Source organism: Micrasema longulum, unplaced genomic scaffold (genome assembly GCF_059751315.1).
Source record: "Micrasema longulum isolate JH-2025_06_02 unplaced genomic scaffold, ASM5975131v1 h1tg000321l, whole genome shotgun sequence".
Taxonomy (NCBI): domain Eukaryota; kingdom Metazoa; phylum Arthropoda; class Insecta; order Trichoptera; family Brachycentridae; genus Micrasema; species Micrasema longulum.
The window spans coordinates 360,856-421,803 of record NW_028277525.1 but is presented as its reverse complement, the minus strand read 5'-3'; the positions used below and the strand labels follow the sequence as shown (position 1 = coordinate 421,803).

General features: G+C 33.8%; 2 protein-coding genes across 3 annotated transcripts; both read right to left on the bottom strand.

Moving 5' to 3' along the window:
- Positions 1-614: 614 nt before the first annotated feature.
- On the bottom strand, positions 615-28,766 carry LOC148282529 (WSCD family member AGAP003962). 2 transcript variants are annotated; one of them, XM_088224945.1, is made up of 7 exons: positions 28,636-28,766; positions 17,496-17,661; positions 15,057-15,246; positions 13,722-13,897; positions 7,950-8,025; positions 4,360-4,529; positions 615-1,216 (listed from the first exon to the last, which is right to left on the bottom strand). In XM_088224945.1, exons 2-7 carry the CDS (start codon positions 17,631-17,633, stop codon positions 1,031-1,033), a joined length of 936 nt encoding a protein of 311 aa, XP_088081071.1. In that variant the 5' UTR covers positions 17,634-17,661; positions 28,636-28,766; the 3' UTR covers positions 615-1,030. The 2 variants fall into 2 exon arrangements, with proteins under 2 accessions (XP_088081071.1, XP_088081070.1); XM_088224944.1 differs by lacking the exon at positions 28,636-28,766 and adding an exon at positions 23,575-23,892.
- Positions 28,767-31,858: 3,092 nt separating this feature from the next.
- LOC148282528 (hsp70-binding protein 1-like) lies at positions 31,859-38,253 on the bottom strand. The gene is made up of 6 exons (XM_088224943.1): positions 37,863-38,253; positions 36,987-37,064; positions 36,453-36,645; positions 35,588-35,809; positions 34,294-34,449; positions 31,859-32,334 (listed from the first exon to the last, which is right to left on the bottom strand). Exons 1-6 carry the CDS (start codon positions 37,971-37,973, stop codon positions 32,027-32,029), a joined length of 1,068 nt encoding a protein of 355 aa, XP_088081069.1. The 5' UTR covers positions 37,974-38,253; the 3' UTR covers positions 31,859-32,026.
- Positions 38,254-60,948: the final 22,695 nt, after the last annotated feature.

Below are 60,948 nucleotides of genomic sequence, written 5' to 3'. Positions count from 1 at the left end.
TGTAGGCGAGTCATTTTGTTCATTGGTAGACCTGCATAGATACCATTACAATAATCGACTCTAGACACTACAAACGCATTTATTAATTGACGGGCGGCATCAACCGGCAAATTTTTGCGTGTGCATTTAATTTGTCTCAACTGGTAGAAGCATGAACTTATCGTTCTACTAATTTGAGCGTCAAGAGATAGGTCAGAATTGAGTAAAACTCCCAGTAGTTTAACGGTGGGTAAAACGGTACTCCCTACATAGTCTTATTCTAAAGCGTCAATTTACTATTCGATGCGTCCGATGTTTCCGTTCTGATGTCCGGGCTTTGTAAACTTAAATATCCCAAAAAGAACACAAGGCTTTAAACTGTATTTTAAAAAAAAATGTTATTACATCATTGTCGACTGTCGAAAACCATAGAACTAATAATGGTTTTCACTCCGCCTTGCATAACTTTCTTAGATCTGCAAACAAATATCCCAGTCTTGATTTCTTTGATAAATTGATTTATTTTATGCCATCACTGAATCAAATTCAACTAACATTATCGTATGATATTGTCCCATCTCTTCCTTAATGTTATATAAATGATTTTGTCTTTATTTTTGTACTTTTGACTAGTATTTTATGTTTATTTTTGTTGTATAAATTCCCACTACGCATATATATTTAAAAATAAATAAAAACAACAATATTTTACGTACATTTTTCACAATTCATTGTGATTTGTTCTCTATTTTGGGAGCAAAGAAATATTCGCTAAATAGAGAATGTGGTTGGATCGGCATAACATGTCTATTTATTATACGTCAATGACTGGACCTGCCATATTGATCAGATACTCACACCTAACCTAACATTACCTAACCTATCATTTTATGATGCATACAAAAATGGTAACAAGTTTCTAAATACAAACATGACTAGAATAATAACACTACTTATGACTTTGTGCAGCTTAAGAATATTTGAATGACGATATCGATTGTTAATATCTAGCATTATCTAGTGATTACAGTTTGAGAAAGGAAGCATTGTGTTATCTGTCGGGTGTTGGAAGTTGCGGACCTAACTGCGGTTGCACTTTTTTTATGGCTTCATAGACCTTTTCTTCCTCGAGCCGGAGGGCCCTTTTCATATACGGTGTGAACGGATCGAAACTCAATAATCTTCTTTTCCGGCGATATATTCCTTCCTTTCTCTCCAATGCACACTGCATTAAGCCCTGTAAATATTAAAAAAACTGGTTAATATATTGAACAAGTAGGATAATTCTGTGTATCTAGGGTAGTATTTTGAACTTCTAATGAAATTCTAATGTATGAAGCCTATGTAAAAACTAAAATATGTTATACGCAACTACTATGGGGAGCAGGATATCAAAATGACATAAACAGACTACAAAAACAACAAAATAAAATATTAAAGTTAGTATATGACCTTCCCTATCTAACAGCAACTAGAGAACTTTTTAAACAAACTAAGAAATTTAATGTAACTGAACTCTTTCAACTAGAATCATTAAAATTTTTCCATAAATTAGCCACTAATGTAATTGTAGACGAAGAACTAAAACTTGTAAAAAATTGTAGTCAACATGGACATAATACGAGAATATCAGACAAATACCATATGCAACTTTCTAAAACAAGACAAGGACAATCAAGACTAATGAACCAGGGACTGAAATTATACAATTAACTACCAGACAAAACTAAACAAAAGACTCGGACAAACTTTTCAAAAGATGTAAAAAATATTATTTTGAACAACAGAGTATGAATGAAAAATATTTATATTATTTTTTGTAAAATGAATGTAATAATCCGTAAGGGTTTATTAATAAATTTTCAAATAAAAAAAACGCAAAAGCGCGCGTAGAAAACGCATTTTAACGCGTATTTCCGAACTAAATACACGCCAACAGAGCGATCTCTTTGCGCGCAATAGGGAAATATAACCGCGCGACCATACAAAGGTAGGCTATTTGCTGCTCGCTAGCTAGGCCCAGCTAGGCCAGTAGAACAGGCCGCAACGAGCGATTAGAAATGTATGGTAAAATCGCTCGCTTTTAGGTCTGGAACGATCATTTGTCGCGCCCGCCACAGGCCTCCCACTATGGCCAAAATGTGGCGTTTTTCATGCGTTTTCGTAAGTTTGAAATTTCGCGTCCGCTGTCGCTACCGCGCTAGACCCGCACCCTGGACGCGCCCCAACTCTTACATTTTTTAAGTAATAAAGGTCTATGAAATACTGTCCAGTTGTGAGTAGTATGAAAAATATTTTTAAAATTTGAATTCCCTCAGTAACGGTCATTCCATTGGCTACGCCCCTAATACGTCACGATTTATGTTTATCTGTTCCTGATCATTCAAATTTATTTAGAACATTATCGTGAACCTTGACGTCACAACTACCAAGGCCAAACATGTCGCGTTTTTCTAGCAACGTATTTTTATTCAATTTCTTTTTTACATTTATCTATGAAAACATTTCTCCATAATATCCATATTGATTTTGATAATACAATTGAAAAAATCTAAATCCATTTGATATATTTTTATTGGTGATCGTAATATGTGATGTTTCCCTACTCCGTTCAGAATACTAGCCCTGCGGTGCTATTCTGAACCGCTCTTACGGCCGTAGAAAACACTTTTATACGCCTGAAAATGTCATTTTTTCAATTTTTATACTTCTTCATGGACCAAGTGGATTTAGCCCGTGCCTAGTATGTAGGTGAAATAATTCAATTAGATGAATCTTACCGCATAAATAAAGGTTTCAGCTCTTTAACTTCACAAACATCAACAGATGAAAGAATTGAAGGAATATAGATGTTCAAATATAGACAGAATGGTGAATGTTACACAGTGTGTAAAGTGGCCACTTAAACGAGCCATAGACAGGTCATAAGCCCCGTAGATGCCTAGACTTCTATATTACCTTATCTTAAATGTTCTTCATCGATGTTATCAGTTTTTTCATGCAAACATGAAACCCTGTTTCCGAAAGTTGATGTAAAAAGGCAAAAAGAAGCCTATTATAGTGTGTTTAAAACAATTATTCACCAAAAAAAAAGACGTTTATACTTTTTTTCATGAACAACATCAAATGAATTATTTTTTCATTCGATCTATTTACACTGATCAATTTGTTTGTCCCATCTCTAACATTTTTACAAAATGATGTACGCTTGTAAGAACGTCGTTAATAATTAGGTTTTTTTTTTAGTTTTAAAGCCGATTTTATATAATTATTTTGATTTGTATGTCAAGGATTGTATTTAAAAAATATATTAACATGCCAGATACGAATGATTTTTCGTGTGTCAATATTAATCACTCCTTAGACGTTACTACAAAGTTATGTCGTCACTTTTGATGACAATTATCATTCTAATTAAGCTATATTTTAAGGACTACAGTAGAACGAAAAATATTTTAGAATATGATTTTGATTTCCCGCGAAACGGTCTATTGCATTGGCCACGCTGTTAACACGTCACGATACGGTTAAATGTTCAAATTTGTTTGTGACCATTTAAATTTAAATATAACATTGTTACGAATCTTGACGTTACAATTGTCAAGGCCAAATATGTCGCGTTTTTGTAAAGACATATTTTTTATCATTTTTTTTTTTAATGAATTTATTCTCTACAATATCTGTACTGATTTTAAGCATGCAATTAGTTTTACTATAGTAGGGCCAATTTAATAGGTCACATTTGACATTTGTCCGTTTTAGCTTCATAGTGAGGTGACCTGCTTAAAAACATCGATTAAAGTTAATGAATCGATTCGGACTTCAAACATAATATATGTGAATTGAATTCAGTTACTATGAAAAAGTACTATGGGTACTGTAATTTTATTTTAAAAATCATAAGTCAAATCCCTGTCCCATTATTAAGTTCTATCGCAAATTTAAGGAACAAAATAAGATAAGTACATAATTTAACAAAATTATCAACATTCGATTTTTCTGGGTAACATCCCTAGTGTTTAAAAAAGGTTCACTGATGCAACATTGTAACGACGTTTAGAACAGAAAAAGTTTATTATGTTAAGAATGGTTTATTAGTGAAAGTAAATCGTAAAATTACCTTCTTTTGTCATTATTACAATAAATATGTAATTGTAATTGAAAAAAGTTAAGCAATTGTGCAGTTCTAAATTCGAAAAAATAAATAATATTTTATAGCCGCCTTTACAAGGTTATGTTGTTGAATTTTGATGAAGTGTCAAATGTGACCTATTAAATTGGCCCTACTATAAACCCATTTCACATGTTTTTATCGGTATTCGTAGTATGTGATATCTCCCTATTTTACACTGCAATATTTATACCAGAATTTTTCCTCACCTCTTCTATTCTGACATCCAGGAATTTGAGTATTCCTTTCAATGTCACTTCCAGATTGTTAACCAAATCGTCGTAAAACACAACATGAATGGGACCAGTGAAGTTAAACAGCCAATCCAAGTTGGTTTGTCTCCACGCTAGTAGTTTCTCCGCTACAAATCTCTGCCAATCTACGGTCAGACAAAAAAACAATTAAAATTTTATATTTGAAGCACCAATTTTGTGGCTATTCATTATAATAAAATTAATTCATGGAGCTACCAATTAGAGCATGTAAAATCAAAAATAGTAATGTAGTATATATTTTTTTAATTTTTTTTATTTATTTATTTCTTAAGTTAACTTATATTAAAACTAATATAAACTATTATGTACATTTACATCATCTATATATATTTACATTTCCTTACAGTAACTTATACATTTATTTTTAAATTCTTTCAGACACTTTTCATTCTTCATACATTCAGTCATCTCATCATACATTTTTAAACCCTTATACATCAAACAATTTTGCGACTCAGCTCTTTTCAATAATGGTAGTCTTATTTTATCCCTTTGTCTAGTAGCATATTCATGACAATTTTTGTTTAAGACAACTTTATCCTTGAAATATTTTGGTAATTTATCGTGAAAAAATTTATGTATATATAATAGTAATAACTGGCGTATTTTTATCTATTTTTTTATATTTTTATTTTATTTATTTATTTATTCATATTTTTCGCTTACAAACTATAATTAATAATAAAAATAATGTGACCTCACTGGGGTTTCCCGTGCCGAGGACACTTAACAATTTCGTTTTTTTAAATTACATTTGAGAATAAACAACTTAAAAAACAAACATAATTAACAAATATTCAGACAGTTTTAAAAACAAGGTATTTATGTACATTTATGTTATTTATATTACAAAACACAAAATGAAAATAACAAAAACCTAACATAAGCTGTACAGTTGTGGAGCAGTTGATTCAGTATTGGTATGGGCAAATGAGACAATCCATTTTACTTCTACCTAGCTCCACTATCTATTTTTTATAGCCTTTTTAAACATTTTCTCATTACTAATTGCTTTAATATATAGTGGAAGTAGTTTATAGATTTCAAACAAAAATCAGATCTCGGAAATACGAGTTCTTCAGAACAGAGCTTTAAGAAACATTCTTGGACTTAAACGGGATTCCTATGTCAAGGATATCTACCGACAAACAAAGATACTTCCTTTCAAGGTAATGCCACTGCATGACGTAACCAATACTATTTAAATATCATCAACTTTTCTGCTCACTCAAATTTAAAATACACATTTGGTCATAATATTCATAATTGCAATACGCGTTATTCAGGGAATCTTCATGTGTCCAAGTTTCGCTCAACAAAGTTTGGCAGTAGGTCCTTGGAAAAGATTGGCCATTCCGAATATAATAAACTGCCTGATGAGCCAAGACACGAAAAACTGAATAAAAAATCCAGAAGTCTCGCAATCAAAGAATATTTCTTAAATTTTTTTGATAGTGATAATTATTAATGTAGTTTATATAAGATGGTGTTTTATGTTACTTATACAGTAATGTTTTCTTTTTATTTCGGATGTATTAATTTGTATGATATTATGTATTGTCAAAAAATTTTTTTTTCTTATGTACGGTCCCAAATGAGTTTCTAATAACTCCTGGGAGTATTATATGTAATATTTGTATTATATGTTTTATTAATAATAAAAATAAAAAAAAATGATACGGTTGTTTTAGTTGAGGGAGTTAACTGGAACTAAGCAAATTTAGTAGCTAATGACGTTATGAATTGAAATTATGGTTTGACAAAAATATATTATCTTTAAATACGAAAGAGACAAAAATCATCCCATTTTTTATCAACAAAACAAATTTAGATTCAGTAGTAAAAATAATTATTCATTTTTTTACAATTAACATAATAATAAAACAGAGTACAAAAAAAATAAAGCATAATTACATAGCAATGAAATACATATTAATAGAAAAATAGTAAACAAAAAAATCCCACAAAGGCATGGCCTGCTCGTGGGTATACAAGAAAATGTTAATGAATTTTTGCTCCTATAATAAATAATAAACAGTTATAATATTTTTGTGTAACATAAGAAAGAAAAAATAAAATATTCTGTAAAAGATACAACAGATGAAATTAAATATCTTGTTGTATACATAGACTAAAATTAAAAATGTAAAGACCATATTAGTGAACTAGTTAAACGAATTAGAAAATGTATTCACATATTTTTTAGATTAAGGAATATTTTAAAAATCAATCATTTAAAAATAGCTTATTACTCAATTGTACAATCTTTGTTACAATATGGTATTGTAGGATGGGGTGGTGCATATGCCAATATATTAAACCCTCTTAAAATAGTACAAAGATTAATTATTAAAGTAATTTTAAAGAAACCCTAAACATTCAATACGGAAAGTCTTTATAAAATATTTAAGGTTCATACAGTAGACACATTTTATATAAAAAAAATTATTATACAAATTTATAAAGAAGAAAAAATAAAAGAATTTGAGATGAATAATTCACTCAGATACCAACATAATATCTAAATTCCTAAATTCCACACAAGTCAGTCAGGGTTCGAAATAGCTTTGTCTTCAAAGGTGTAAAAAGTTATAATAATCTTCCCAATGAACTAAAAACTATTAAAAATAACATATCAATAAATAAATTTAAAATTAATCTGAAGAATTTTTTTGAACACGTGTAAAAACAACATTAAATTAAAATTAGTATGTATGTATTATTGTTTTATGTTTTTTCTTTATATTTTTTTTAATGTTTTTATTTTTCTTTCTCATGTACTCGTATTTAAAATCTTATAAACTCTTATAAATAAACAACTAAAACAGTGTAAGTCACTCTCCAAGCACAAGAGTTAGTCTCTTTTTTTGGAGAGTTACAGTGGTTACATTTACTAGACGTGTAAAAGTATATATGTTTAGAGTTTTACAAAAACATGTGCTTTTTATGAAATTTATTAATAAAAAAAATATTTAAAAAAATAACTTTGTTTTAAACACTATTTTTTTTTTCCACCGACCGGTTCCAAAGCTAAACAAGCTTCTTTCTCAAGACAAGGTTTACTTAACTAATAAATTCTTTCCTATTTTATTTTATGTTATCAGTATGCTGCCAATGAAACAAATAAATCAAGTATTTTCTCTTAAAAAGGTGGTAATATGAGCTGCCTACGTTTGAAACTAGACAGGAGTGGACCAAAAGAAGTATTGTTTATTTGGTTGTTTATAATTTTTTTCTTTTTGGAAATCCCTTTTTTAATTTTTAAGATTTCCAAATTGTCTAATTTTTATATTTTATTTTCAACATGAAGAACTTTTAATCCAGTGTCATTTTAAAATTATAATTATCAGATGGTTTGCGAATTCAGAAAAAATATTATTATTTAGGCACCTTAAGTGTTCTTTTACTCTAATATTAAAGTTTCTTTTAGTTTTTCCAATGTAGATTGAATCGTAATAATTACAATTTAATTGGTATATGTTCCCTTTTTCTTTTACCAAATAAACATATTATTATTTACTTACATTTTCCTTTTGCGCGTCTATATCTATCGGGGGAAGCGAAACCAATATGGCCACCACTCTGGCGATTAAATTCAGCCTGAAACGTTTGAAATTTATTTATAATATTTTTTTCATACAATGAGGAAGTTCATTGATTTTTAAATCTTTTTTTCTTAGTAGACTATCAAACTAAGACAAAATTAAAAAATATATATATATTTATATACAGGTGTTCTTTAAACCTTGTCACATCTGAAACCATAATGATCAGTATAGGCAAGAAAACATATTAGCATATTAAAAAATATATTTATAACAAAGAAAATTTAAAAAAATAAAATTTAAAAAAAACAAATGGTTGCTTACTTCTTCAGGGGAAAAGTGAGGGGAGCATGGCGCAGTACCAGACTCCCCTCTCCCCATCCTTGTTTCTTCCCTGCAGAAGTAAGCAACCATTTGCTTTTTTGCTTTTTTGTTTTTTAAAGTTTTATTCATTCTAAAAAAATATTTTAATGTGCCAATATGTCTTCTTGCTCATACTGATCATCGTGGTTTTGGATGTGACAGGGTTTAATGAACACCCTGTATACATTTTTTAAAGTTTTCTGTGATGATTAGAATAATTAAACCCTATATATATTTATCTCGTTATGAGCGCTATGATTTTTTAAACTTTTGTAATTTTGAAATTATTCCGTGTGTGACGTCACAAGTTCTCTTTGGTGCTGACTGGTGAGTTAGAACCCGAAACCCCGAATAAACCCGAAATCTGTTGCAACACTCAATAATTTGTTGATTCGGAAGAACTAGTGACGTCGTTCAAAGTGTTCGTTTGTATATATACATATTTTTTTACATTTTCAAGAAACTTCGTATTACAATTAAATGCTTTAATTTTCACCCCTCGAAAGAAAACATTTTTCAAATCCAATTTCCGTAGCATTGAATTTCCTTATTTAATATAAAGTAGTTGATCAATATTGAATGTCTTTTATATTATATTTTATTACATTAAGTTGAATGGTTGAACTTATTGTGTTGATTATTTCCTGAATCGGAATGGGATGTTCAATAGCCACGAGATGATATTTAGATAAAATAACTTTATAACTTTATTTCCAGAAATAAGGAAATAAGCATTGAATAAAGAATAGTCCAGAAACCGCATACGCGCATCAAACAAAAGGCGACTAAACTACTCTCTAAACGAGTAGTTTTACGTTTTGACCCATTAGTTTCTTTGTAGACGTCGCTCAGTACGCAACTCCCGATTTGAATGCAGTTAGTTATGCAGAATAGTTATGCCGTATTGAGTCGTTTTAAAGTGTAGAAATACTTCTGGGATCTTAAAGAAACAGCATAGGATCACATTTCATGTGTAAGTAGCAAATGCATTACTTAAAAATTGAATTATTTTTCCATCTGTCAAATTATCATAGAAAACAAAATTGAAATTTAAATCGGGATGTGGTCCTGTGGCTAGTGTCTCAGACTCACGGACCAAAGGTCTATAGTTCGAATCCCACTCTACCCCAACTTGATTCGATTTTCTAATAGTGAGTTATTTACAACTCGTTGAAAAGGGGCCTCAAAATTAAATATTTGGGTAAATCATAAGAACACAAATATTTCTTTAAAATTTTTTTTTTTTTTAATTTGTTAGTGTTCCCAGGTTATACAATTGTTTACGCTACTTTGCTCATCTAATGAAAAAACTAATGAAAATTGGACCTCTCCGATTAAACAACGCCGTGGTGGATATTTGACCGACATCATCTTTAAATCATCAAATATTATTTAACACGACATAAAAAAATTGTTTTGTTTTTTTTAGGTTCAAAGTTCATAGAGAAATTAACAAATTGTTTTTTTTTTTAATTAAATATAATTATTTTACATTTGATGTGTTATGATTATATTTGTCGGGATCTGGCAACATTACGCGGCTACATAGGGGGTTTTTTGGACACAGTCCGATGTATTCAAATATAATTCTACGTTCCTTCTGAACTATTCTTAATTCTATGGAAATAAGGCTGCCATTTTGAAAAAAAAAATAGAATTTAAAAATTGCATTATGCATAAAGGTTAAAAAATGTACGATGAGATTCCTGATTGTATAAAGAATGAAGAATTTGAATGAATTTAAAAAGAAATCTTATGTTTACTGTAAGATGGTGTAAATATATAAGGGTACTAGCAGACCCTTCATACGTTGTCCTGCCCGAACGTTGGCTTGCCTTAGAAAAATACTTTTTATTGATAAGTAGGTACCTAGGTACTTGTTTGTGATTAAATTCCAAAACTAAAAATTGTGAATATTGACTTTAAGTAGGTACTTGTTTATGGTTGAATTCCAAAACATAAAATAAATATTTTTTCAGATATGGCATTCTTTTTGCAAACGTCAAACTCCGGTCTTCTCACCAACAGAGAGGTGTACTTATGTGGGAATACGATTTTTTTAAATGTATTGAATTTAATATTATTTAAGTATTACCAAAAATCCAGTAAAAATAAATAAATGGATAGAAATTATAAGGAATTTAAGGAAAGAATCTGATTGAGATCCACAAAAACAAATGCTGTTTGTAAACATTTAAAAACAAACTTTTTTTAAACACAAAAAAACAAAATCTTTCCTTTTTTTGTCAATGCATTCTCCTCGAATGCAACTCTGGTAGATTGATAAATAAAAAAATTATGCTCTTTACTTCTTTTTTACACATTTGATTGAAGATTTTAATATCTACGAACACGCACAGCACAAAGATGTACATTTCTTTGAAAACCGCACGTAAATCGGTTAAGCCGTTTAGAAGGAGTTTAGTGACATCATACGTACAGAGGAATCATATATATAAAGATTAGAACCAAGAAAGGAGATATTTGCGAAAATTCTAATTATGCTTCACTGTAGTGTGATGGAGAATGCTGAGTTTGCGGAGTCAGTTGTATAATTAAAATCTGTTTTTGCAAACACATAAGGAAGTTCCATGCTATGGGAAATTTGATATATTTTTTTCATACATGCCGTAAAAATTAGAGCATATAATAAGGAACTTCAGCCCCGCGGTAAAACTTGGAGCATTAAATTGTACGGTAAAGTTTCCTGAAAATGTACGAAAAAAAAAACATTTTTTTTGTTGGTAAAAACGAACTACTTTGAACGACGTATCTGGTTCATATGTATCAACCAATTATGAGAGAGTTATAGGCTTTCCGGTTTGCTTGCCGTGAATGGACCAATGGTCAGAACTGACTGAGAATAATCGGAAGAGAACCACTAACGTCACGCGCGAAGTTATTTCAGAAATATAAAACTTAAAAAAATCGTAGCGCTGATAATACGATAGACAAAAATTTAAAAAAATAAATTAGTCTAAGTTTAGTTTAATTAAAAATATTTTAATAGAATTGAACTACGTCACTAGTTCTTCCGAATGAACCAATGATAGATTTACGATTTTTGGAACTCACCGACGAGTATTTGTGACGTCACGGGCGGAGTTATTTAAAAACCCCAAAACTTAAAAAAAATCATTGCGCTGATAATATGATACATACAAATAATAAAAATATAAATAAAAACTACCAAACTTTCGCATGTCGTGTACATATTTTGTATTTTAAATAATAAAAAGCATGGTAGGCAAACGCAAACGTTGCGGACTTATCTCTGCTCGATTTCCTTTTTCAGGATTTTATCTGAGAGTAGCCATCTATAGTCCTTAAAATATAGCTTGATTAGAATGATAGCTGTCAAACTAATTTCATTAGTGATGGGAAATTACTGATCACTGATCAAATCGATTTTATCAGTTATTTCATGCAATCATGAAACTCTGTTTCCGAAAATTGATATAAAAAACGCAAAAACAAGCCTATTATAGTGTGTTTAACACAATTATTCACCAAAAAATAAGACATTTATACTTTTTTCATGAACAACATCAAATGAATAATTTTTTTATTCGATCAATTTACATTGATCAATTTGTCCCATCTCTAACGTTTTTGCAAAATGATGTAACCTTGTAATAACGTCGTTAATAATCAGGTTTATTTTAGTTTTTTTTTTAATTTTAAAGCTGATTTTATATATTAATGTTGATTTATGTGTCAAGCATTGTGTTAAAAAAAATTAAAACGCCAGATATTAATGATTTTTCGTGTGTCAATATAAATAACTCCTTTGACGTTACTACAAAGTTATGTCGTCACTTTTTCTGACAAATGTCATTCTAATCAAGCTATATTTTAAGGACTATAGTTAAAAACACTCATAGAGGGTTGCAGTACTATTTCACATACGAAACTGTATTCTTTATCCTATCGGAAACAGAATAATTATAGTAACAACTAACAACAAACAGCAGGTAGTAATAGTAGATAGTGTCTAAACGAACATTTTTTTTTCTCCTAAGACAGTCAAAAACCTTTTTTACACCAGGGCCTCGATTATGATGGGAAGATGAAGACATTATACCTTGACGGTATAGTTGAAGATAAATTCCCTCTAGCGATTATAAAGATATACTACCCACCCCTTCGGACTACTACGAGAAACCCTAGACGACTCAAGCTCCGCTGAAGAGACGTGGATGCAAAGAGTTTGGCCTGGAATGTTTGACCTGGTTAAGGATGGGGAACGCTTATGTTCAGGGCCTCGACTATGATGGGAAGATAAAGACGTCAGAACCTTCACCTTGAGGGTATAATTGCCGATAAATTCTCTCTAGCGATTACAAAGATATACTACCGACCCCCCACCTTCAAGTTTTGGGTAGGTACATCGATATGAAACAAGGGGAAGCGTACGTCACGGTAGACATATCTACGCTCTAAAATGACATAGCTTAGTAAATTGTCATAGTTGAAGATAAAAGACTTTTGACCCACTACAAAAGTACACTACCGATACCCCCACTATCAAGTTTTGATGTAAGTCCACCGGTTTATACCGACGGGTCTAGAACCCCTCGATACGTCTATCTACGCATTAAAAGTGTCAAAAATTTTGTTCCACCGAGAAATTTTTCCTTTAATTATGATTTATGAATTTTTTTAATCGTTTTGAGTTTGCCACTTTTTTTCTTAAAAGCCTATTTAAAATATGAGAGAGAAATAAGTAAATTTTGAAGTCGAATTAAATTCCGACATAATTGTTACTTAAATAAAACGAACGCCTAGATCTAAAAATAATGTCGCTAGATTCTGTCCTATTAACAAATAAGAGTTAGAAAGTTACCACTCTAAAAAAATAATTTAGTTATTATATTTTTTCCATCTGTTTTACTTTCTTTCCGAGTGTATGTATCGAGACGTTATAGGAGCCGGCTTTGTAGTCGATCGGTAGATACATACAGACGATCGTTAAGCGTGCCGTCTAGGTCTATGTGATTTCCAAAAGTCATACAAAATTCATGTTCAAGCGAGCATTTTTTGCTTGAATTAGGATTTATTGGAACTTATAATCGCTTTGAAGTGAGCACTTTTTATTACTATAAATGAGAACTATTTTAAATGTTAATGATGTAAGGAACGCAGACTAATTGTTTGCGGTCATTCCATTGGCTTGTTTCGATCATATGATGTCGATATGACAAGTAGGTAGAACATACCGAGGTAAGATACAGATAGTACAGAAGTTAAGTATACCGTCTCGATATATACAGATGCAGATAGCGTTCATAATCGAGACTGTTTTACAAAAACCAGTTTGAAATGTTTACACTTAAATCAAAACTTTATTAAGAATGAACAAACTCTCCAATAATGAGTTCCAGTTACCTGTATGGATTTTTCCGGGTTTCTCACAAGCAGAACCGCCCTCCTGAATGGGTTTCTGGCCATAGGCCCCCACTCGTGAGTCTTGACAACCAACACCGAGCCATTAGTCACAAATTCAGCTGGGAATCCATTCTTCAACAGTCCGAAATCTTTATATACTGAGCCAGTGTGCAAACCTGGAAATCGCATTTATTGTATTAGTATTACTTACGACAATAGTTTGTTATTTACAGCATATTATTACAAGTACTCAAAAAGCAATAATTTATCTGAAATACACATCTGTTAGGAAATTTTATAAAATATAAAAACCAAACTTTAGCCTAAATCCAGCTAAACATTTCATCAATGGCGGATCTGTGGATGCATGAAATGGTTAGCACCAGGGGCGTGCGGAGAGGTTTCCGATTAGAGAAGCAGTCACTTGTTTGGTACTAGACACATAATTGCAATATGTGCCTACTACTAATAGTAATTCGAATCAAGTTCTTTAAAATATACTAAAAAGCAATTTTTTGCTATAATTTCAGCACAAAAGAGTTACATTTTATAGTTTGATATTATAATTCCATTGTGTCAACTAATTTAAATCCTTAATTTGTTATAAAACAGTCATAAAACAGTCAAAAATATAATGACTTCGCCAAGGCCTTTGATACTGTCGACCATGATGTCTTTTTAAAAAAGCTGTATGAGATTGGTTTCTCGGATGGTATGTTAAAATTAATGGCGAACTACCTCCAACATAGAAGCCAATACGTCTCGTATAGTCTTTTCGCATTAGAGTGTTTCTATACTTTCTTGGGTGTCCCGCAAGGCTCTAACCTGGGTCCATTATTATTTTCTATTTTCATAAATAATATTTTAAATTTTACATTGAACTCCCGTTTTCTGTTATTTGCTGATGACTCAAAACTTTTCTTAAAGGTGACAACTTTGGACGATTTTCGTCTTCTCTAAGCAAATATATCTAATATATCTGAATGGGGATTACACAGCTCCGTATTTCAGAATAAGACGGAGCGCAGTAAATTTTACCAACGTTATCAAACTAATAAAGAAGTATTTTTTGTAGATACTACAAAAATTAGTTAACTTATAGCTGATTTTATTATATATAAAAAATGGGTACAGATTTTTTAGAAGTCAAATTTTTAAGGGAGCATTGTGGTTCCATTGCAATCTATGGACGGACTGCGTCCAGAAGCACACCAAAAAATAAGGGCACGTATATCGATTGACAGCTGCCTGGCCATTATTTAAAAAGGTTTACCGGCCATTGTCCTGGGGGCGGGATCCAGCCTTTGCCAACCAAAACATTAATGTTTCACTTACCAGTCGCCTGCTGGAGCAGATATCTGACCCACGTGTTGCCGCTGCCGGGGAAGGAGGCGAGGGCGGTGGGGGCCCGAGGGGGGTATAGGAAGGACAGACCGGAGCACCAGCGCGGTCGCCCCCGGCGGCTGCGCCCCCCTGCCGAGCTCCCTAGGCGGAGCCCCACACCGACTCCACCGACACCAGAAGCCTCAACAAAAAAAAACTTACTCAAAATTCATCAACATTATTTCGCACCCCAGAAGTACACTGTCGTAAGTCTAAATTTGGCTGTTTTGATTCCTGGATGCAATTTAACCAGTTTTTTTCCTATTAGGAGAACACTCACGTATCTCTACTATTTTTTTGAGCAAGTTCTACCACAAACTATTAAAAAAACATTACAGTAATTATGATGGTACCAGTATTCATCTCATATTTAATACCTAAATGAGCAGATTCTACAAAACATACTGGGAATAATCATGTCAATATACATTGAGTTTGAGCATTTACTTATTTATTTTACACTGTGGGGTTCATAGTCCATAATCGATGACACACACGTGCTACAACATTTCACCAGAAACAGTGCAATGACCGATGAAGCAATGTTTGAATTATTTTCGTTTTCTATAGAATCCAATACAACAAATTATGCAACTCTAACAGTATTGCACAGGAAGACGAGAGCATCCTTCTGCAGTACATTAACACCGTCTCTCCCATCGAGATACGAACAACAAAGGAACGTGATCTATAAAGAATCCACAGGGCGCAGTCAACGCCCAGTTCAGTTCAGTCAGTCCAGCCAGCCCGAAGGCTCCTCAACGCAGTTACACAGTTCCAGCATGTAGTCCAAGTGCAGTTACTTCAACTCCTCATCTCCATTATGCTCGCGCTTCACAACCAAGTGCTGTATATTATTCGCCATGTAATAAATACGCATTCAAACAGCAACATCGTGTCTTCTGTCAATTTCTAACTGGGGTAAGAGCTCCAATCCTCAACAACCAATTTCTACAACACTTTATATGCACACAATGGCGGGTATATTGCCTTTAGGCGATTTCTTTATACGTACCCAAAACTAAGTTTGAAGAAATAAGAAGTATATGGAAATATTCTAATGTATCCATATATAAACTAAGTGTTTTGTAGAAAAAAGCGTGTGTTTTAGTACTAGTAATTTGTACCGTGTCGCAGTCGGTAGTAGGAACATTTCTATTAATTTTTGTCTTATGTAGTGCTGGAAACCATGTTGAGTTTAACTTAAGGCCGTCGTCTTTGTTTATGTTATTTGGGTGTCTGTGTATTTCAATTGCCATTTTTATTATTTGTGCATTGTAATTACTGGGTTTATGCAAAATTTTCGGTTCAAATGCGAAAAAATGGCCGGTGTCTATCAAGTGTTCCGCTTTTGCAGATTTGTCAGGATGCCCAAGTTAACAAGCTCTAATGTGTTCGTTAATCCTTTTCTTTGCTGTGCCCTGTTTGTCCTATGTACACTTTATCACATCCTTGGTAACTTAGTTTATAAACAGCTTCCGTTTCCAGGGGATTCTTATCTTTTGGGCTCAAAAAATCACAGTCCCAAACGTTGTTCCAATAATATGTTTCTTCAGCACTTTCGCTATGCTGTCAGTAACATTCTGTACATATGGTAGGTATGCAGTTCTTCTGGTAATATCTTCTTCCTTGTTCTTCTTTGTAGCTTGCGATTTAATAATGTTGTCAATTTGCTTCTTCTTATATCCATTACGCTCCAACGTATCTGTAATTTTATTGACCTCTTCTCCCTTTCTAAAGATAGCTCCTGCAATGGTAGCCGAAACGTCGGAACAAATTCAACACACACGGTATCACCCAAAAAAGAAACATATTGACCGAAAAATCTTCGCACCCATTTAAGTGGATAGTGTTTCGCGACAGTGTCCAGCTTCCTTATGGTCACGCTTGTACTTGAAGGGCCAATGTATTCAAACCTTAGATTTGTAATATGTACCTACCGAAGAAATTTGCCTGATGTATTAATGACCGTCGAGGGTAAAAAATAAAAACAAAAACAAAGCAAATCAAAACTGGTTTGGTAACTGTACAACTCAATTATAACATCTTCTTAGATTAGACTTTTTGGCCTGTTTTTCAAGAAGGATTAGCCTCTTGAGAAGGCGATACCCAGTTGTTGATCCATCTGTTTGGTTGTCTGCCCGGTAGTCGTCAACCTTGGGGTTGACCGTGCAAAGAAATATGATGAAGTCCCGATAGCTCCATTCTCGTCACATGTGCATACCAAAGGCTTCTCCGTTGCTCTCCCAATATTTCCCTAATCTTCGAGTTCCGTATTCTGTCTCGGAGACTCTTGCCAGAAAGAATCTTGATTTCTGACACTCGGCGCGAATTGTAACATGAATATATTTGTTAATGTTTTTCCGGATTGCCCCGGTTTGGTTGGCTCACCTTGTTGATGTTATTATTCCCCGTTGGACCGGAGTCGTGCAGGGCGACTGAAGAGAGGAGAATGGCAGCTCCTAGATACAAGGCAAACAGTGCTGCCAACGCTGCCAGGCGACACCTCGATACTCCCATCCTGCCCATTGGCAACGCCTAACCACACAGCTCCATTCTGTAAAGCCAAAAAATGTAATTAGAGCAGACTCCCATTTTACACAATGGATACTTAATTTATTTGTCAATTCATTCACAAATAGTTGATTAATTTACATCCATGTTTTGAGTATGCCCAAAAGCTTGCAGACTGGCTGGATTTCCTCCAAAGAGAGTTAATTATATTTAAATTTGTTGCAACAAAGAAGGAACATTTTTGAGAGGGGTCCACCGGGGTTTGACCTGTCATTGGTTGGTTTAAGTGGATATTAAAGGTGTAAAGTGGCCACTTAAACCAGACAATGACAGGTCATAAGCCCTGTAAATGCCTAGACCTCCATATTCCCTTTTCAAAAATGATTTTCCTTTCTGTTGCAACAAATTTAGATCCAAATGACTCCCAAGGTGGGAAATATAGACTGTCTGCAAACATTTGGACAATTTTATTTTATTTTTTTATTTAATCTTTTTGTTTTTTACAATAAACATAAGAGGTAAAACAGAGTATTCTAAAAAAAGCATAATTACATAGCAATGAAATACATATTAATAGTAAAAATAGTAAACAAAAAATCCCACAAACGCATGGCCTGTTCGTGGGTATACAAGAAAATGTTAAAGAACTTTTGCTCCTATAATAAATAATGGACACTAATAATATTTTTGTGTAACATAAGAAAGAGAAAATAAAATATTCTGTGAAAGATTATATGGTTTTTTTTTTAAGTAATTAAAAAATGGAAATAAAAAAATATTTAAAAAACATAAAAATATTCCTTTTTATTAAAGGGCAACAAAATATATCATATCACATACTCAAACATTGTTGAGTTGAGTTTAGTTTAAAGATATTTTCATTATTATTGCCATTTTGCCAAACTAGTCAAACACAATACATGGTTTGTATGAGGTGCAATCTTAATTAGTGTGTTATTGTTAATTTGATTACAATGGTGTAATAAAGATAATTAGATATACTCGCTTTGGGTACTAATCGTAAATAGTATATTACATAGGTACAGTCTGTCAAAAAAGAGTAGAACACAATTGTGGGCGCTGGTGTTTTTATGGGGTTTTACAGGTGGTCACACTGAAAACGGCATTACCCAAGTCCTATAACTCGATTGGCATTTGTCAAGTTATTCACCACTTTTGGTAAATGGTCTGAAAATTGAAATATTTAGGTAAGAATTGAACTCAGATATTTCTTAGAAGAAAAAAATACTCTGTAGCTCAATCGCAAATAACTATTGACGTGCTAAAAAGCGACGTGATAACAATTTCTCACCGTGGTTGTTTACCGTATTCGCGATCACAATGCAACATCCGTGAACACCTAATATTAAATTAACATATTACAACAGAGATGAAGAACATTTAAGATAAGATAATATGGAAGCCTAGGCATCTAAGGGACTTATGACCTGTCAATGACTGGTTTGAGTGGCCACTTTACACACTGTGTAACATTCATCATTCTGCCCATATTCGTATATCTATATTTCTTCAATTCTTTCATCTGTTGATGTTTGTGAAGTTAAAGAGCTGAAACCTTTATTTATGCGGGTGAGGTTCATCTAATTGAATTATTTCACTTACATACAACCAGCCATTGACAGGCCATAAGCCCTGTAGATGCCTAGACTTCTATATTATCTTATCTTAAATGTTCTTCATCTTTGATGTAATATGTTAATATAAACAGCTCCCCAGGGAGTTGAATCCAGTCCTTGTCTACAAAAATTTGAACTAACTCAAAATATTGTTAATATTAAATGTCAAAATATTTGCGTTTCACGATGTTTAATCCTGCTGCGCAATCACTTTTATGAATTTCACCCATGTAAATATGGAAAATATTCCAAAACGGCTATTTTTATTTATTTATTTATTATTTATTATGCTATTTGCCAAATGTCAAGAAAACCAGTCGCCATAGTAATTGTAATTTAATTTTCACTTTTTTTAATTAGGTACTCCTTACTTTTTTGCAAATGCAATATATTGTCTTATTTTTTATAGTAAACGCCGATTTTTCGCCAATGAACTGTATTTATTTATGAGGAAAACAAAAAACAACTGACCGAGCGTTGACTTAAAGATTACACACGCGTTGACTTATGACTGCGATAACTTAAGCACGTTCATTATTGTTCATTGTGATCGCTCAAATGCTTAGCATGTTTTTAAGCACGTCGATGGTTATTTGTTGAGTTACGGACGTTGTTATAAATATTTTAAAAATTTTCCGCTCTCGGCATTAAAATCAGTTGTAGTTATAATATTTACCAACAAAATGATGCCATACCACGGTAGATTAAAAGCACTAGGACTTACATCATTGGAAGAACGATGGAAGAGAGAGAACTTGATAGAAGATACTCAATCATTACTATAACTGCCCCCTGCATGAGATGTATCGATTAAATCCCTACACAAATAAACAAGGTCATAACTGGAAGCTATATCGTCCCCAATTCCACCTCAATCCCAAGATAAACTTCCTTTCCAGCAGGGTAGTTTCAGACTGGAATAAATGACAATGTCTAGTTGTCCATTCCGTAAAGGTCATCATCATCAGTGGCGCCACAGCGCGTTGTGGGCCCTGGCCTCCTCCAGAATTTGTCTCCATTCGTCCCTGCACCCCGCGGCTCTTCTCCAGCTTGTCAGGCCAATCGCTCTTATGTCACTTTCCACGTTATCCAGCCATCTTAATTTTGGTCTGCGTCTGCTTCGTCTGCCTTTCGGAGTGGTATATATAATATTTTTTGGGGTGCGATTATCATTCATTCTGTGCACATGGCCCAAGCATTGTAATCTTCTTATTTTGATGAATTGTGCAATGTTGGGTTCGCCATGTAGTGCCTCTAATTCATGATTAAACCGTCTCATCCACACTCCGTTTTGGTTGACAGCACCAAATATCTTCATTAATATTTTTCTTTCGAATATTAATACCATATTTTCATCTCTTTTAGTCATAACCCAGCATTCGGCACCATATGTAATGACCGGTCTGAGAAGAGTTTTGTAAATAATGGTCTTAGTTTTTCTAGTGAGCAATTTGGATCCCAGATGTTTAACAAGCCATAATAACATCTGTTTGCTGCCAATAGCCGTTTCATTACGGTCAATTAGTTCAAAAAGCGTTTGGATGCTTTTTTGAAGGAAGAAGAGCTTGGACAAAAAGCAGTACACAAGATATAGGCGCATCAGCAAAGGCTGCCTGCCATTAAAAATAATAATAATTTTATTATGATTTTTTGACAGACTTTAGGAACCTGCTAAAAATTAATATTTCTGTATCCAGGCGGATGAAGAATACAGTTCTGTTTGAAAAATACAACCAGAACTTTTTTGACTCAACGCCTCGAACGTGCATACTTTTTATACGGGTGAGAATTTTTATAAATTGCATTCTAAAACAAAAAGGATTGCAAATGAAAAAGTTAGTGCTACGGGAAATTGGCTACAAAAATATTTTCTTACGCGCGGTAAAATATTAGAGCATTGAATTGTACGACGTAGTTTCTTGAAAAAGTATGAAATAAATAATAAAATATATTTTTTAGTAAATCATAAGAACGCAAATATTTCTTTTAATAAAAAAATTTTAAGAAATTATTTTTTAAAATAATCATCTTCCTTCCTCTTTCTTCACCCAGTGGTCCATAGGGCACTGCATCGGTAAACAAAATGTAGCGTATTTCAATCATCTGTTACATGGCTGCAAGGTAATCAGTCCTACGCTTCACGCGCCAGTCCAGGAACAATGAAATATTGTAATTTAAACAACTATTAAAATCGGCCTCCGTGGTGTAGTGGTCAAGATGCTTGACTCACACACGGAGGGTTCCGGATTCGCATCCCAGTGAGAACAAAAAAAAAAAAAAAAAAGTAATTTTTTTCAAGCCTGGGTGTTCTGTGATGTAATTCACCACTGTAACTGGGCCTTCTGGCCTGCTGTGGTGCAAAAAAAAAACATGTTCAGTCTTCAATATTTTAAAAATAAATATTTCACCTCTACCCTGCCAGGAATCGAACCCAGTATGTCAAGAATGGTAGGCGAAGACGCCAACAACTACTTTTTGGGGAGAGGGGTAGGGATTTGTGGAGGGACTGCTTGTCCGAGAAATTAAGGATTTACCGCATTTTGAGATTATATTTTTTTTTTAAATGACTTTTTGGAAAAATTTAATAAATATGTTATTTAAAGCTTACCATGAGAAAAGTTCCTCTAAAGCTTCGCGGTCTGGCCCTGAAAACCCGTGTTCAATATTTACCCTGCGGGCCTAAGGGAGTATCTAAAATAAACCAAAGTAGGGAACAAAATGCCAAACACTCTTCTAGTGGAACGGAAGGCCTGTTTTTTTTTTTTTATTGAAATTTTTTTCACATAAGCATTCTTTTGAACAATTTTTTTAATTCCCGCCAAACTGCAAAAGTAGTTTTTTTCAAATCAAAAGTAAAAGTTAAAATTAAAATGAAAAGTTTAAATTAAAATTAAGTTAAAAGTTTAAATTGAAAGTTAATATTAAAAGTTTAAATTAAAAGTTAATATTAAAAGTTAAAATTAAGAATTAAAATTAAAAAGTAAATTGAAAGATAAAATTAAAAATCAAATTAAAAGTTAAAAGTCAAGCAGGAGATAAATATAACATGAAAATCATAAAGCACTGTTTCATGTAACAGTTATTCTAAAGGCTTAATTACTATTTAACATATTTAAAAATGTTCAATAAGTTTGATCAATGAAAACAATATCCTACACTAAATATATCCGATACGTGGAAATAACTGTTGCCGAGTTTCTGGAGTCTATTTAATACAGCATTGCAATTATACACTGCCCGTGAATTGTTGCTACAAAATGGTGGCACCTGTCTAGTAATTCTTCCAGGCACCCTGAAGTCGATGAGAGATAACAGTTCTGGGCAATCCTATATTGAATTGACAATTTATAGCATTTTAGCTGAGTTTCCTGATCCCATCAGGAACTCGCCGTTTTTTTCGATGGTCAGGCTCGGAAAGGTTAAAAAAAGGTTTAATTTATTATAGAAGCGGTGCCCTACACACCATTAGGTTCCTACAAGGTAATGATCATGGCGATTGTATTTTTATGCTCCATCCCATATTAATTAATGATAACTCCTTTGAGTACAATACATCAAAAACGATAAAATATAATCACCTATACAATTTTTTAAGATGTTTTTGTCCTTGTAAAAATTTCATTTTATTTATTTATTATTTTTTTAATAGAAAAAGAAACATTTGCGTTCTTATGATTTACGCAAATATTTAATTTTGAGGGCCATTTCCAACGAGTTGTAAATAACTCACTATTAGAAAATGAGAATCAAGTTGGGGTAGAGTGGGAGTGGGATTCGAACCACGGACCTTTGAGCCGTGTTTCCGAAACACTAGCCACGGGACCACAACCCGATTTTAAATTTATTTATGTATTTATTAGCGTTCTAATATTTTACCCAAAAATTTTAATTTTAGTGAACATTTTTAACGAATTGTAAATAGCTCGCTATTAGAAAATGGAAATCAAGCTGGGGTAGAATGGGGTTTGAACCTCGGACCTCTGATACGTGAGTCCGCAACACTAACCACGGGGCCACAACCCAATTCAAATATTCAATATTGTTTCTTATACGGCTGTTTCTTAATATTTATCGGGTATCTATTTTGTTATTTATTTTTCTTACTACATATCCGGCTTCATAAACATTTTTAAAGTGAATTAATTAACTGTGTATTTACGAGTGTATATTTTCCTTTTGTACATTTTCTAAAGCATGGGTGTGCAGATTTTTTTTTTAACATAGAATCTAATAAATTCTTAAAATGTTGTTATTATTTGACAAAATTGTATCCTGTCTGAAATAAGATCTAGTTAATATTTGAAATAATTATAACTTACAAGAATATCCGATGTCCAGTGCTAAGCAAACAACTCTTCCATCACTGTCATATTGTTACGAGCTACTCCCGAACGAGCCTGTTATGTGTTTGGTGTTTAATGGTTGTCAAAACATCTGTGAATATTCTCAAAAATCGTGAATGAAATTTTGTGTGAAAAACGCGCATTTTTCTAACGGGGTTCGATTATACTACTAGGCCATTGAGCGGAAATTAAAATAAAGGGGTTTTAGGCGAATTTTCGTTATTTTCAGGCCGATAATTTGACATCGCGACGCGCGGCGTCGGCGTCGCTCCCATTACTAAATTTGACTGAACTGACAATGATCTTCCTATGCGCAGGCGCCGGGCGCTTTACCGGGGATTGCGAACCTTTTCATTAAAAATACACGAAGCTAAGCAACCAAACCAGAAATCTCTATTTCTCAAATGATTGCGGGTAGATAAACGATACGCATAAACAAATTAGGATGTTTAGTGATATTAATGTTGTTTTTTACAAGCATTATTAACTCACCAATATCCCAATGTTTATATTGTGGTTGATTTAATATTTTTTTATTTTTTTTTAGTTAAAAAGAAATATTTGCGTTCTTATGATTAACCCAAATATTTCATTTTGATGGCCATTTTCAACGAGTTGTAAATTACTCACTATTAGAAAATGGGAATCAAGTTGGGGTGGAGTGGGATTCGAACCACGGACCTTTGGTCCGTGAGTCCGAGATACAAGCCACAGGACCACAATCCGTTTCTAAATTAATATTAATTCATTTTAATTAATTTTAATTAAATTAATTTCTAATTAATTTCTAAATTAAAACGGTCTAAAAGTAAAAAAAAACCTTGTTGAACGTGTCCTTTCAGTTTAAAATATCGAGCCATATTCGCCAAAACATCTTTGTCGACAGGAGCTATATTTTTTCTACTTAATTATAACCTCTTTTCAAAATTCATCATCATCATTAGTCCCTTTCCGCACTTAATGGTGTATAGGACACTGCATTGGTACACCAATCGCAATGTATCTTGATCATTTTTGTTACATGACGGTAAGATGCTCAGTCTTACGCTTTAGTTACCAGTCCAGGGGCTAAGAAATATTCTGGTGTAAAAACACATTTAAATTATTTCATTTAAATTATTTATTGGCAATTCTTGATGGAACTCCATTGTAATGATGTAATAACTTATATTAACCAGTCTGAAGATGCCCATTAGAGGGTGAAAGCGCTAATTGGTCAAAATAAATAAGTGAAAGTGAACCAAGTATTTTTTAAATTAATAACTTATTTGTAAATATAAGTTATTACATCATCACCTTTTAATTAATTTATTTTTTCATATTTTATTATAATAAGTCAAATAACTTTTTGTACGTAATATTAATTGTACATTGGCGGGCTTATTGCCAAGTGGTAATTTCTTCCAACCATCCAATAAAATAAAAGTTATTTTATTTTATAATTCAAATTACAAAACATATTCAATAGAAAATAAAAAAGCTAACCATAAATAAAAATTGAAATAACTGTATTTGTTTATAAATTACCTTAAATCAATTTACTCAATGGGAAAAGGGAAAAAAAGGAATGAGGAAAGGAGGAGAGATTAAGGAAGAGAAAGGAGATGTTTCTTCAGACATGATTTAAACAGAGATACTATAGTAACATCTTTGATGGTGGATGGGAGATGATTCCACAGTCGAGCGGCATGGAGTTGATGGGTATTAAGAGAGTGCCTTGAGAATAAGAACGAAGAGGTAAACCATGAACTGATAAGCGCTGAAATTTTTCACGCAGGTATATAGGAGCGTTAGAACTATGAAATACATTGAACAGAAGTGAGAGGGAGTGATAGTCTCTCCGCTGTCTAATTTTAAGCCATTTCAGTTGCCTACGATAATCAGAAATTTAATCATATTTCCAATACCAAAAATATACCTTATGCATGTATTCTGAAGTCGTGATGAAATTATGTCCCTAGAAAAACGCGTCATGTTTGGCCTTGATAAGTGTGACGTCAATATTTGTAATGATATTCTATTTAAATTTAAAGGAGTCACAAAGTTACAAATTTACTCTTTATTTTTTTTATTTTTTTTCATTTTATTTATGGTTTTCCAAATTATTTTCTTGTATGATATAACTTTATATATGACACATTACGTACATTGATAATTCTAAGTTTGAGATCATTTTTAGTCTAGTTTTAAGTTTTTAAATTTTAAGTATAACCGTATTATTGCATATGACTGTAGATTTCAATAAATAAATAAAAATAATAAAAAAATAAAAATTATCCGAAATTATAAGAAAGGAATTATTTCATGTCAACCATGTCGGGAATCGAACACTAGACCTCTTGCATGGTAAGCAAATGCGCTGACCACTACACCACGAGGCCGACTTCCAAATTTACCGAATTTCAAAATTATAGCTCTGATAACGATACATAAAAATATTTTTTTTAATCAACGATATTTTGAGTTTGTCAAAATTTTTGAAGACAAGGACTGGATTCAACTTCCCGGGGAGTTGTTAATATTAACATATTACAACAGAGATGAAGAACATTTTAGAGAAGGCAATGGGCATCTACAGGGCTTATGCCCTGTCATTGGTTGGTTTAAGTTGCCACTTTACACACTGTGACACAAATAGACAGCGAAAGATCTAGTATATTAAATAATCAATGGGTACCATTTTCGAAATATTTCTTTGCTACAACTTTTTTTTATGGGTTCACTTTCGACCTAAGCGATGGGCGGCGCCTGACGTTTGGCAACCGACCATACAAAGAATTTAAGTTTTGCCGTGATTTCGCAGAGACGACGCCAAAGTTTAGTGTTTTTTTTTATTTAATAGACTTTAAAACTACGCCAAAATTAAAAAGAAAAAAAAATATGTCTAATTATTTTTACAAAAAAAACAAACATCATGCAAGTTTGTTGGATGGTAACTAGGAAGTTTGCTTTAAACTTGCCTCAAGTTTACAGAGTTGCAATCTCAAACTTGGGTCAAGCTTGAACTCTTGATACTTCAAACTTGATACAAGCTTGAGGCAAGTTTAAATTGCTATCTGGGATGGTGTATAAAACTGCTTCAAAAACAGAAATAAAACTAATTCGGTTTGGTTAATTCAACCCAATTAAGTGTTTTGAGTCCAGTCAGTAAAATATTTTTTGTGGCAAAACGTACAACAAAATAACACAAAATTACCTTATATTAGTGTTATGATAATATATTGTTTACGGTCTGGCAACATTACGCGGCCATTAACTTTCCTTAACTGTCCTAAATACACCCGCGCGTTACGGTGCTGTGTAGTCACAACACATAAAAAAAATAAGAGATTTAAAATGGGAAAATTTGAATATTTATAGGGAATGGCTTTAATTAACCATAATTTAATTCAAATATAATATTTCAAATCTAACTGCTGAAAACATGAAAAAACCATTGGGTAGCGCTAACGACTCGGGCGAAACTTGCACCCGCGCCAACTTCCCGAGAGCTACTAATACTAAGTAGCTAGTACTGGACCACGTGACTGACTGCGACGGGCGTAAATTCTTTACTATTTTATTCATACGCAACAATGCGACACATTGGTATACTCACTCAATTCTACTCAATTTTTATTATTATATAGTTTTGAAACATTTAAAGTAATCGGTTTCATATTTTTCTATTATTTTTAATGCAGTGGTAATTTTTTAAACACCCTCAAAGGTTTTTTTGTTTTTTTTTATTATTATTATTTTTTTTTTTATTTATAAATTTATTGCAAAAAAAATATATACATACTTAGTAACAGGGAATCTATATAAAACCAATTAATGTAAAATGAAAACGGAGTTTTCTCTGTTCATGATAGTTTCCATCTAACATGGCACAGCCTGTTCTAAGAAGATGAGTATACTTTTGATGATATTTGTTATTTATCCCCGATTTCCGATAAAATGCTTTTTGTGTGTCTAATAAGTACTTATTATTTAATAACAAATTATTTCGGTCGATACGTAAATGTGTAATGGAGGAATACGGAAAATCTGAACCCAATATTTATTAGGCATATTTATAGATATTATGGTTATTAGACGCAATGTGTACTAGCTACTCATTACCGGGGAGGGGGATTAATATGCGCGCAGGCAGGATTTTTTGGACGCAGTACAATGTATACAAGCTTGGTTCTACGCGCCTTCTGGTAGATTATAATTATATTTAAACAGATAAATAAAATAAAATTATGACACGAAACGACGCCAGTTAATGACCGACTGAAACAGATTTCAGCCAAAACCGAAACTTATCTAAATAAGTTTAAAATCGCTTTAAAACGCCGTTTTTACTTTTAAAACTTACGAGTTCATTAAAATAAGTGTTGAATAAAATACAGAATGAAATAAAAGGCGCACATTAAGCCGAAAGCCGAGACAAACTAAAGATCTTAGTTCACAGGTCACGCGGCCGAGTCCCGAGCAATATGCACCCGAGTAGGGCCGAACGTAATCCAACAATATATCCGGCTAACCGACCGCAGGTTTTTTGACAGTTTTTTTTTATTGCATACTTATACCGTACGCGTAACATTGAAACTAAAACATTATATTGCCGCCGATTGGAGATTCTTACTGGATGTCGAAAATAATATGTGAAAATAAAGAATAATTTTAAAAATATACGAGTATATACAAATGGCAATCATGAAGTTTCGCATTATAAATAAATCGTCTATGTTTTATGAATGTATGTATGTGTATGCGATGGGTGTATGTTCATGTGTGTTTGTACATGTGTGTGTGTGTATATGTGTTTATATGTGTGTATCTGTGTGTGTATATATATGTATGCATGTGTGTATGTATATGTATTAATATGTCTATACGAGTAAGTTTACATTTTATAAGTCTGTGCTTTCTATTAGCTTGTAAACTATTATCATGTATTAAAATGTAATTGCCTAGCTTGGAACGGGGTATGTACCCTTATTAGCTGGGCAAAGTGAACATAAAATTGTATTTATGATAAAATGTAAAAATAAATATTATATTTACCGAATAAATCAAAGGTTTCCATTACTTAACGCTCGTTTGAGATACCTGTCTACCTCGATGGCGCATAAAACGGCGATGTTTTCCTGGGCGCGCGATACGCGCCGCCCGAACAATAAGTTGCGTGTTGCTCCGCCGTATATTATCCACGACAAATCATGCGAAATAGATATCGCGTCTCGGCGCCCTCCGTTTATTGGTTCCGACAAAATCATTCTGACACACTTTGTATCTATTTATAATCTCTCCTTCATCTAACTTTTAATATTTTACTTTTCGCATTTGTGCGAGTGAGTAATCGGCAAATATACCCGCAAATGTTTGATGGAAACACAGTTTGACGTTTCCGCGTCGTGGAAACAAAATAGAATTTACATATTACCTCGATGAATTTACGACGAAAATTCGACGCAAAAAAATAGTTTTTTTGTTTGTTATTCTCTGTCGGTCTCGTGGTGAAGTGGTGGTCAGTGCGTTTGCCTACCATGTCTCGGATTCGATTCCCAACATGGTTGACATGAAAATATTTATTTAAGGCGATTCTAAACGAAAATTTGAAACTAATTATTTTTATCAACATATTACGACAGAGATGAAGAACAATTAAGAGAAGGTTATATAGAAGTCTAGGCATCTACAGGGCTTATGGCCTGTCAATGGCTGGTTTAAGTGGCCACTTTACACACTGTGTAACATTCACCATTCTGCCCATATTTGAACGACTATATTTCTTCAATTCTTTCATCTATTGGTGTTTGTGAAGTTAAAGAGCTGAAACCTTTATTTATAAGCCCTGTAGATGCCTAGACTTCTATATTATCTTCTCTTAAATGTTCTTCATCTCTGTTGTAATATGTTAATATAAACAGCTCCCCAGGGAGTTGAATCCAGTCCTTGTCAACAAAAATTTGGACAAACTCAAAATATTTGCAATTATTTTTAGATAGTGCTTTTATATTTTTTTATTGAAATTTTACAAAACTTGATTTGCGGAAACTTTACACTGTATTGATTGAAACAAATACCATAACTATATAATTTATGTCCTTTTCACAAAATGGTGTACAAAACAATAAACAACTTATCTTATTTTTTGTTTTGTACTTTTGTGTGTGTTTTCACACTATTGTGTTTTCAAAATATCGTGTTTTAAAAAACGAGCCTCAATTGAAAATATCGCAGTGAGTGGTCCAATGAAAGCTTTTAGAGTTTATTTTTCGCGGTTCGATTGTAAAGAAATATTGAATTTTCAATTCATTAGTTTAAAAAAATTGATAGTGAATACGCAAAACCAAAGAAAGACACAAGTCTTTATAAACTGTTTCGAGAAGGTGGTGGACGCTTTCAATGTAAATAAATAGTTAGCAGGCAGCAGCGGCAAACAGTAATGACGAGCAATCTACATAAAATGTTCATTAATTTGTATGTACATATAAATATATAGTATAATTATAAATGGCTATTCAAACAATTATTTTTAACTTTGCGATATACATAGCTTTATTCTACACTATTTTAATACACTTGTACAAAAGTTTATTAAAAATACCACAATCATGCCAAAAATGACCACTTCGAACGCCACATGTCCTATGCGATACATTAATATAAAGAAAAATAGTTATTCGTAAATAATTTTCGAAATACTAGTTTCCGAATAGAGAATCTTCAAATAATATAAGTAATCCGCAAGCTTGTTTTAGTACTAAAAAACCGCGACTGAGTTAAAGATGTAAAATATAGTTTACTTTTTTGTATGGAGAATAAGTTGATGTAATCGGCTAGTTTCGTTGTTCACTGAGAACGGGCTGTGCGCACATTATAGACAGTTATTTTTGTAGGAAGATAAAAACGATGCTGATGATTTATAATTAATATTAATTATTTATTTATTTTCCTTATTATTATTTATTATGGGAAGTAAAATATAATGGTAAGCTGTGCATAGTCGCTTATTTGGACGATTAGCCCCTGGCAGGCAGCCACATTGTATAGTGGCCAAAACACTGGCTTTTCATTCGGGGATTACAGATTCGATTCCCGGAGAAATCGCAACATCTGAACATGACTTCACAAAACTATGACAGGAATAGTTGACTATACAGAACTACTTAGTTTAATAACAATACATGTACCAGCCAGGATTTGTAGACGGTACCACCTTTTTTATGTACCAATAAGTAAAACATCGTATGTTAAAAATGCTTTTTTTCGCAGGACTTTTTCAGTGTACAATACAAAATTTAAAGACATAGTAACTTGGTAGACATTATAATAATGAATATGTACATCTCCTTTCCCCTCCTTATCCTCTATTTAAGCATCCTTGTCCTAATCCCGCCCAATTTACAATAACTTACTGTTCTTAAAAAGGAAAAAAAAAAATTGATTATTGAAAAATATTTACGAGTACATGAAAATAACATTTTTATATGTACAAACTTATATGTATGGTGGAGAGGGTTCAGAAGAAATTTCTTCGGTTTCTCTACATGAGGGAGTGCGGATATTATCCATGGCTTTATCCCACTGAGTTTCTCCAGGGTATGCTTGGTTACAGCAGTTTGAAGACTAGAAGGAATGTGTATTTAACAACGCACTTCTTTCGATTGTTGCGCGGTATTATTGACAACCCTGAAATTATGCGGAGCATTAGCTTTTATGTTCCTGATAATTACCTTAGACAGCGTCAACATAGACTGTTTCACATTCCAATATACAGGACCAACCTGCCAATGGTTATGCCTGTTGGAAGGGCTATCTCTATGTTGAACAATATCACTTTGGACATTGACATTTTTCACGTCTCTGAGGGAGTTTTTCGTTACAAGATTCTCTTACTTTTTTAACATATTATTCTTTGGATATTATGTATACTAATGTGTTTTTTTTACATATACCTAATTTTACCTAATTATTTATATATGTATGAATTAAGATATTTTATTTTGTAATGTACATATATATGAATAAATAAATGATAAATGAAATGAAAAATGTATTTATTTAATATGTAATATATTTTCTTTACTAACTTTGTATACTTTGTGGAAATCTGTTATTAGTTCTGAGTTTATACACTATATCTGTTTGTTCACTATAAATATGTATGTAGAACTGTTAATTTCCGAAATAAAATAAAATGACTTTTACAAACTTGATGATGTTATAAGTCACTATTTGGGCCTCTTTATTGGGTGCTAAAAAGTAAAGCAATAAAACAAAATTTTCTACATAACATAATTTATTAATAAATAGGTACGTTGCATTCTACTATAAATGCTTATAAGTTAATAGTTTATAAAAACTAAAATATAAGTAAAATAAATTCTTAAAATAGTGTTGGTATAAAAACTTTTTTTAAATGAAAAAAAACGGATATTGTGCAAACTTTCTATCTGTCGATTCCAGTTTCCTCCGAAGAGTTGGATACTCCTTTATTAGGCAAAGATAACACTTTTAATACGTCGTTACAGTAGTCTATTTCTTCCGCATAAGCTATGGAGTCAGTCATGCAATATTGGCGATGTCTTTCAATGGATTCCTTCAGTTTAAGCTCAGGTTTGAGGGACTCCAGGATGACTCCCCTGTCGGTAGATCCCGTGACGATGATGCGTAGGGCGTTTAGTAAATGTGCAGGATTATCGTCAACCAATTCCCTTAAGGCGGTCGCCAAAGCATCTACTAGGTCGGGCGCATTTTCTATAATAAAAAACAATTTGAATTAATTAGCCGTCAAAAACACCCGTCCAGGATTCTGGTTCTCTATCAAATACATACAGAGTTGCTGCCTTCATTCTGTCAGGAGACGGGATTAAAGTTAATTCAAATGAAATGATTAGCAACAGAGAGGGAAAACATTTTGAGAAGGGAATATGGAAGTCTAGGCATTTACAGATAGTGAGAATAGCTAACTGACATTTTTTTATTACGTTTCATGTGTTTCGAACGCACTGGAGACAATGGAAGCCGCTCTTTATATTTTAAAAATATATTTGTGTTTCGGACTTTAATTGAACGTAGTTATGTAAAAAGCAGCCAAAGAAAAGTGAAACAGAGAAAAAAGCACATTTGTGCAAAGAGCGCATAATCAAATTAACACAACAGTTGAAATGTTTTTGACTTTGACGATGATAAACAATTTATACATTAGTTTTTTTTATATTTCAAACAAGTATCTAATTACGTATTGGACCAGTTTTAATAGTAGTTTTTAAGTACCGAAAGATTTTCTAGAGCTGTGGGTGTTTTCTGCAAATTGAGAAATGCCGTTTTTAAGATCAACACTATTTTTAGAAGGTTGCTATTACAGTTTTTTTCACGGGCAACGGGCAATGGAACCGCGATGCCTTATAATGTGTGTGTTTTGTAACATCAGTTCGCTCTAGACACTTGAGTTGTGTGTTTCATTCCAACACCCTTCGCCCGCTCTGCTCTCCGATCCGGACTTCGTTGCCTTGACTGCGATCCCCTCTCTGCACCAACGTGGCCTGTAGGAAAGTCCTTTTCAGGGCTATTGAGATTGACTTAGCGGTCAGTGCTTTCTAGATTCGCCAGGCTCTCAGGCCTCCCCTTTGCTCCGGGTAGGCCGATTGCGAGACATCAGTGAGACGAAGCCATAAAATATTGGAAAATTTTATTTATATGGTATCACTTTTTTTAGTATGGAACCACAGAATTTCAACTGTCATTTACATCGTGGCAAAACTGTTGCACACTTTTATAATAACTGTTTAAACTATCTTCTTTTCACATTATGTTTATAACTTCAAATAATATTTATATGGCCAAATTTATAAACTTTCTGTATCGTAATTTATTGATTTTAAGACTTCATTCTTCCTAAACATGCGTCAACCGTATGTCACAATTTAGTAAAATTAACAAATTACAACACGGATGGAGAATACCTTAAATAAGGGAATATGGAAGTCAAGGCATTTACAGGGCTTATGACCTGTCATTGGCTGGTTTAAGTGGACACTTTACACACTGTGTAACATTCACAATTTTGCCTATCTTTGAACATCCATATTTCTTCAATTCTTCCATTTGTTGATTTTAGTGAAGTTAAAGAGCTGAAACTTTTATTGTTGCGAAGAGATTCATCTGACTGAATTATTTCACATACTAGGCAACGCCTGAAAACAATTTTCCAATTTTAAAACTTCTTCTTGGACCAGTTGGTTTCATTACAATATTTTCCATCCCTGATGAAATTTGTTAATCTTAATGACTCCCGAGGGGGTGAAATCCAGTCTTTTGTCTACAAACATTTGGACAAACTCAAATATTGTAATTTAGTAAAATGTCAAAATTAGACACTTAAACAAAATGGTCAATTGCACTGAGCCTACTTTGAATTTAGTTTGAGACAACAATTTACACATTTTTTTATTAACCTTGATTTTATTCACCATTTCGGGCAAACGTGGCGGCGCGCGGCTTGGTGTCTTTTGACAGAGTTTTGAAAAATTTTCAGCGTAAAACCGGGGTTATGAAAAACGTAAAAAACGCTAATTGGGGGGAATATTTGAATGAGAATGTAAGAAAAAAAATGGAACCCAAATATTTCAGTGTAAAAAGCGGGAAAACGTAAAATTGGGGAATTGTAAAAATGAGGTTTTACTAAAATTACATAGTAAATTATAGTCTGCCTACCTTTCATTTCTGGGTATTGAGGGTAGATGTGGCAGACGATGAATGCCGCCTTGTTGCGCAGCGTACTGCACGGTCGCTTGATGCAGCGGACGAGGGCGCTACACCCTCCCTCGCTCAGGAACGTGGTCGCGCATTGGTCGTGTTCTCGTACAAGGCCTGGAATCGAGGAAGAAATTATTTAGTCAACGGAAAGTAAAACTTACATTTTGATTTAAACAAACTAATGATTGTTCTAATTCCAATAAAAACTAAAAACGCTTATCCATTTCGGACCACTGACCACATTGACATTTCGCCATCATTATCACCCAGTGGTGCATAGAGCACTGCATTGGTAACTTGATTAAAAAAAGTTTTTAGCTAAAATTTAGGTCTGAAGAAGAGATCTTAATATTTTTTAGTTTTGTAAAGTAAGAAATATCTGTTCTTGTTATTTCAATTTTTTCCTTATAAAAATATATCATCATCATTCCCTTTCCGCACCTAAAGGTGCATAGGGCACTGCATTGGTAAACCAATTGCATCATCAGTCTTACGCTTCGGGTACCCAGTCCAGGGACTATGAAATATTCTAGTGTATAAACACCCTTTTAAATAAATATATCATATCAACCTTGTCGGGAATTTCACTCGAGACCTCTTGCATGGTAGGCAAACGCGCTGACCATTACACCACGCACTGACCATTTTGTAAAGTAAGAAATATCTGTTTTTGTTATTTTTAATTTTTTCCCAATAAAAATACAAATAAACCTTAATGTTTTCCATTTATTCATAACACAATGACATTTATAGTAATAAATTACCACTTACACAAACATATTATACAAACAATTCAAAATATGTGCACTCAAATATATAAATGTCGAATCGACGTATGGTTATCTTAATGTACTATAAATTATAAAGAGTTTGCACTCTGAGTGTGTCTCTGAGCAAAACTTGTACAGTTTTTGAGTATTATATAATTTATATTCCGCAGCACGGCTTTTTCCGTGAGGAATACATTGTTAATTCAACCATAATAATAATGTATTCGGGTGAAATATTGAATAAATTTTAATTTAAAACAAATTCGCAAACATAAGCAGTTAGTAATTTATAATTGTCAAAACTGGACCCATGTACAGTGCGTTCGAATGTTTAAAAAGCCAATATTAATGTGTTAGTGCCTTCCGGTGAACCGAGTAAACATACAATTATTGCTGGTATAAGCGAGCACGTTTGAATGCTAAATAAGAAAACTTTTTGTTACTTAAATAAGCAAAAAAGATTTGGATGGACTGTAACTTACACGAAGCGGCGTACAGGGCTGACTTGAGTACAGTCTGGTTCTCCTCCCCCTTGAGGATGTTGAGCAGGATGTGGATGAAGCCGCCGTCGAGGGCGCGCGACTGGCAGAAGGGGTTGTTCTGGCTGATCTCCGCAAGCAGCTGGCACGCCTGACTGCGGACCTCCGCATTCTCGCTGCTCAGGCAGATGGGGAAGATCTTGTACCCGTCCAGCTTGTAGAAACCTGATAAAAGTAAAACGTGATTTTTTAACAATTACAATTGAATCCAATATACGAGGTGTGTTCATAAAATAATGGGAATTTTTTTAATTTCCCGAGTTTGGAGAGACCGAATGTCATTTTTTTTTAAATATGTTGTTATATCGTGTACATTCTGATTCACTCGAGGGCGTCCAGAAGAAATTTCTAAAATTTAATAATTTTAAACTTCATATTCCAGCTGCTTTATTTAATTATAATCAATTGTTATCTTCAGCAAATCTTTTAAGACTTTCTGATAGAAGAATTCTAACTGACCTAATATTACTTTATAAAGTGATCAATTCATTAATTGGCTCCCTGATTTACTGGAGTTGGTGTGTTTCCGTGCACCTGGTCGACATACCCGCCACAGATCTCCTTTTTGTTCTGCAAGTTCTAGGACCAACTATCACATGCACTCGCCTATCCCTAGGCTCCACAGATATGGCAATCAGTAAGAGGACAAGGCTGATATATTTGGTTCTGGACTTGATAGTTATAAAACGAGTCTGATTTATTTTTTTCTCTCGCAATATCATTCTTAAACTTTTCTTTATATTTAAAAATGTTTTTCTTTTTTTTTATATTTATGTATTTATTTCGTTAAAAGAATGTGATTTACTACCTATTGACATATCCAGATTAATTACTATATCCATGAGGGAGTCGAAGGCTTGCATCACATCATCGGGCACTTCAGCGTCACAGTTAATGGCCGATATTACTTCCTGGTCGCCGAGGATCTGGATAGCCGTTATTATCTGGTCGGATACATTCACAGTCAGGCTGCTGATGGCTTCCTCCAAGAATCTCTTTCTCTGCAAGTAAATAATGTTGATCTCTTAGTTTTTCCTACATACATTTACTTTTCTTAGACAAGTAGTGTTGGTACAAGTAATTAAAACTGACAAAATATTAATCCCTACAAAAAAATACCCATATTCCCTACTCAAAAATATTATCTAACCCTCCTAAAATATCTACGAATATTATTAAATGGACTGTACAATGAATTGATACTTATTAAATTAATTTAATTATGTTTTTACTTGTAGACGCTTTGGAGATCAGAGGAATTAGTTGATGATAATCCACGATACTTATAAAAAACATTACACATAATTTTCGCCACATAAAATATTGTTGGTTATATAATTACCTCTTCATCCATAGGAAGATTTGAAGTCCCCGGAGCATCTTCATTTCTAGTTACTTCGGTAGCAAATCGCAGTAATCCCTACAACAAAATACATTATTTAAAATGGCCACTCGCAAATTGAATTATTACATCTTGCGATATAAATTGCAGACATTTCTAGATTGTTATTAACTGAACATCAATCACTATGTCTCTCTGCAACGCTAAGTGCGGAGGATGGAAAGCTACGTAGTACTCTATCTTTGTATGCATCCATGTCTTCCTCTATTTTCGAGTCGAGTCCCCCTAAATCAATTTTCTCCCCTCGAGCTCAAGTTTTAGAAGAGCCTAGCTATGGAATGTAGGACGATTGCTTTCATATCTATTACTAAATCTCTTCCTTCAAGTCCTTAAGAAAAGGGCAGTGCTCTCACATCCTCAGGTTTGACTGAAGGTCCACCGAAGATGCGGCTTCTTTAGTGATACAAAGCGTCACATTCACATATAATGTATATAGATGTTTCCTCATCCGCACTGCAGAACCTACATCTAGAAGTTTCAGAGAGATTCATTCTAGCGAGGTGTTTATTTAATATGCAGTGTCCTGTAATGTGCAAGCACGGAGTTACATCCAAAACTTATATTTAAATATTGGAACAATTAGTAAGTAACAAATAATAAAAATAATATAAGATGACTCAAAAAATTATTAAGAAGTTGAAATTCAATGTTCAGCTACCCATTTTCGTCTTGTGAAAACAAAAAAAACATTGTTTAAACTTCTTATTTAAGTTAGGTTAAGTGTAGGAAATATCGTGTATCTGAGTGCCTCTGTAATTTAACATAAATTTTTATTATGGTTTGTAACTAGCCATGCTATTTTGAGGTTAGGATTACCTGAAGATTGGCCGGCTGCCGCGGCTGAACGTTAGCTGGTCGCGAATTTTCCGAATGTTCTGGAAAACCAATAGCTTCCAAAGGTGGATTTCCTTGCTCTTGATTTGGCATTGCTTGCCTTAACTTATTATTATAATTATTTCACAATGGTGCTTCAGTCGAAAAAATACAAAATCTAATTCACAAACACAAATTAATCACCGCAATTGTGTTCACAGACTTAAAAAAACTTTTCCTGGCAAAAAAAACAATGTTTATAAATTAATCATAATATATATCGACACGTGCTAAATGATTGACAAAGCTAATATCAATAATAAGAAAAATGTCGATAAACAAACGGTAACTTTTACAATGCTTCAGCTGTCATCGATGAAATAACTCCAAAGCCAAAAGTGCGCAACAAATTCAAGAAATCTTCTGCAACATGGGAGCAAAATATTATGTTGTTGGTTAAACTGATTTTTTACCGCTAAAAATGTAAAACAAAGTACCTAAATGGAAAAGTAAATTAATTTATTTTCATTATTTATATATTCAAAGCCGAATTAATAATCTGATACAAATTATCAGATAGAATGTTCAAAGATTTCTGTAAGATAAACAAGTTAAGCATGTATTCTGGATAATATAATTTATTTTCCAAACCCATATTGTTTGGATCAGTAAAGTAAAACGTAAAATTCAGTAGGTACTTATTTCCAAATGTGTATCTTATGAATCATATATTATTTGACGCAGATTTGACGAGCCAGGGTCGGATGAATTTTTTTCATCGTTGTCTTGGTTAAAATACTTTATTAATTGATTTATAGAATACGGGGCGAATAATTTTGCTTTATTAAGTATTTATGTTAATTTAATTAACATCCATACTATGTATATAAATATGTATACACTACAAAATAATATTCCAACACAATTATTAACATATTAATGTACATTTTCGAAACGAGTGATTTCCTTATGAAAGATATCAATAAAATCGATAAAGTTACGGATCGTAAAATTTAATAAGTCCTGCTTGTAATTAATTATAAACATATTTTTTAAATATCTAGAAAACGCATAAATTTTAAAATAGCACTGCAGGGAATCGCAGTACCTACCAATTGTCATTGATCGTAAAATAAATACGTTTTAATATATGCATACGTATTGGAGGGTTCGAAGAGTTTTTCTATTTGTCATTTAATTAGAAATAAAGGATGGTTTCAGGATTTCATGAAATTAATGGTGATGAAAAGTATTTCCGGAAAAATATCCAACCACACCCGGAAGTGGTGAAATAAACATGAATTGTAGGCATTCTTAAGGTTCCTAGTGAAACGGATTATAATCCCTTTCTCTATAAATACTTTTAAAAGGCGATCTTTTTACTAAATAGCGTTTTGCGCGGCCTAAACTGAAAAATGAGTATCGCGCAAGCGCGAGTCTTGACAACTGCGCGCATGCCATCTGTGACCATTTCAGTCTTTCAGTTCCTGATTTCCGCCAATTCAACATGGCGGTGGGGTTGTTCCTGGCTCTGTGCGTTTCACCCTCTCAATAATTTTGTACATACTTCCGGATGCCGGGCTCGCCTTTATCTGGCCAATAAACATCGATAATTTATTTTTACCTTCGTCCAGTAGACTTCCGCGCGCCGGTGAAGTGCCGTACCGTCATACTTTTTGGAAATCATCCAGTTGTGTGTGAATCATTTGACAGTTGTGAGAAAATGTTGTAAATTCAATTTGGGAAACTATTCAAATGGTTATGTGAATCTACGCAGCGGTCAATTGTAAGTAAACACCATACACTTATTTTGACAATGTACTCTTACTGTTGACATTATGTTTAATCTTGAAATCATGATGGTTAACATAGGTTTTATTCCTTCAAATGGTATACTTACTACATCAATTCACTATTTTTCATTTTGAATTGAAAGTAATTTATCGCGATGTCTGCTTTTGTTGACTCATATTACAACTTCGCTAAAGGGGCAAATTACGTCGAAAACTATCATGTTATGTTATTTAATCTGCGCGTAAGATTAAGTAATAATATAAATCTTACCTCGACAAATTGATTTTTATCGCCAAACAAATTTTGCACAATGCCTTGTTTACGGAATATTTTTATTCACTTTCCGACATTTCTAGATCAAATCTAATAACCTGACTACGCGACTGTGTTTTGGAACAAATTATTTAAATAAAAATCACATGTTAGGTACCTACCTACGTTAGAACAAGCCCATACCTAGATGTCTTAAATAAATCAAATTTAAGATTTAAATAATTTATTTTTTGGTCGCTATCATGGACTATAGATATTCATACTAATTACTAATGTTACTAATTACTTATTTACGAATAATATTTTGAATGCGAAAGGGTGTTTGTCTGTTGGTTTATGTTTCCTTAACGTCGCAACGGAGCGACCGATCGACTTGATTTTTTGCGCAAGAATAGCCGGATAGCTGAAAAGTGTCACAAGATACTTTTCATCCCGAAAAAAATTTCACTCTCGAAAAAATTCTTACTGGAAAATGAATTGAAACCGAATAACGATGCTACGTCGCCGAAAACTAAAGAATCGTTGTTTTTTTGCATAGCGATATTTGGAGGGCCGGCAATGGGTCAGGCTATTTTTTGTCCCGAAAAAATATATCGTTCCACCGGGAAAATTCGTATTGTTAAACGACAAAACTAATTAATTAACTAGTTTCTCCCTGATTTCACGCGTGCGAAGCCGCGTAGAAAGCTAGTATATACAGTAAAACTCCAATTATCCGCATTAATGAGTGCCAGATTTTATTGCTTTTGAAATAACACAATATGTGATAAAAAATAAATAAATGCACCCAATTAGAATCACATTTAAAACTTACTTTAACGTGTCCAGCAAAGTTAATTGCACAATTAAATTACAATTAAAAATACCTTTATTTTATGTTTCTTATAACTCGGTAGTCAGATGGCAGAAGGAACCATCTGTATTTATTTCTGTGTTTTAGTTTTCAAAAGTTTTAATAAATATTTCGGTAAATACACATAGAAAAAAAAAATAAAAACAGCATTATTTAGAATGGTAATTTGTTATTTCAAAATAACACTAAAATATTTTAGTTTGTGGATCGAAGTCCTGGAAATTGAGTCTTATTTCAGCTCTCCTGGACATTTTTGAAAATTACAGATGGTCCCTTCTGCCATCTGACTACCGAAATATTTGGATATTTGTCAATCCGGATGACTGGAGTTCGAATAAACAAAATACAATTCTATATTATTTATTTATTTACAATAAAATGGAAAAAGTTACTAAGCGACATGTAACAATTTTACAGAATAGCCAATCAAAGTTTTTTTAAATTATTTAAACAATCTCATATAGAACTTCAGCCCTAAGGGAAATTGGATACAAAAAATGTTTTCTTGCGCGCGGAAAAATTAGAGCATTAAATTATACGTTAAGTTTCTTGAAAATGTATGAAAAAAATATTTCAATAAAAACTAACTACTTTGAACGACGTCACTAGTTAATATGAATCTACAAATGATAAGAGAGTTGTGTAAGATTTCTGGATTACTTTCCGTCAACGGACCAATCGGCAGAATTGACCGAGAAGAAGCGGAAGAGAACTTGAGACGTCAGATGCGGAGTAATTTCAGAAATACAAAGCTCACGATACATAAAAATAAAAAATAAAATTTTGGCTTAGTTTATAACCTTTTAACAAAAAATAAATATAAAAAAAAAACTTAACTACCTCATTGTATGGCGAAGTTATTCTAAAATGTATGAAAAATTAATGAAAATAATTTTTTTGCACTACTTTGAATGACGTCACTAGTTGTCTATGTAAATGTCGTTTTTTGTTGTAGAATATTTATTTTAATACGAGGGTAAGTTGAAAACTGCTTCAGGGCCTCGATTATGAAAATTCACCCGACCGATTACGAAGATACACTACCGATCCCCCTTCCTTCAAGCTTTGATGTAAGTACATCGGTTTGTACCGACAGGTCTAGAACCCCTCGATACATTTATCTACGCATTAAAAGAGACAAAATTCCAAATTTGTTCCAACGAGCAATTTTTTTGTTAATTACGATTTATTTAAATTTTTAATCGTTCTGGGGTTGGCACTCATTTTCTCAAAAATGTGAGGGAGTAAATTTTGTCGAATTAAATTCCGACATAACTGTCAGTTTTTGAAAACGAGCGGCTAGACTGGCTAGATGCTGCCTTATTAACATACAAGAGCATCTAGCCGTAAAATGTTACCATTGTAAAAAATAAATTTAGTTATTATCTTTTTCCATCTGTTTTACTATCTTTCTGAGTGTACGTATCGAGAGTCGGCCTTCGTATCTATCGATCAGATCGTTACGTATACCCTTGGTAATTGTCAAAAATCATATAAAAATAATGTTCAAGCGAGCATTTTTTGCTTGAATGGAGTTTAAAATCGCTTTGAAGTGGGCTTTTTTTATCACAGTAGCCTATTTAAAATATAAATAAGAACAATTTTAAATGTCCATGAAGTAAGGAACGCGAAATCTTTGGGGTCATGCATTGGTTGATTTCAATCATATGATGTCGAGATGACAATAAGGCTGAACATACCGAGGTAGATACAGATAGTACAGAAGTTAAGTTAAGTTCATGATTGAGGCCCTGGTGCTTACAAAGCGCCTCCTATCGTATTGCAGAAAGGTTAAGATCAGGATACCTCGCTCTACAGAGTAAAATTGTTACTTGCAACCATTATACATAAACGAAAAATAAACTTTTCAATAATATATCACAAACATTACGGAAAGAAATGGAGTACCAAAGAATGATGAAAGTAATAATTCACAGATGACGCCATAACAGAAAATGTGTCGACGCGACGTCATCTGTTCTTATGATTTCTGATTTTCTATTTCCGCGAAGAACGACTATTTTAAGCCGAGTTACTTGTCTTTTTACTAATTCAAACATTAAGGAAATTATAACGGGTGTCTTGACAAGTTAGTGCGTTCAAAATTCTGACCAAACGTTCATTTAATTTATTCTTGTGTATTAAGAAGCGAAAAAATTTTGTACAATGCTTTTCCGTAATAATAATCATAGTTTATTAACAAAAATAATAATTACTTTATCTACTACATACACACTTGGGTAATAGATTTCTCTGGATCATGTCTAGCCTGCCTAACTAGGTACAACCTGTTTTAAGGCAGACATTTTTATGCAAAATAAACAATAAAATAACTACCTACTAGTTAATTTACTCATCACAGAAAATCTAGACCCCGACATTGAGATAAAATGCAGAATAGAAGCAGCCCGAACAGGATTTAACAAAATGAAAAATCTTCTTTGTGGCGATAGTATAAACCTTAAGCTGAGACAACGAATGGTCAAATGTTATATATGGTCTGTCTTACTGTACGGTGTAGAGGCGTTTACTCTAAAAGTTAATATTATAAACTGCCTTGAAGCATTTGAAACGTAGAATGTTAAGAATATCTTGGGCTGATATGATAACCAATAATTAAGTATCACGTAGAGCCAATACTAATGGAGAACTATTCACCACTGCTAAGCTCCGTAAGATATCATATTTTGGCCATGTGTTGAGAGGTGATGTAGAGGGGTCAGAAGAAAACAGCTTTCCTGGCTTCGAAACATCCGAGCATGGACCAGGATTAGAACTGTGGAGGAGCTGTTTCGCACTGCTCAGGATAGAGAAGCTTTCTCTCAAGTGATCGTCAACGTCGGGGGGACCCGACATGACTCGTGAAGAAGTGAATTTACTATACAGTTATACAATATTAATTTATTAAGAATGTATTTTAAATAAATTTTCCGATTTTTCTCGACCTAAACCCAGTAACCAATTATTTACAAATTTTTTGAATTGAATCCGGGTCATGGTTTTGCAATCTTTGGGTAGCATATTAAATATTTTGGGGCCAAGAAACCTGAAATTTCTTTGCCCGAATTCAGAGTTTGTGATAGACCCCATGACCCATCATCTAGTTCGACTTCTGGTAGTGTGGGAGTGTTGCTTTTGGGATTTGATAGAATAATTTACTTTCACAAACATTATTATTCTAAAAATATGTAATTGCCTTATATCTAAGATCTCAAATTCCTCAAATAACTTGACGCTGGGATACCTGAAGGGCTTTTTAAAAATTATTTTAATGGTTGATGTTTGAGCAGATTCGAGAGGTTTTAATATCGATTTATTAGTGCCTCCCCATCCTATTATGCCATAAGTTATAATTGAGCTACATAAAATAAAATATAGTTGATTGAGTTTAATTAGGGATAAGATGTTACGTATCGACTTGAAGATATGGGAAAGTTTTCTAATTTTTTGTGTTATATATTATATGTGTTCTGTCTATTTATATATTATTTATTTATTTATATACGGCATTTCTGCCATTTACATATATGTGGTATAAAGAGTGCTTGAAAATAAACATATTAAAAAAAATCGAGTATGAAATATTCATATACTCGTACTGTACACATTATTAATTACTTGAAATACATATATATTTTAAAGAAATTATACAATAACAAAATACATTAATCAATCAAATTATAAGTATTCTAACCCAATCTCCTGAAGTTGATTTGCTCTTTTTGATAAAAATATGTTGGTCACTTTATTTTTTAAGTTAGGCAGAGATAAACTAAATATATCAAAATGTGATGCACATTCATTCCCGGTATTCTGTAATCTAATAGGTGAGTTATATTGAGCTACCGTTCGAGAATTTTGACAATAAAATATTGTAGATGTTCTGCTTAACCTAGGTGGTACATAGAATGAAATCAATTTCAGTAGATCAGGGGTATCAAACATTGGTTTTATTATTTTATATAAAGTCGTAAGATCGGTCGATGTTCTTCGTTCTTGCAATTTAGTTAATTTAAGAGAGTCTAAAATTTTGTTATTATTTAATTGATTAGTAGAAAAACTCATCTTAAAATTAATATATCTAAGAAATTTATTCTGAATTCTCTCAATAGAATCTGAGAAAGTGATTTGATAAAGTGACCATATTGGAGAATTATAATCTAGTTGGCTATTTAAAATATTTATCAATAATTATTCCCAAATACTTCATATGGAGTACTGATTCAAGTATTTCAGAGCATATTTTTAATTGAAGGTTTTGTTTAGGCTGTCCCACTGTGGTTTTACTAAATGTTATTTATTTTGTTTTGTTAATATTTAAAGTTAAGAGATTGTTATCCAGCCACATTTGTATTATATTGACACCGTTTTGAGCCGCAGAATAAGTAAACGCTTTATTACCCTACTAGCCGCCATTTTCATGTTTCATGTGAGAAATCTCCACTAAAAACAGAAAATTAGTTATTGATGTCAAAATAAACTATACGAAAAACCTACCTACCTAAATAATAGCGCAATTCAAAACCGTCTCTAAATCTTGCAAAAACAGATTTCAATTATATTACTTGACACCGCAAACTTAGCATTCTCCATTGAGTTGATGAAGCATAATAATTAGAAATTTCCCAATTCTTTTTTCAAAGTTTTTCGCAAAAAAAGATTTCTAAATTTGCTTCTAATACCCCCCCCCCCCCCATATAGCATAATATTCCCTTAGTACATCTTTTAGCGGTTTTTTTTTCGACAATTTGATATTTAAAAGGCCGTTTATACGTAGCCAATGCAATATTGTTTTGTCCCAGGACTCGACCACGCTCCACATGTAAATAGCAATTTGTTGTACAAAACATTGGACCGAAACGTCGCCACCAAGATAGACAGGCTATCTCCGTGGAACAATGACTACCCCCATCACCGCGCGCGGCCTATCCTGATTTGATCTGATTTCCACACAGCTTTCAAACTGTTGGATGCGGCGCCTGTAGCTCAATCACAAATTACTATCGGCGTGCTAATAAGCGACGTGATAACAATTTATCACCATGGTTGTTTATCGTATTCGCGATCACAAGAGAACATCCGTGAACACCTAATATTAAATGTCAAAATATTTACGTTTCCCGACGTATAATCCTGCTGCGCAATCACATATTTGAATTTCACCGGTGTAAATGTGGAAAATATTCCAAAACTGCTATTTTTATTTATATTTATCATGCTGTTTATTGCATTTAGCCGGCGCAGCGGTTGGCAAGCCAAATGTCAAGAAAAGCAGGCGCCATAGTGATTTTAATTTAATTTTCACTTTTTTATATTAGATACTCCTTACTATTTTGCAAATGAAAAATATTGTATTATTTTTTATAGTAAACGCCGATTTTTCGCCAGTGAAGTGTATTTATTTACGAGGATATCAAAAAACAAACCGACACGAGCGTGGACTTAGAGATTACACACGCGTTGACTTATGACTGCGATAACTTAAGCATGTTCATTGTGATCGCTCAAATGCTTAGCATGTTTTTAAGCACGTCGATAGTTATTTGTGATTGAGCTACTGATAGTCTTAACCTCGCTTCCCGCCCTTTTTGAAAGCTGCCATTTTCCGTTACATATTATACTCGTACTCCTAGATACTTGAAACTCTCGACCCTTTCGATGACTTGACTGACAAAAGGCCTTAAGAGGGTAGGCGGTGGCTGAGGATTTTGATAAATAGGTATTTGTACATTGTTTTTCTGTCACTCTCTTGCAAATGCCTCCTTGATACTGTGCGAAAAAGACAGCTGTGCTTTTATGCCTAACATACTACACCAGAGATGAAGAACATTTTAGAGAAGGGAACATAGAAGTCTAAGCATCTACAGGGCTTGTTCGACCACATAGCCAAATACCGCACGCAACTACACTAGCTCAGTATCAGGCATAGAAGAAACATTCACATTCTATCACTTCTTTACAATATTTTAAACAATCCCACTTCGTCTGTTTATCTAAGAGAGCTCATCCAACCTCTATCACAACACGGACTATCTCTTCGTTCTAGTGACGAGAGAACCCTTTTAATACCCTTTCATCGCTCTAATTTTCTTGCCTCCTATTTCACAGTTGTGGCTGCTCGATTGTGGAATAATCTACCCACTAGTTAGTTGTTAGAAACAACAACAAAAAAGTTATTTATTTACATTTAAACAAGATTGAAATGTCACTATCTCAATATTTAAGTTGTTCTGCTTCTTTTTTCCTTCCCATCTCCTATCATACTTTACATACCATATAGCTTATTTACAACTTAATTCCATTTATAACTACATATTTACATAAAATTTTAAATATCTGTTTATTGGGTGGGGACAAGACAGTTAAAATATTAGTGGGGAATGGGACGCTGATTTTGGAGAGGTCAGATAGGAACTCAGGATAACAATCATTTATGGGGCATCCATAGAAAACATGATTCAGATCTTCCTCCTCAAGCTGACATTCGCACATGGCAGAGTCCCGGACATGGATTTTAAACAAATGATAACTATTGCAACAATGTCCAATGCGCGTTCTGCATATAGAAGATGTCTCAAATTTGTTCAGAATCACTTTGGAGAACCAAGGCTTTTCTGTTACATTTGGTTTCAATTGGAAAAGGTGTCTTCCCTTGGCTTGGAAGGAGGCTACCCAATATTCTTGCCATGTGTGAAGTTGCTTCTCCTTTGTCATAACGAGGAGATCACCTAGTGGTAGAAAATTACTATAGGCAGGATCCCCGGAATGGACCGCCTCCTTTGCCAACTCGTCCACCCTCTCGTTGCCGGGAATACCACAATGGCTAGGAATCCAAGACATAAAAATGCTTTTATTGGATGCCTCTGATAAAGAAAGAAGAAATTTAGTTTCCACGCAGAGTTCGTCTTCGGGATATGAGGATGGGGGGGATTTAATTTTTTGTAAGGCACTCGGGGAATCAGACAGGATAAGAAACTTGCTATATTGTGAGCTTAAAGCGTATTTGACAGCTTCTCGGATTGCGATACATTCCGCTGTAAATACGGATGCATTCTTGTGCAATTTGTACAACTTTTGATAGTCGTCGTCTTCACAATATATGGCCGCACCCGTGTGAGTTGGTGAATCTGACCGAGATCCATCAGTGTAGATAATTCTCCAACCTATCCATCTTGACGACCGAATACGGTTGAATGTACACCGGGGCTGTAGGTAGCTTTCAACTCCAAATGTGACGTCAATATTTGGGGCGTATATAGAAACTTTAAATGGAAAACGATAAAGGGGAAGAAGGTCTTTAGAGTTAACGTTAAATTCAAAAGATTTGTAAAAATTAGAGCTGTTGACAAGTAAAGGGAGCGGTTTATGGGACCAGAAAGATGATGACGTCACACTGTCAGAGAGGGATTTTACTTTTTTGAGGAGCAGGTTACTCTTTTGGACGGAGCATTTTGGCAAAAACCTATCCGCCAAATATTGTCTTTTCATTCCGAGTGGGGCATCACAGGCCTCTACCTGTAAAGCGTTAATTGGAGAGGACTTCATTGCTCCGATGACTAGTCTCAGACTTTGGGATTGAATCCGGTCGAGTCTTTGGAGATTCTTTTTTGAACATAGTTCTAAAAGGAACGAGGCATAATTGAGATGGCTCCGGATATACGCAGTTTAAAAAAGTCTATGTATAAAAGGGTGGAGACTGCTCTTAACGTATTCAATCCGGCTTGACACTTGTTTACTATATGATTTATGTATGAGTTCCATGTAAGATGAGTGTCCAGAAGTACTCCCAAGAACTTAATCTGGGTCGTAAAAGGGACTATCTTGTCTCCATGCTGAATTTTTATGGTTGGGATTTTTCGCTGTCTACAGAAGGTTATGGCATTACTTTTACCAGTTGACAGGTCTAAGCCATGATCCACTAACCAATTCCTGATATTTCTCATACCTAAATTTAGTACATTTTCCAGATTCTTTGGATCCTTCCCATGTACATGAAGAAGTCGTCCGCGTACTGAAGCAAACTTGTCTCTGAGGAAACAATTCCGCTGACGTCATGCGTATAGCTATTAAAGAGAATCGGGCTCAGGACAAAACCCTTGCTCAACTCTCTCTCCACCACAGCATGACCGCGAACACTGATTTCTACCTTTCTGGAGAGAATCAAGTTTGCTATAAAAGAAGTGAGCTTTAGCAGGATTCCAATTCGAAGCATTTTAGCTTCCAGAATATGTATTATAACATTATCATATACTCCACTTATGTCCAGACAGACACCGATTAGGAATTCTTTATCTGTCAGAGCGGCTTTGATATCGGATATCAGAACCGATTTCGCTTTCAATAGTGCTCTTTCTTTTCCTAAATCCAAATTGAGACTCTGGGAGAATTTTCGAGCTCTCCACAAACCAGTCCAAGCGTTGTCTCACCATATGTTCCGCAACTTTTAACAGTGTGGAGAAGAGGACCATAAGGCGGTAGGAAGTACCAAAATTTGGGTCCTTGTTAGGTTTAAGGATAGGAATGATGGATTGGGTTTTCCATGAAGGGGGAATGTTACCTGATTCAAAGATCATATTGATCAGTGATAGGATGTAGGAGAGGGTTGGATCACTGTTATGTTGTATGAAGCTATATAAGATACCGTCAATCCCTGGAGCTGAGTCCTTAAGCCGTGTTAGAACAGTCTTCAGTTCATCTGAACTAAAGCTATGATCCAACCAGCCTATATCTGTAAACTGGTACCAATAGGGAGACTCATTCCAGTTATTAGCAGTCTGCGGGGCTAACTTGTTGGCAAACTCCTCAACCCACCCAAGAGACTCAGGACGTCTCACAGGTGGAGTGAAATAACCTCTAAATCTGCGTATCGTGCTCCAAACGGTCGATATTGGCACATCTCGCGACAAAGAGCAACAAAAGTTTTTCCATCCTTCCCTTTTCTTGTTTCTTAACAGGCGTTTTGTTTTGGCTTCTGCTTGTTTGAAAATCAATAGATTTTTCAGGCTTATGTTTAAAGAGTAGACTTTGGCTAATCTTTTCCCTTTTAAAACTGCCTCCGCACATTCTCTATCCCACCATGGGGCGGGAGGAGGTTTACTTCTGTTATTTCCTTGCTTTATAGGGACATGTCTGTCTGCTGCTTCGACAATGCATGATGATAATGCTTCATAGCATTTCATTACATTTTCTTTCGTCGGAATGGGCAGCTCGTTCACTTTAAGTTCAATGTCATCAGAAAAGTTCTTCCACTTAACTCTTTCCGTAATGTATCTCGGTCTTCGCCTTCCCCCAGGGGATAGGCCACTTTGGCAATGTCTATAGCTGAAAATGATGTCGACCAATATGGGATAGTGGTCACTACCAAGAGTGTCTTCCTTGATGGACCAATGCAGTGATGATGTTATTCCAGCGCTGGAGATTGATAAATCTACAGCACTGGGTCGATAGTTTGGGAGTTGGAGACGAGTTGGGGAACCATCATTAAGAACACACATGTTTACCTCATCTAAAAGATCAATAATGTCTCTTCCTATTCTGTCGCATGTCGGAGCACCCCACAGGGAGTGATGAGCATCAAAATCTTCAAGAACAAGGAACGGGGGAGTTAATTTTTGGAACATAGAGAGGAGCATTGACTTTGAAGGTTTATTGGATGGGGAAATATAGATGGATAGGATAGTCAAGTCATTAACCTTTGCAGCCGTCACTTGAAAAGGGGCAACCTGCAGGCTTGGCGTTGACCGGGGTAAAGGGAAGGGAGTTTTTGATGAGAAGGGCAGACCCACCCCTCCCATCGTCTCGATCATCCCGGAGACAATGGAACCCCCGGAACCTGGCATTAGATCCGGGATCATCCATGTCTCCGAAATGGCCGCGAGAGAGATAGATTCTTCTTGCAGGGTATGAAGAAGATCTTCTTTTTTATTTAAGAGGCTATAGGCGTTCCACTGTAGAATCCTCATCGGAGGAGTCATTGTGGGTATTTAAAATTGAGTTGATATGTTGAAGTTGGTGGGCAACGTTGGTCGGTATTTCAGGATTATTCTGAAGGAGTGAGAGAAGTAGATTTAGGAGTGTGGAGATTAATGATGTATTGGGTGATGAAACTGTGCTGGGGATAGCACCTCCATTGGACCCAGATGGAAGTTGTCCATTCGGGAAAAAAATGAGGGAGTAATCAGGTTTGGGGCTATTGGATTTGAAAGGAAGTTTTCCTGATTTCGACTTCCTCTCCACTGATTTCTGGAAAGACACTGACGGGTTAGTTTAACAGGGTCTTTGGGTCTTTGGGGAATTGGCGCTTTGGAAGCGATTTCTGCATACGAAACCGTTGCTCTTCCGAACATCTTAGGAGCCTCAACATACGAGATGCTTTTATCGGCCATTGTATGCTTGATGTTCTGTTGCCTTTTCAGTTCTGGACATATATTGCTGATGGTTGAATGATTTCCAGAGCAGTTTAGGCATTTTTGCGCATTCTCCGCTACAGTGCAGGTCTCCTCATTATGTGGAGAGCTACATTTGCAGCAGCGTGCGGAAGATCTGCAGATGTTTTTTGTGTGCCCGAACAGCACTTGTAGCACCGGATAGTCGGAAACACGTAGAGCTCTACGGGGAGTGAGACATTGAACATTGAGATGTGGGATGGAAGTGCATTGGAGTCGAAAGTCGGGACAACCGTGCAGGAAGGTTTTCATTCAACTACGTCACCTGTTCTCGATCGATAATTCAGTCGTCGGGCCTTTATTACTTTACTAAACCCGTGGGGTACCTCAGCATTCTTCACTATGTCCTGTTCGGACCAGTGTGAGGGAATACCTTTGGTTACACCCTGTTTCGTAACCTGGAAAGTAGGTACAAATGCGTTATATTTCGCTGTTTTCAAAATTTCTGATTTGACAAACGAATTGGCTTCGTTCGCTGTCTTAAACTCCACAGACACTCGGTTACGGCTGACAGATTTAATTCCGTTCCAGACCGTCCGGATATTATTCTTATGGAGGAAGCGACCAAAGTCAATGTCGTAAAGGTTGGTTGGAGTGTCGCAATCTACCTGGAATTTGGTGACATGTACGATGAACGGAGCTCGTTCCATTCCGTTGTACATGCGGGATTGTGTTTTGTTTGGAGGTGTGGGAGTTGGAGTTACTGTGATTGTATCCTGCGATGTGGTTGGGGTTGCAGAAACAATTGGTCGTGAGCTGGGAGATTTATGAGGAAGGACGCGGTCTGAGTCAGAACTCGACTTCCTTGGTTTTATTAACCTTTGTTTTTTGGCCCACAGTTACGAATTCAGTGGCTTCCGGTACAGACTCCATTGTGCCACCAGACGAGTCAGAACTTGACCCATCTGGAGGATCTGGAGGTTTTTCTTTTTCATTCATTTTTATTAGACCAAATAGAACTTAAGAAAAAAAATAGAACAATAAAATATGCAAGGTAAAAATAATATATCTGATTGTATTGTTACCTGAGTGGAAGGTTATGGATAAACTAACATACAAATTAAATAAACTAATTAATACTTATATTAATTATTCACAGCACTAAATAAAATGATTTTGACACGGATTACACTAAATTAATACGTTATTATCTACAAATCACTGTTATAAATTCGAAAAATACACGACAAAAATGACAAACACATCCACCATCTTTTGTTAGTCATAGACCAATCTTCAGCTTTAGCCACTCGGTTACGGTGGCTGCTTTTCATATTAGCCTAATCGAAAATAAAACACGGAACCTTACCTTATAACCAAACCTAACGACCACCGAAATCAGACATCTAAATTGTTTTCTGAAGGAGAAATATACCCGTTACAATGTTTGATTTCAAATCGGCTCGATTCTTATTTTATTTATACGAGAAGTTACATCACCGTGAAACGTCAAAGGGTTGTAAAAATCAATTACGAGTATGACCAATCGATTCCTCGTAACCCACCCCTCAGTATAAGCTAATTACATGCATTACCTACCCTGGGCTCTGATCGCAAAGGTACGGTTAGAAATTTACCGAAGTTTGACGATACAGCCAACATCACCTGTGAAGCAACGTACGCGTATTGTCATACCTACCTTGTTTTATTGTTGACATTACATCGTATTCACTGCATTTTGTGGTTACCTACCGTACTCGTATTATATGGGGCTCGTTGCACATTATTCATTCAGTATGTATCAATTAAATTTCAAAGTGTTTTTTTTCAGAATAAGATTTTGAAATTCACCATACTTTAATTCCTTAGATTCATCAATTACAAACTTAATATACCCACTGAAAATATTGATTACGATAATTCATTATGTACACTAAATATGTCAACTCTTTGTAAACGAAGAATTATAAATGATTTATTAAATTTATATAAAATAGCAAATGGCGTATTGGACGTCCCGGAATTAACTAGTGTTATCAGCTTAAAAGTACCTGTTCGAAATACTCGGCAGCTAACGTTATTTTTTTAATCTCCTGGCAGTCACAATTATTATTACAATTCACCAATACCTAGACTACACCGACCAGCGGCCAGCGGCTAGGTAACGAGTATGGTGAAGTTGATATATTTCGTCTGTCTTTATATAAATATAGGTTAAGTATTCAAAAGGTTATAAATTAATTTGTATAAAATTTATTAATATTGTTGTTTATTTACTATTTTGTTTTCTCATGTATCTCTATAATAATGTATAAACTTATGTGTATGTATATGTATGTGTGTATGTTTTCATATGTAAATTTATTAAATATTTTTCTATGTACCCTATACCTATGTTGGTACATTTCCTGATTTTTACTTATTATTGTATCTTTTAGCTTTTCTTATGTTATCTTTAATTTTAACTAAATTTACATACTTATGTTTCACTGCTGCACTTAAATGTAATGTCTAATATATGTAAAAGCCCGTAGGGCGTGTAAATTAATAAATAAATAAATTACTTCACTAAAATATGTCAACAGGTGTAAGAGAAGAGAAACATTAGTCCAGAGCTTACTTCTTCCACTTCTTGACTATGCGGGTGTATGTTATCCAGATGCTAGCTCTGAATTACTTGATAAGTTAGAACGATTGCAGAATGTTTGTTTCGTTATATCTTTGATCTTCGCAAATTCGACCACATAACCGAATATCGCACGCAACTACACTGGCTCAGTATCAGGCATAGAAATGAACATGAAACATTCACATTCTATCACTTCTTCACAATATTTTTAATAATCCCACTTTGCCTGTTTATCTGAGAGAGCTCTTCTAACCTCTATCATAAAACGGACTATCTCTTCGTTCTAGTGACGAGAAAACCCTTTTAATACCCTTTCATCGCTCTAATTTTCTTGCCTTCTCTTTCACAGTTGTGGCTGCTCGATTGTGGAATAATCTACCCACTAGTTAGTTGTTAGAAACAACAACAAAAAAGTTATTTATTTACATTTAAACAAGATTGAAATGTCACTATCTCAATATTATCTCAATAAGTTGTTCTTTTCTGCTTCTTTTTTCCTTCCCATCTCCTATCCTCTCTTCAAGTATAGTGTTAATTATTTTTTTAGTTCACTTTTGTTTTTAATTTTGCATAAAATTTTAAGATTCAGTATAATTCCTTAGAATATGTCCATTTACTTGTAATTTTCTCAAACTGAACGATTTGGGTAGGTAAAAAGAAATTGCCTTAAGGCCCGCTCTAGTATGTATATATTTTGTATATGTATATTAAGTTTCAAAAAATAAATGATAATAATAATAATAATTTTATTGTACATTATTTAAGACAATAAGTCCTAACTCCATGGGACTAAAAGTCCTGTGTTGAGATGGGACGAGCAATTATATGACTCAGACACATGAGTATATCACCACAAATATAGGATCAGAAACACAAAAAATAATTATAATAAATATTTTTAAAAACATATGTATGACACATCAATATCAAGATATTGGATGTAGGACAATTGTTTGTAAGGTGCCTACTACTTAAATTTTACGATAAATTAAGTGAGGTCAAAAGAACCCAACAGAATATAAACACTCGTTCAGCAACACGAATTAACTGTATTGTCCCATTTGTATCAACCGCCTGCGCCTTTGGTAAAAAGCAGCACAATGTAATTTTTTTTATTTTATTAAGGCAATCCATCCTAAGAAGGATGATTGCACAATGTAATTGCTCCAAAAATATTTAATGATTTATTGCCAAATATAAAAGACTCAAAATGTAAAACAAATTTTAAAATAAAAATAACTGCACATATAAATAGTGTAGCGAAAGATTTTTTTAAAAAATATAGGTATGTAAATCAATAAACGTAGTATTTTATATAATTGGTACACATATTATTTATATTTTTATGTATTTCATTGCTTTATATTTGTTTTATTATATATTATACTATATTATTTATGTTTAAGTAACATGTATTCTTGGCACATATATATACTTTATATTTGTATAATAATGATTTTTAATTTCTTACATTTGATTAGCTAGGCATTTATAATTAAGTAGTTTTAGTTTTTCTTTTTTGTGTTATTGTTTTATTAGTATAGGACTACTTACGCTCTAAAGATAAAAAATCTCCATCTTAGAACAGGCTGTGCCATGTTAGATGGAGACTATCATAAACAGAGAACACTCCGTTTTCATTTTACATGAATTGGTTTTATATAGATTCCCGTTATTAAGTATGTACATTATTTTTTGCAAAAAAATTATAAATAAATAATAAAATAATAAGCATAAAATTATTTTATAGATTTTACATTAAGATTATATTTACATTAAGATATATATAGGGAACTACACTGGCTACGTTTTCCACAGAGGGTCGAATACAAACTCTGTTGGCTTATGTATAAGTCACTGCACAACTCGGCTCCGGAATATCTAAGGGAACTATGCATTCCAGATGAACTAGCTGACAGGCGTCTCGCGCTTAGATCAGCTACGTCTACGGCGAGAGGAGGATTTATTATACCTCTGCGCAAACAGCGCACTAAATTTGGTGAACGCGCATTTGCGGTCGCAGGCCCTATGGCATGGAATGGTCTCCCAGCAGAGGTGCGAGGCTGTGAAAGTGAAGTGATGTTTCGGAAAAAACTTAAAACCCACTTGTTCTCTAAATCATTTGAATAAATCCGTAGCACGTGACAACAAAATAAATTATTTTAATTAAATTACAAATTTAAAAGCTTCTATTAAATTAACTTAACAATAGAATCACCATGTAAAGCGCCCTTGAGGTATTTTATTATGAAAATGGCGCTATATAAGTTATCCATAATAATAATAATATACCGAGGGAGCTAGTTTTGATTGGGACTCTTAAGATAATTTTTATTAAAGCTTTTTGTGCAATTATTATTTGCTTGATCAGTGTGTCATTTGCACATCCCCATCCAATTATCCCATATTCCAAAACTGATTAAGTTATTGCGTAATATATTTTTACAAGTTCTTTTAGGCTTACAACATGCTTATAGGGCACATGCTTTTAGAAGCGAACACAACATCCATTGTTATCGATTATTATAAAAAAATATTTGAATTCGACCGTATCGACAAACATCGGAAATTTCCTATCGTCACATCGCGATACGGATTCTAGAATTCGTGACTAGCGGACACCATGATAACAGCAGTGTAAATATCGTTATATTTCGTTTTTCCCCTGGGGAAAATCAAATTATGGTTTAATTTTTATTTTTACTGCCTGAAAATGGATGCATAAAACGATTCTTGAGCGCGACAATAAAAAATAAATGCATTCTTACTTTTACATACAAATTTTTACTTTTACACTTCGTGTATACTGTACCCTGGACGTTTTCGACTCGATAATTAATCTCAGGTAAAAATCCTGAAAATGTGGGTGTAGTGGTTGGCGCATTCGCCTACTACGATTGGGGTTCATTCAAGTATTTTTGTTCTACTGATCATCACCGTCATATTCGTCATCATCATCATATTTATTTATTTATACATTTTTTTGCAAATTTGCCCAGCTAACAAGGGTACATACCCCGTTCGAAGCTAGGCAATATACTTGTAATTTCTCCATAATCCTTATTATTAGGTACTATTATTATTATTATCATGGATAACTTATATAGCGCCATTTTCGTAATAAAATACCTCAAGGGCGCTTCACGTAGTGATTCTATTGTTAAATTAATTTTATTGAAGCTTTTAAATTTGTAATTTAACTAAAACAATTTATTTTGTTGTCACATGCTACGGATTTATTCAAATGATTTAGAGAACAAGTGGGTTTTAAGTTTTTTCCGAAACATCGTTTCACTTTCACAGCCTCGCACCTCTGCTGGGAGAGCATCCCATGCCATAGGGCCCGCGACCGCAAATGCGCGTTCACTAAATTTTGTGCGCTGTTTGCGTAGAGGTATAATAACTTTTCCTCTCGCCGCGCCGTAGACGTAGCTGATGTAAGCATGAGACGCCTGTCAGCTAGTTCATCTGGAATGCATAGTTCCCTTAGATATTCCGCAGCAGAGTTGTGCAGTGACTTATACATAAGCCAAAAGAGTTTGTATTCGACCCTCTGTGGAAAACGTAGCCAGTGTAGATCCCGAAGTAGTGGAGTGATATGACTGAACTTAGAGGTTCCGAAAATAAGTCTCGCTGCAGCGTTCAATACAGATTGTAGGCGAGTCATTTTGTTCTTACTATGGATAACTTATATAGCGCAATTTTCGGCGCATAACAGAGTAATTCTATTAATATTAATTTAATTTAAACTTTAAATTAAAAAATTTAGTAATACAATTTATATTGTCATCACATGCTAGAGATTTATTCAATTGATTTAGAGAACAGGCGGGTTATATTTTATATTCTTATGATTTCATGATCATCATATTCTTTTGCTTTCATCATCATTATATAACTACCCTGAAACTAAACTTGTATATGTGTAGGATTAATGTTGCCGAGGGTTGGAGCTCCTACCCCAGTTAGAGATTAACAGAAGACACGAGATTGCTGTTTTATGCGTATTTATTACATGGCGAATACATATTGAATTAAATGATGTCGCGCGAATGTTACTGATCTGAATTTAACTTTACTGGAATGGGCGTTGACTGCGCCCCGTGGTCTCTTTATAGGCCACGTTCCTTTGTTCTTCATATCTCCATGGTAGGGACTATATCAGTGTACTGCGGGACGTTGATCTCGTGTTTCGCAGAATATGATTAATTAAATTCAATTGAAAACGCTGAGTTTCTTCTTGGGGTCGTGACTTTATATTTCAGGTGAAATTATTCAGCACGTGTGTGTCATCGATCATGGACCATGAACGCCACATAGGTAACATTTTCGATGAAATCGAGTTATGAGCATTTAGGAAGTCAAACGTTTAAATCTATTTGAGTAAAAGTGTAAAAAGACCAGTTTAGTTCCAAGGTCAAGATTATTATGACTTCATTACCATCATAATATAATGATTTCACCATCTTTACATTCTTATGATTTCATCATCATCATATTGTTATGATTTCATCATCATTATATTCTAATGATTCCATCATTTTTTATTTATTTATTTATTTTTGCACCACAACAGGCCAGGAGGCCTAATTACAGTGGTGAATTACATCACAGAACACCCAGGCTTGAGAAAAATCACATTTTATTTTTTTGTGTTCTCACCGGGAATCGAACCCGGAACCTTTTGTTTGTGAGTCAAGCGTCTTGACTACTACACCACGGAGGCTGTCAAATCATCATCATCATATAATGATTCCATCATCATCATATTATGATTTCATCATCATTATATTCTTATGATTTCACTATCACCATATTGCCATGATTTCATCATCATTATATTCTAATGATTCTATCATCATCATAAATATAATGATTCCATCATAATCATATTTTGATTTCACCATCACCATATTCTTATGATTTCATCTTCAAGAAATTATGATTTCATCACATCGTATTGTTATGATTTCATCATCATCATATTCCAATGAGTCCATCATCATCATATTATGATTTCATCACCATCATATTGTTGTGCTTTCATCATCATTTTATTCTTACTATTTCATCATCATCATAATCATATTATGATTTCATCACCTTTATATCGTCAAGATTTCATCATCATTATATTCTTATGATTTCGAAATCATCATATTCATATGATTTTATTGTCATCAATGCGCAAAGGGAATGATATTAATTTTATATCTATGTTTAAAATTTCAACACATCCCGATATTTCGAACCAAGAGTTTTTTGATAGGTATCTCATTTTTCCTTTCAGAATCCGAATCCGAATCCGCTGTGTTCTTTTTCCAAGAAGACATTTTTTAGCGCGTTTAATTCTAGCTATACATTTGTGTGTACGTAGGCCAGTACTATCCGCCTTTTAATCTGAAATCCTTTGAAACCTGAACGCCATTAGTTTTTCTGTTCGTCTTTAAATTATTAGGCGACGTCGAACGTTCGTGATCAAAGTCGTATGCTGTTTGTTTATGGAGAATTTGATCGCTCATAATTTGTCGGCTGTAAAATAATTAATAAATGTAACAGATTACAACAGAAAAAGAAATGGGAATAATGTCTGTACATTTACCGGTCGTTAGCTTGTTTAAGTGACCACTTCTATGCTGTGTAACATTCGCTATTCTGCTTATGTTTGTACAACATGTTTCTTTACGGGTGCCTGTCCGTAAATGCTATTATACGGCTAAAATTTGTTACTAGATATCGATTTAATAGTAACTTCTAAAAAAGGGTTTTTAAAAAAAAAGGAGTAACCCGCTAAACCTCTATTTTGAGGCTTGTCAGCGGGTGGGATAGAGGAGATATGGAAGGATGTAATGAAAAACATACCACAACACCCAGACCACTTGAGAAAAAATCTTTCTTGGATTTTTTTCTTGCAACTGGCGGGAATCGAACACGCGACGCCAGTTTCAATATATACATTATACATACACATAATACAAGGCTAGCACAACGTAAAGGCTTGTCAGTACCGAGGTTTGTAAACAAGCATGGCCAAAGAACACATCATTATACAATTACTAAAATTTTCAATAAGATTCCTAAGCAGATCTGAAAAGAAAATGTTGACAAAACTTTTAAGAAAAATATAATTAAATGGCTAATATGTAACAAGGCTTTATATTAATTATTATTTTATGTTTACAGTCATCTATTTGAATTTTTGTAAATAAATTTTGTGTACAAATACGTATGCTTTTGGTTCTTAATAATGTTTATATTACTTTTTAAATTTATATAATTTCTTTTTTCGTTTTTCTTTATAAAGGAAAAATGAGAAACCGGCTGACAAGCCGGTTTCGCGGTTTAGTGGATTTCATTATTTTTCCTTTTATATTTTCTGTTCGTGTTTACCTTCTTAAATAAAAATAAATACAAAAAAAAAGATAAATTTCAGTTCTACGTGATATCTGATAAAAAAATATTTTCTTACACGTGGTAACGTCCATTTGGAGGAAATTTGGTGGCATCCGGCTTATGACCTGTCATTGGCTGGTTTAAGTGGCCACTTCACACACTGTGTAACATTCACCATTCTGCCTATATTTAAACATCTATATTCCTTTGATTCTTCCATCCGTTGACGTTTGTGAAGTTAAAAAGCGTAAACCTTTATTGTTGCGGGTGAGATTCATATGATTGAATCATTTCACCTACATACTCCGGCCTATGCTACATAGCAGTCTCCGTGGTGAAGTGGTCAAGACGCTTGACTCACACATGGAAGGTTCCGGGTTCGATTCCCAGTGAGAACACCAAAAAAAAAAAATTCTCAAGCCTGGTTGTTCTGTAATGTAATTCACCACTGTAATTGGGCCTCCTGGCCTGTTGTAGTGCAAAAAAAATATATTTTTCAATTTACAATATACAAAAATTTGGACAAACTCAAATCATTGTAGATAAATGTATATAGTTTTTCTGTCACTCTCTCGTACACCTCCTCGATATTGTGCGAAAAAGAAAACTGCACGTCGCACTGGTTATGCCTAACTAAAATCGACGAAATCGAGCTTTCGTTGTCCCGATTTCCGAGCCTCAAAAGTAAACCGATTTTATTTATGTATTTTTTTTTAATGAGTTTCAGTATGAAATAATTTCCTGCGAGTACATTTACCGTTT

Excerpts from the sequence above, each read along its gene's own strand:
- LOC148282528 (XM_088224943.1), bottom strand. The coding sequence starts at position 37,973 with ATGCCAAATCAAGAGCAAGGAAATCCACCTTTGGAAGCTATTGGTTTT. Across the intron at positions 36,646-36,986 it reads ATCTTCCTATGGATGAAGAG|AGAAAGAGATTCTTGGAGGA; the intron begins GTAATTATATAA and ends ATTTACTTGCAG. Across the intron at positions 35,810-36,452 it reads TAATCTGGATATGTCAATAG|GTTTCTACAAGCTGGACGGG; the intron begins GTAGTAAATCAC and ends TACTTTTATCAG.
- LOC148282529 (XM_088224945.1), bottom strand. The coding sequence starts at position 17,633 with ATGGGCAGGATGGGAGTATCGAGGTGTCGCCTGGCAGCGTTGGCAGCA. Across the intron at positions 13,898-15,056 it reads TCTGCTCCAGCAGGCGACTG|GTTTGCACACTGGCTCAGTA; the intron begins GTAAGTGAAACA and ends TGCGATTTCCAG. Across the intron at positions 4,530-7,949 it reads TAGACGCGCAAAAGGAAAAT|ATTGGCAGAGATTTGTAGCG; the intron begins GTAAGTAAATAA and ends GTCTGACCGTAG.